General features: G+C 46.0%; 2 long non-coding RNA genes across 2 annotated transcripts; both read left to right on the forward strand.

Moving 5' to 3' along the window:
* The first annotated feature begins 7,876 nt into the window (after nt 1-7,876).
* On the forward strand, nt 7,877-49,703 carry LOC125757611 (uncharacterized). The gene is made up of 3 exons (XR_007415350.1): nt 7,877-7,985; nt 44,749-44,810; nt 49,635-49,703. It is a non-coding gene; the product is annotated as an uncharacterized LOC125757611 (long non-coding RNA).
* LOC119386717 (uncharacterized) lies at nt 22,453-23,380 on the forward strand. Its single transcript, XR_005182353.2, has 2 exons — nt 22,453-22,654; nt 23,233-23,380. It is a non-coding gene; the product is annotated as an uncharacterized LOC119386717 (long non-coding RNA).
* Nucleotides 49,704-72,089: the final 22,386 nt, after the last annotated feature.

Raw genomic sequence — 72,089 nt, forward strand, 5'->3', positions numbered from 1 at the left:
TGCCCGATCGTTAGTGTCACGTTTCCGTACTTTACTTGACCTCTCCAAGACGGCGACACTACACCACGCTAAAACAAGGTCATTGTGAAAAAGTGAACATGTAAAAGCTATAAAGAGCGTTTGTTGAGTCGCATGCACGATAGTCGGTAGCGCCATAGGTGAAACACCGGCTCCTATCATTGCGGACTGAGAGGTCGTCTGTTCGACTCTCAGATGATTCAAATTAGCGAAACTTTTCCTTCAGCTTTTTCTTTGTCATCTGTTCATGAGCATTTTAGCGCCGTCACTTCCGTGACAGAAACGATGTCGGTGATGTCTTGGTGGACTCCGGCATAAGTAACTTATGTGTTGAAAAATAGAAACAAAAACTGGGAAGCAGTACACCTGCTGTGGGTGCTTAAAGAAAATATTTCGTGTTGGCGCACTATAAGATACCTGCTGGACAATGCGAAAGGTCGATATCAGGAATTGTACAATTCAGAAAAAATCCCGACATCGCGAAATTTAGATTCCCTATCCGCATTTTCATGATCACGTGATGGTGCTGTCGTTGGGCCGTTCTAGAGGCTGAAGAACGCCGGAAAAGACATTGAAGATGCCATGCCGATTCAGCCCAAAAACTGTGCTCCGGGAACAGCCGCTATCCACAGTAAAACTGAACACTTACGTTACGAGCGATCACAGCTCAATTCGAAAGAAACAAGGAAAGAATGAAAGCGAGAGAGAGAAAGAAGTGCGTCAGGCAAGCACAGGCAAAGATTAGCTTGTGCCCTTTTTCCCAATAGGACAAAGGTACTTTCAATTTTTTCACGCCGAATTCGTGAGCGGCTGCGATTCTAAACTTGAGCTCAGAAGCACAAGCTGTGGCAGCCTTTTGTTGTTCACGTCTCTCACGCAGCAGGACATCAACATCGACTGTTTCAGACGCAGTAACGCTTGCACTTGGTTCGCTTTCGTGCTACCCGACCTTGACTACGTGGTCAACACAACGCACAGCCTTCAATCGCCTGGCAAGGTCACGTGTGCCAGCGAGCGCCAACCGGTCACTGCCTCCTTTCTTCTAGCCAGGAACATTGACACATCATCGTAAAGGTTCCTTAAAGACGGTATTTTCTTTTTTTTGAGACGATAGCCTTTCTTGGGGAACTTAAACGCAGAAATTTTGGTCTGTCTGTCTGCCTGTCTGTCACAAGACTTATCCACCCGGCCAAAGTTTAAGCACTTGCTGAACGCCCAGCAATCTTGAACTGGTTGCTGCGTTCATTCTTTTGAACATTGTCCATCAAAAAGCAAATATTACGCACATCTGAGGCGCAACATCAATACATAAGTATTAGGTGGTTTGTTCCTTTACTAGAAAATACATAGATACGTAATTCTAAAGACCCTGGCGTTTCTTAGGCTGCGCCTAAAATGCTAGCGTTTGCTAGGCTGCGATGAAACGGCGGAGAAACGGCCAGCAGAAGACTATCGTCTTTCAACGACATTCGCAGCGAAGCACGCAGATACGCGGTCATTTTTTTTTCTTAGAGCACATTAGAAATCAATAAATCCATAATTCTGGTGGAGAGGTACTAACTCCGTTTTCGTTTCTCTGTTCTTTATAGATCGCACCCGACAACTACAAGATAGCGGACACTACAGAGATTGTATTCGGGGCGCCTGTTAATTACTGTCGCAACGCGGTTTCAAGGATTGCAGCAGTGGAAGAGTACGACCGCCTATCTGTCCGTGTGCGATTGGCAAGTAGCAACGCAAACTCTGACAAGGAATGCGTCGTGGCCATGTAAAATATACAACGCGAGGTGAGATATCTTAATTAGTATCACAGACACCAGATGGAGAATGTAAACAGAACGGCAATGATGATTTTCGGGACTACTCGGAATGTAGTTCCAGCTAACTAAACCGTTAGGTTCCAAGAACTTAGCAGGATTTGTGAAAGGAGACATCGTAAATAACAATTTTACGTACGAAACACCGAGTGACATAACTTACATACTATTAATGAGAACTAACAGACAGCAATGCCAAGGAAAGTGTACGGGGTGTTATTTGTAGTAATTAGAATATAAATGTGAAGAAAGTAAAGTGGACAAAAAGATAACTTGCCGCCGGCAGGGACCGAAGGGCGGCAATTTATCTTTTCGTCCACTTTACTTTCTTCACATTTATATTCAAATTACTACAAATAACACCCCCTATACTTTCTTTGGCATTGCTGTCTGTTAGTTCTCATTAATATTGTGTCTGACAAGGAAAAACTTGCCCTTATAAGTAATCTTCTTTCCTTCATAACTTACATACGTTGCATTAACTGTAGACACATCAATACCTGGAACAACGTAGATTAGAATGGTTACAGAGACAATATTTGGATATTTTGGAAACCCAGAGAAGTATTGTTTAGCTAATACGTGCCTACGTTCAAGAATAACAAAAGAAGCTATGTAAGGCCTTGAATTTATACATATACTTGACAAGTTCACATAGTTTTTCTATACGGATAGATAGATAGATAGATAGATAGATAGATAGATAGATAGATAGATAGATAGATAGATAGATAGATAGATAGATAGATAGATAGATAGATAGATAGATAGATAGATAGATAGATAGATATTTAATTGATAACTATCGAGATAATCGTTTAGGCCTTTGTAAATTTTCAGTAAAACAGCGCCAGCCAAAACAAGGGACAACACATGAAGGAACGACACGCACACAGGGCACTGTGTATGTGTGCTCGTCCCTCGCTTTGCAGCAGCAGACGGAGGATTCTGATCTGTTGCGCCGATTTGATGGACGTGCCGTCGAAGGTGGTGGTCACGTTCGGCGGTGATTCATTCTTGGGTCTTGCCGGCTGCAGCATGAGCAGCTCCGTTTTCTGGGCAGCTCAGCTCAGCCCGCAGGTGCTTGCATAGTCGTGTATGGTCGTTGCCGCCCTTTGTAAGGCATCCTCCGCCCAGGCATTGGACGAAGAGCGGGACAGACTGTTCACCATGACGGAACTCTGGGAACTCTGGTTGGCCATTGATGAAAGCAATAGAAAGAGCGCCCTCGGCAGGAACGCGCTCACGTACATGTTGCTCGGAAACATAAGCGAAGCGGCTACCCGCGGCCTCCTGGGGCACATCAATGAAACCTGGCAGAGCTCGCGGCTGCCGAAAGAATGTAAAGAGGCCAAGGTTCAATTCATCCCGAAGCCCGGCAAAGCGCTAGCGATGGACAACATGCGGCCCATCTCCCTCTCGTTGTGCGTGGGGAAAGTGGTGAAAACTATGGTTTTTCGTAGACTTCAAAAACGCTTGGAAGAAACGAACCGAATGCCCGCAACCATGTATGGATCCAGACAACACCGGGCGACCCGGGACATCCTTATCCAACTACAAGAACTCGTGGTCAAGAAGGCGACGAGGAACGCGCCGCGGGGTATACTCGCCCTAGACCTAAGAAAAGACTAAACAAGACGGGATCGGTCGGAAGTGCTTTGGATACATCACGGACTTAACGAGAACAGCCATCATCAATATAGGGGAGGACAAGTCGTAACCTGTCGAGCTCGGTGACACAGGCACCCCTCGGGGGTCGGTCTTGTCGCCCCTTCTCTTCAATCTGGTCCTCCTGCTCCGAACCAATCTACTCCCCGCCCCCAACTAAAAGCTTTGTGCAACTAACGCTGTTTCGCACTATTTCTATGATCGAAGGCATTACAAACTTTATGCCCCAGACGTGAGCACGTGACGTCATGATGACACCACTAATTTTGGCGATCGGTGACGTCATCGCGTGATGATGACTTTTTTGCATCGCTCGTGTTCGCGTCGCCGACGGTCAAGTTTTGCTTTTGGGGAAGCAGCTAAGGTTTCGCCTTATTAATACACTCGAAAAACATAAAAAGCTGGGCCGGTCAGTTCATATTTCGATGCAAAAAAAAACAGAGAAGTTCCAACACAAGGACGAAGTAGACGGCACATTTGCTCACTTCTGGCGACTGTTTGTGTGAGTATGCCTTGCACTTGGTTCTTGTCTTCGGTTGTCACTGGTTTTTTTTTTTCGTGCATCCAAATAATACACTAAACATAATATCCTCCTTTGCCCGTCTCACCACGCGGCCTGCGAGAAGCCTAAACACGACGGTCTGGCTAGCTAATGTGGGCTTACAGGAGGGACCGTTTAGTGACTGCAGTGAAGAGTAATACACCTAGCTATAACTCTAGCTCTACATACCTATCAACTTAGAAATAAAGGAACGCTTGTTCCAGCAGGGGCAAAAGATTCGGCAACAGCTATGTGCACCAAGCAGCATTACATGTATAGGGCTGTAAAGAAACATGACCTGCGTAATGTGGCTATCCCCGTCCACATGTTACGCATTTTCTGCCAACTGTTGACCACAAAATACTAACAAATCGCTGCGTCATCTACACACCAACTTAGATCAAACGAAGACGTTGCTAGCACTGGATGCCACGTCAAAGCAGGTAACCCCGGATATTAAATACGGAGTGTAGATTATTATTAAATACAGCGTGCATGCCATTATCACCATTATAAAAAGCGTCCCAATTTGCCTCTGGCACACGTGGTGAAAATATTATGAACAATAAATCCATCCTACACCTTATCCACAAAACAAAAGAGGGTCCGTCATGAATTCGTCGAAGGCGACTCGAAGGTGAAAGCTATCGTCGTTGTCTTAGTGCACGTGCTGATCCTTCACCGGTCCGCCGCTTCGGTGTAGCGGTTACAGTGCACGGCAGCTGAACCGAAGGTCGCGGGTTTGTTCCCGGCCGCGGCGGTCGCATATCGGTGGACGCAAAATCCTAGAGGAATGTGTACTGTGTGATGTCAGTGCACGTTAAAGTACACCAGATGGTCAAGACTTCCGGCAGGGTTGGGCAATGTCGCGATACAAGGGTACCGCGATAGTATCTTAGAGATACTTTTGAGCATCTATATTTCTGTATCGAGATACACTTGCGAAATGTGTTTGTATCTCAGTAATGAAATAATTTTACGATGTATCGATTACATCGCGATACAGTGCAGGACGGGGGCATATCGCTACTTTTTTCCCGGAAATCAGCTAGCGCGTTTCCTAGGGGGAAGGAATACTTTGTCCTAAACTAAGGAAAGCCGCACTACCGATTGGGGACACATGGAGGGCAGCGAAAGTTTCCCCACGCGCACAGAATGGCCCATGCAGTAAAAGCGCCTGACACCGCTGCCGGCAGAATCACAGAAGGAGTATTTTCATCCTCTGCCTACGAAAGTAACTGGCTCTTCAGGCAGGTATCACGCCCCTATTTTTTGGGGGGGAGGGGGGGAGGGGCGGAAAGCCATTTCTCGAGTTGGCGAGTCTTGATTTGAGGTCCAATCGGCGCTGTCTAAATGACAGCCTATTTTTCACGCTGCTGCTGCTTAAGTGCTTAACGCAACAACCTTTTTCTAAATGCTTTTTCTAAATGCACTGGCATTCGCTAGTGTTCCGAGCGATATTCTTGACTTCCAAGATCCAATGCGTTGGAATGTTAATCACAATATTATCCTACACCTAATAAATCTCTTAGCGGAGCATCAACGTCTTCGAATTAAAAAAAATGTAATCCATTATTTGTATTCTTGTATCTGTATCCCTGTAACTGTATTTGTGAAAATTTTTTCGTCGTTTTGCAAATTTGTCTCCGAAATATCATGTTACGTCCGAGGCAAATGTATCTCCGTATCTTAATTATACGCTTCCAGCCCGTGTGTTTCGATATCTGTATTCCTGAATACTTTTCTGGGCATCTCTGCCCAGCCCTGATTTCCGGAGCCCTCCGTGACGGCGTCCCTCGTAATCGTATCGTGGTTTTAGCACGTAAATCACCAACACATATCATTGATCCTCCCCCGCCCCGCTCCGAAAGCTTTCGACATTGAACGTGGTTTTGCACTGCCTCCAGGATCGGGGGCATGGCAAGCTTTCTGCGCTTCACCTGGTGCTCCACTACCTCATTGATCGGCGCATCTTTCACCAAGCGACGATGTCGTCTGATAACGTCACCGTCGGACGCCATAATGATGTCTCAAAGTATGGAGTTCTGTAACGTTATGATGACGTCATATAGTGATGTCAAGACATGATGATTTCTTTGCATAATTCATGTTGACGCCGCCGGCAACGAATTTTCGCTTTTGATGAGGCATATAAAACGGCACTCATCATCATCGATAGCTTCGCACACCTCGGCGCGCGGCCTGCGAGAAACCTAAACAGGATGGGCTGGGTACCTCCAGTCCGACGGACTTTCAGGGGTGACCATTCACTGACAGAAATGCAGAGTAACACCGAGCGATATATCAAGCACTATTTGCGAGCTTGGAAATGAAGGAATACTTTTGCCAGCAGAGGCAAAAGATTCGTCAAATACTTTGTGCGTCAAGGGGCATTCCAAGTATAAATTCTAAAACGCAGGAGGTGCGTAAGGTGGCCATCCCTGTCCACGCATTTCGCATTTTCCTGCCAACTGACGACCAAATAAAACTAACAAATCGCAGCGTCATCTATAGTTCTACTACTAAGGATCGAAACCACTTTTTTCTAGCTCTACATTTCACGTCAAAGCAGGCAATCCAGAATATCGAACACCGTCTACAGATAATGTCGAAACAGATAATACACTATCCCACGCAAGAGCCTTGGTATATATTAGACTCGTGTTTCATACGTTGTGCTGTGCTCCTTGCCTTTTTCCATAGGCACTGTAAGCGCATGCGTTGTGATTCGGCGTCTCCCGCCAAGCAGTAGCTCTCAGTAGCACGTAGTACAGTGAAACCTCGGTGATACGAATCTCACGGGACCACCAAAAATATTCGTATCATCTGAAATTCGTATCACCAGAAAGCATGGAAAATTAGCATGCGACAAAAGAAAGCTGGCGTACGTTTTCATTTATTGTTTTTCATGGCCGCAGCAACGTCAGGAAGAACCCTGAATGATTGTCAGTTAAGTTTTTAGATGTTGGCAATCATACCAGCACTCGTAGATATACGGCCCGTGCGCGCCGCGCGTATTTAATTAATGAACCAGGTGTGTTGTGACCCGCGACAGCAGTAGCCCCTTCCAAATTTTAGTATGCTTTTTTGCAGTACACCGCAGTAATGCAGCGAAATTACAAAAGAAGCGCTTTCACGCGATGAATCAAGGCCACAGAATTAGAGAACCACGGTCCTGTGTTATGACTTATCGCGGAGGTGTTGGGGATGTTTTTGGGGAGATTTACGGTCGCGCATGTTGACGTTGTGAGGCCTCCTTCGCCAAGACCGTCCTCGCTTTCTTTCGGTCCTCGTCCACCTTTCATGGGATGTCTGATGCACGAGGCAGGCACGTGTAAACAGAGCACAACGACAGCAGCCCGTGTCGACGCTTTAGAAAAAAAAAACATGGCGCTAAAGGCCTCTGTGATCTAAACGCGAAGGCACACGGAGGCAGATAAGAGCCTCAGAGATTAGCGCACACAATCTCGGAGGCCGTGACGCGTCTCTGAAGGTCTATTCTGACCGTAAGAAAAGTGTTTTCCTTACACCGTGATTCTAACGATTCGGCGGTGCGGCGCGCATGCCCACGCTTGCGTTCCCGCGCTCGCACGTGCTTGGCGCGTCTTCCGCGACAGCACGGACAGCACCTCATCGCACCTGGGCGGTAACGTACGTTCGTATCAAACGTCGCTGGGTAAAAATCGGTTCGCAACAACCGTACTCCATTACATTTCAGGCCAATGGGCCTTGGCCGGGACCAACAAAAAATTCGTATCACCCCGAAATTCGTATGAGCTGTGATCGTATCACCGAGGTTTCACTGTAGCAGCTTCAGACATGGCCGAAGAAAAAGGCGATGGAAAGGCGCCTTATGCATTTTACGACATCGACATGACAGCGAGCACAAGCGTTGCAGAGTACGACGACGATGATTCGTCCATTCCGTTGGACCTCTCCTGGTGAACCTTTGCGCATTCAGAAATTTTCGTCGTATTTGGCGACGTATTAAGGTCACCTCGTGTGTTAAGGAAAGCATGCTTAGATTTCTTTGCGCAGAAAAGCGTGTAATTTGGAAGCCATATTGTTCAACTACATAGAGCTTTCTTTCTTTCGGTTCGTTGCCGTGCATGTTCAGTGGACATAATTAATTGAGTAGCGCTATAATCAAACCGCATAAACTTTAGAATAGTAGCTATGAAATCATACGAAATCTTAAAAGGCGAGATACGAGAAAGGTAGCATGTCTCGACATTACCGGATTTCTGGATACCGCAAGCTCTCTCAAAATATCGCCCAGGAGCAGGAGTCGAGCCAGGATTGACAAGTGTTAAAAGAGTGTACACCGCTAATAGTAGATCGGATTACTTCCTCCCCAATATTTAAAAAAATGTCCCTCGAGAAGCGCTTCGACCATGGGAGCCGAAGACAAGGAAATTACCATGACCGTTTTGTTTCTTCAGACTGAAAGACGAGACTTCCTATTGTTCCAACTTGGCTACCTTGAGACAGAGCGCCCATCGCCCTTCATTTAGGCAACGTTTCTTGAGCCATAAGCGGCCAGGTGGGGCGGCTGCGATCTGCTAAGCGCACGTAGCAGCTCGCGAGCTGAGTGTAGTTGAACGCTTCTTAAGCGAAGATTAAATTTCTGTGGTGGACTAGGCTACCGCCACCGCATTGTTGGCGGGTGTACAAAAATAGGCCCTCGAAGACGCGCCGGCCACATGCGTATTTATATGCGCAGTTTTCACAAAATTGATGTTCTCTCGATCGGGGGTTTGTGGCGTTGAGGCTTTTCGGATATGGCAATCTCATCTTTTATCTAAGCGACTTGTACATTCAGGTTACCACATTCCATTGTTGCCTGGACGTGGACGCGTTGCCTTCGTTGCTCCCGGTAGCAACAGAAGTGTTGAAGTGGTAAGCACGTGGGTGAAAGTAGAATTCCGGGCAGGAGGAAGGAAAAACTTTAGAAGGATCAATGCACAATGCAATACAAAGAAAGAAAGAAAGAAAGAAAGATAGAAAGAAAGAAAGAAAGAAAGAAAGAAAGAAAGAAAGAAAGTAAGAAAGAAAGAAACCAGGATGGCAGGGGCTTGAAGGGTGAGAAATATGACCGTGCCCCACTTGGTTTTTACAATGCTCCCTGTATTTTTTGAGCGCCACTGGTTTTATAGCAGAAGCTGGTATCAGATCACAACAGCCAATTTTTGCGCCGTACTTGTCCGCCCCCGTCGCCTGTACCCGCTATGACGCGAAATAAGAAAATAAAATAAATTAGAAAGAAATATTCAGGATCAGGTGTGATTTGAACCCGGGCCCTCTGCGTGACAGTCGAGTATTCTACCACAGAGCCACGCCGGTGCTGGAAACTCATTTGCAAAAAGAGTCATATACTGGCGCCATATCGGGCAAAATATCACGTTAACATATGTAATATAGCTTCGTAGACGAGTAAAATAACAATCAGGCGTCACACAATGCGAACTGCACAACGAGTGGGTCGTTGTATGCTTTCAATCCATTACAAAGGGCTCAGTTATAATTCACCTTCATCAGCCACAGCACAAAGTGCACATAATGCCTTATAATTGTGTAGCGGGTACCACGCTGCTCCGCATAATGAAGAATGGCATAGTGGGTGCTTCCCTACTTCAGAAAAATATGATTTATGGCTATCAATAAAGGTGTTGCCAACCAACCAAATGGCGTAGGGAGTACCTTCGAAGTGTACGGGTATAGTTGCCCCAACGGAGTTTACAACAAGCTCTAGAAAGGCCGCCCTTCCAGCTTTCGCTGTGACTGCGCTGCCTGATCGGCGCAGGCCTGGCGATGTTTTATAAGGTAGTCGAATTGTCTGGAAATTTGCGCACGGTTATCCTGGAAATATCGATATGGTCTAGCCAGTGCAAATATGTTGGTAGCTGCGTTGATACTGCGATGCACCAAACATTCACTCATGATCGCCAAAACAAATATTCCTCAATTTTGTGAAGAACGTTCTTCAATGCTACTTGTTAAAACTCCTGAATATTCGTCATGTCGACAGATTGCAATGAAGGAACATGAACGTGGCAGTTTTGTTATATCAAGACAGTTTGGATAAGATCACGACCAATCCAGTTTTTGAGGCTCAGAGAGAGAAACAGTCGTTGTCCAGGCCAAGTAGCATTTGTAAGTTAGCATGCACGGTAAGTTACCGCGCACTTCAGTAAGTTAACATGTTCTAGCATGCTCTAGATGCCGTTGATGTGTACCCCGTAGACCTTATACGACAAGAATAAGCCATGGCAAAAGACCAGACACTGGGTTTTATTTTAGTGTTTCCCACCAAGTTTATAAGTATTGGCTATCAGGCTGGATGACTACGAACCATCGCGTTCATGAGCTTATGGAATTTGTACGAAAAACTGTGCCACTAAGAGGCTGTGTTGGTGAATGCTGTGGGTATCACACAAAGTCTGATGCCTTAAACCTTTAAGCCCTGGCATCGTCAATTGACGACACCACCCATAATTTCCCCTAGCACCTCCAAAACGAAGCCAAAACTGCTCATTCTTTGGGTAGTATTTCTTCAGTGATTCCCACGGCGATCGAAACCATTATTGTAGCATTTTTGCGGAGCTAGGAGCCACAAAAAAGAAGCTTGTCCGAAGTCATGCCTGACGCCGAGGCGGGTAAGATAAGGCGGGTAAGCGCCGTTTTCGGAATGTAGTCCTGAGCTTGTTTCAAGGATTTCCGCACTGCCAAATATGGCGTTGGTTGAGATTTTGTGTACTCTAGTAAGTACCAGGAATAAAAATGCTGTTTCTCATTTCACGACCACTGAGCCTTGATGACCTATTTGGACGCCGTGTTTGTAAATTCATAAATACTTGCACCACTAGCTCAACTTTAATATGCGAAGCATTTCTTAGCAAACCTTTGGCACTTTGCGCGTTTCTATCTACGTATCTATCTATCTAGCCTCCTACGTCTCGGTGCTCTGGTGATCTCCTCCTTAACTTGATGTATAGCGAAATTGGCATCGGGGAGTAAGAGGACTTGATGAATATGACTGTCGGGTCATGATATGAATAAGGTGAAAATCCTGTCGCGTACGTCGTAAAACCCTTTCCTCCAGACACGTGTGGCACATATCTCTTTACCAGCAATTTATATCTGCCCAGCAACGGCGAGAACAGACATTGATAATTTAAATGTGACAGCATTAAGAAAAACTAATATCGGCATCGTTGACCCGACGAATGGAAAAAAATAAAAATTAGGATCCCAACAGGAATCGAACCCAAGCATTCTGCGTGGCAATCAGGTAATCTACCGCAGAGCCAGGCCAGGTCTATAAACTGGTTTGGAAAAACAGTCTATACAGGCGTAATATCGGCGCAATGTCAATTGTAGATGTGGTGCTGGCTATCTAATTTTACAAGAAATCAATAAACACTACATATGTACTCCTACGATACAGGCGTCACATCAGATTAACGTCTGTGATTCCCGTGTTGGATCCACTTTTATAGCAGTCTAATAAACATTGCATTTCTATTCCTATGATTCGGCAAGCTATATTTAAGCATTGCTCGACCGCGGAGCAATACATTACCGAAAGTTACGTATGATATTGACATGACTGCATCATAAAATGCAAATAGTTTCGATGATACTGACGTATGTACTCTAACGTAGGAGCTGACGTTACGTCGCGCCATAAGTTACCCTTTAAATGTAAGTGTTGTCGACGTGCTTGGTAAGCCCACGATGTGCACACACATAGTGCAGTTACAAAAACACGTCAGTGCACCTCGTAACGCTTGGCATTTAGCCATAAAATACAGAAGTACTCGCTGACCGCTTCACATGAAAGCGATTCCCACAACACGCGGAATCTGCCGAATTTTGTTTGTTTGTGGACCTCTGAGGTCCTAACTATTAGGAAAGCGCGTACAAAGAACTTCTCCGAAAAACACAAATATTCCAGGGCTGAAAGGGTTAAGTAATGTAGCGTGTGTATAAGAATGAACTAGGAACAGTTTAACTATTTGGGTGTTCCGAGCAGGGTTTCCGTTCAGTGGATTTGGAATAGGAGCCAGAACTCGAGCTAAAGGCACCAAAATAACAATCTCATTGAATGTTATCGCCATATGTGTAGCCAAAATAGAACGTAAACACTATTATGCGCAGAACGTTTGCTAGTGAAGCACCGCTACAGTGGTCTAGTGGTTATGGCGCTCGACTGCTGACCCGAAGGTCGCGGGATCGATTCCGGGCCGCGGCGGCTGTATTTTCAATGGAGGTGAACATGTTTGACGTTCGTGTAGTTAGGTGCGCGTTAAAGAACCCCATGCGGTCGAAATTTCCGGCGCCGTCCACTGCGGCAACCCTCATACCTTGGTTTTGGGACGTTAAGCTCCTGATACGACTAATTATTTTACTATTGAACAATACATAATGCTATTTTGAATAGGCAAAGTTATAATAATAGCTAATTTTCTTCTCTTTTTCTTGCTCTTCGAGCCATAGATAAGTTGCAAGTAAATAAGTCGGAGTAAATTCTGTTGATATATAAATATAGCGATTTCATGTAGTACACATAGAATAGATGGAGTTCTTTCCCGACACAGTAATTTTAGAACATTCCAGCCAACAAGTAGGAAGAAAATCAAACGCTGAAGCAGTTTTTCCTTGTCGACGGAGAGCGAAATTGATTGGGAGATTAGCAAAGTGAAGCTTTGGGCTGGTTGGTTCGTCATATTGAAAAGGAAACGGTCCGATTTTTTTCAGACAGGGACAACGGTAAAGCAGACGACACAGACGGGGCTTGTCCGTGTCGTCTTTTTTACGTTCTTCTCGTCGGAAAAAATCACAGTGATTCATTTTTCAATATGGTTAGTAGGGGTGATATAATACCAGTCGAGGTTTAAGTAGTGAAAACTGGTCGAAGATGATTAGCCAAGCATAATTTTGTTGCGCATAGACGTCCTTGTCAAGTTCACAGGACAACACGCGGTGCACGTCAGAATTGGAAACTTGCACGTAACACCAGCATAGATGGCGGGTACCGTGAGCAGCGTGGTGGCCACGAGTTTGCCAAAACGCGCGCAAATTCGTCACTTGGAGTCTTCATGCGCGAAGCGCGTTGCGTTGGATTGCCTGGATGGACGTCAGCCTGCTTCTGGAGGGAGGATGCGCGCGCGAATCGGCTGAAACTACGGAAAAGTTCGAAAGCACTGTATTTTATCTGCAAACTATTCGAAAAAATGGCTACTTCGCGCATGAAAACAAAGCCCGAAAGTAGCCAAGCAGTAGCCGTGGAGCCACCCTCAAATTTTTGTCGCCAGAACGGACCACGAAGTAGATAACTTCGCGCAGAGTAGCCACCACCGGCAACGCTCAAGAGTTCACATCTAAAGCACAACAATCGTATTGAATTTGCAGCTCTGTACTTTTTTTTACTGACACGCAGCCACAGTCTTGGCCGCCGTCCTGTCAGCAGCGCCAGAAGCAGCGATTCCGCAAAGAAAAGAACTGCACTCTAAGCCAAAAATGGAAAAAATGAGAGTAACGGCGGGTTGTAGTCCTCAAGACCAACTGTTACTCCCCGAAAAGACCAACTGGAACAAGATGGCTGACATGTCTCAAGTTGGGGGAGTAACCGTTTAGTGTTAGGTTGGAAGAGAGCAACGGAAGGACGAACGGCAACATTTGCTCTCGGCGCGCAACCGTTGCTCTCCTGCAGGACGCTCCCTGTATCGGTCGATGCTTGGGCCACATTTTCTTGCGGGCTGGCGTAAGAAAACTACTTTTTAAAATTGAACAGAGAGATACGCACGCTAATAGGGACATTTAGCTTGTACGTATACTTTTAACGTTACCGTGTTACCGGAACACATGTTTAGTTTTAGCTCCCCGTGCGTAAACGTTTACGTACGTACGTAAACGGATACCTTTACGATTGAATTAACCATGAAATTGTGACGATAACGGCATTTAAATTATATTTACATTAGATAAGATTGTATCACCGCTGCTGCAAAATCACGAGGGGCTTTCAGCGTGTACAGTATCCCGGTATGCGCAAAGGCGTGACGATGGTGTCGCCATCTTGTGACGCTTCGTGCAACCATAGTCATGGGCACGTTTGTTTTCGCCTAGTGTTTTTGAGGAAAGAAATTATTGAAAAGGTAACTTATTCGTAATTATGCCGCTGCAAGGCATCTACACCAGAAGTAGAACGCACGATGTTTCTGCAATAACAATTTTTTGCTTGCCTGGTTCATCTTGTTCCCGTTAGATGGCGTCTCCTATACAGCCTGTCTCCTATACAGCCTGTCGTGTTTGGTGCTGCTAGAGGACGGACGTGTTTTTCGTGGGCTCCGGAATGACAGCGTCAGATAAGTGTTTTTTTTTTTTTTTGCATGATTCGAGCTTGTTTTTTTAGTTAATCCACTAGATTGCAGCTTAATAGAGCTTACAACTTTGTACTGTTGGTACAAAGTGGTGTGACAGTCGCCTCGGGTGTTCGCCTCGGGTGTTTTTTTTTTAAATATTTGTTTGTTCGGCCACCACGTGGCTGAAAGGTGCACAGGTGCTTTGACGTGTAACATACTTGCGGAGTTTTGTGATATCATTTGGCTTTAAGTGTATCTAATCCACCGTGTGAACGATCTATAGCCATGGTCAATAAGACCGTAAAGTGTTCAGGATGCGGAATGGGGCGGAAAATAGAGGTTTGTGAGGATGAGACGACAGAGACAGCTGACGCCAAGTGTAAGCAATGCGAGTTAGAGGCGAAAATGGAAATAATGATGGCCGCCCAGAATGAGCTCATGGTGAGAATCTCCGAGCTGGAGAAAGCGGTAGCGACAGAGCGGGAAAAAACGATGGCTATGGCGGAAAGGCTTAAGTCAGCCGAGGAGGGATTAGCAAAGGTAGCCATGCCAGCAAAGGTAGCAAGCGACAGCGGCAACAATGGGGCATCGACCCCGACAGTGGTAGGCGCGAAGGGGGAAACAGGTTTGGAAAAGACAGGTGCAAGGGTCACAGGACCCACTTTCCGCGAAGTAGTCTTGGGAACGGGAGGGGACAAAACAACAGCAGTAGCACGCGCTAGTAACGGGGGCAGTGGCCAGGTGCGGGAGAGTCCAGCAGAAAAGTCGGATCACGTGATAATCGCCGGGGACTCGAATTTAGCTACATGCGCAGAAGCAATCGAGGAAAGGGTGAGAGGCGACAAACGAGTTTTAATAGGGAAGTTCCCGGGACATAGGCTGGGATCAGTGATGAGACAAGCTAGCGCAGAACTCGCAACTAAGTCTAATGGACGTAACCTCGTGATAATCGCGGGAGGTCTAAACGACGTCTTGAGTAAAGAATCAGCCGAACTAGCGACCACATTGGCGAAAGGGGTCGATGACATGCGCGCCATTTCCCCTCAGGTGCAGATAGTGGTATGCACAATACCGGAAGTACCAGTGCGAAATATCAGCTTGCAAAGAGCGGTTGTCGTCGCAAACAAAGAGATATGGCGAATTAGTCGAGAGAAAGGCATCGAGGTAGTGGAAATAAACAGAGAGGTGCACAGGTGGGGTGGTTTTCGAAGAGACGGAATACACTTCGATAGGAGGCTTGGCCATGAGGTGGGTTGGCGTCTTGCAGGACGCGCAGTAGCTTTTTTGGGGGGCACGCGGGCCCTTCGGTGCCCAAGGTAGCTTGTAATGAGGAAAACAACCAGGGGGACTCTTTGACAGGTAGTATAGCGAAAAAACAGAGAAAAGGTAAAAGAAGGGAGAAGGCGCGTGTTGCAATTAGTTACATTAACATGCAGGGTGGCAGAAAAAAGGCAAAATGGTTAGAGATTGAGAGACAGTTAAACAAGGAACAGATAGGTGTTTATGCGGTTACAGAAACACACCTTAGAGACTTGGAAGAGCCACCACATATTGAAAATTATGTTTGGGAAGGATGTAACAGGATCACATCAGAAAGGAGAGGTGGGGGGGTTGGAATGCTAATTCATAGCAGAACAAAATGGGAGAGAGTGAGTGAAACAAACGTGTTCAGAGCACATATGGGTTTCGGGCACAGTAGGTGGAAAGAAAACGTGGCTAGGTGTAGCTTACTTGTGGACGGGGAATAACTGCAGAGAAAAGAATCTGGAGATAGTGAAATGCATAAGCACCGATATTAAAGAATTTGGTCATGATGCCGAAATAATCCTTCTAGGGGACATGAACGCTCACATTCATGACCTTGACGGATATTCAGACACCAATGGCAAGTTATTGCTAGATCTCTGCGAGCAACATAGTCTTGAGATAGTTAACGTGGGGCCTAAGTGTGAGGGGCAGATCACGTGGGAAGTCGGAAACAGGCAATCGAGCATTGATTACTGTCTCATGACAGAAGGAATATATGACAAACTTAGAGACATGAGAATAGACGAAGAAGGCATTAACAGCTTGGGTAGTGATCATAAACGCATAATATTACAAATGGGATATAAAACTGAAAATAAGAACATAGAATCAAAGTTTGGCAGCTCGTATCTAAATGACAAACAAATAACAAATATAGCCGCAAGAGTCGAGGAAAAAGTAGACGAACTAACAGGCAAAGACTGGAAGTATAGTGAGCTGCTACATGTAATCACGAAAGAAATGGAAATAGAGAAGAAAACTATTTGTTGGAAAGGAAAGAAAAAGCCAAAAAGTTGGTGGAACAAAGAAATCCGGGAAGCGATCGAGATGCGACGTCAGGCATCACGGGAGCACAGACAGGCAAAAAAGGAGAAGCGGCCACAGGACGAAGTTAACCAAATATGGGAAATATATTTAGAGCAAAAATCCATTGTGCAGAAATTAGTCGAGGCAAAAATTAAAGGTGAAAGTGAACGCTGGATGACAGAGATTCGCGAAAAGAAGAAGGCCGCGCCTAGGATATTTTGGAGCCACCTAAAAGCGCTGGGTAGGAAGTCTGTCACAATGCAACAACATATGGTAGATGAAGGAGGAAATAAATTCGAAGGATATGAAGCGCTAGGTTACATTCGAAAGATAACAGCCGATTCGTTTAAAAAGGTCCCCCAGGGGATTCCCCCGGTGAGTAAAAGTACGCAAAGGAGAGCAACCGACGAAGATGTAGTACTAGAGAATTTCAATTGGAAGAAGGCCGAAGGGAAAATTCCTAAGCGCACTACTCCGGGCTTAGATGGGGTTCCCGTCAGCCTCATTAACGAACTCGGACATAACACTAAAGAAGCACTGCTGAAAGCCGTAGAAAAGTGCTTACAGGAGAGGGAAATACCAGACAGTTGGCGAAAAAGTAGAATGAACTTAATCTATAAAGGCAAGGGAGAAAAAGATAACATTCGCTCGTATAGACCCCTAACAATTACATCGGTGCTATACAGGTTGGCGATGCAGGCAGTAAAATTAAAAATAGAAGCGTGGGTAGAAAAAAATGATATTTTGGGAGAACTTCAGAATGGATTTCGAATCGACAGACGGTTAGACGATAATCTGTTTGTTCTTACCCAGTGTATAGAAATATCTAAAATAGAAAACAGGCCCTTATACGTAGCTTATCTAGATATCACCGGGGCGTATGACAACGTTAATCAGGAAATTTTGTGGGAGATATTGAAGGAAGTGGGCATAGGTGACGACTGTGTACAGCTTTTGAGAGAAATATACCGAGAAAATACAGTTTGTATAGAATGGGAAGGAATAAGTAGCAAGGACAGCGTTGAAATTAGCAAGGGGCTGAGACAGGGATGCCCTTTGTCCCCGCTGTTATTCATGCTGTACATGGCGAGGATGGAAAAAGCGCTAGAAGGTAGCAACATTGGATTTAATTTGTCACACAAACAGGTCGGAGCGATGGTTGAGCAGAAGCTTCCAGGTCTATTTTATGCTTATGATATTGTCTTATTTGCGGACAGTCAAGATGATATACAGCGACTGGCAGATATATGCGGAAGGGAGTGTGAGGCTCTAGGACTAGGATTTAGTGCAACAAAATGTGGATTGATGATATTCAATGATCACGGAGACCATACGGTCTTAATACAGGGCCAAAAAATACCGAGGGTAAGCGAGTACAAGTACCTCGGAGTATGGGTAAATGAGGGGGATAGATATATGGAGGTAGAAGAGAAAGCATCGGTAGCAAAGGGAAAGAGGAATGCTGCAATTATGAAGCACAGAGCTTTATGGGGATACAATAGGTACGAGGTGCTTCGAGGGCTGTGGAAGGGTGTGATGGTTCCGGGGCTTACATTTGGGAACTCAGTGGTGTGCATGAAGTCAGAGGTGCAATCAGGAATGGATGTAAATCAAACGACGGTGGGCCGCCTCGCCTTGGGCGCTCACGGGAAGACAACAAATGAGGCGGTGAAGGGTGATATGGGATGGACAGGCTTTGAAGTGAGGGAAGCGCAGAGCAAAATGAGATTCGAAGAGAGGCTGAGGAAAATGAAGAAGAGTAGATGGGCAGAGAAGGTTTTCAGGTATTTGTATAGAAAAAGCGTTGACACGCAGTGGAGAAAAAGAACTAGGAGGCTCACCAGTAAATATACGGCTGGCAGTGCGGGCGATATGGCAACAAGGAGCATTAAGCGGAAGGTCAGAGAGGCGGAGAAGACTTATAGGATGACAGCGATGGAAAAGAAGCCGGCTCTGAGTAACTACCGAAAAGGAAAAAACGAAATAAGGAGGGAAAGGTTTTATGATAATTCAAGGGGAAGCGCTTTACTGTTTGAAGCAAGGTCGGGCTGCCTTAGAACGCGTAGTTATAAAGCGAGATTCAGTAACGAAGAAGAACTATGTACATGCTGCGGGGGAACTAAGGAAACGATGGAACATGTACTGATTGAATGTGGCGATATTCACCCAGGTATACGTGTGGGCACGAGTCTACATGAAGCCTTGGGTTTTAGGGACAACAATGGAAAGCTGAACACGCCCGCGATAGAAATAAGTAAGAGACGGTTAGAGTATTGGTGGCAGAAAAATAGAGATAAAGTACAAAAATAAATAATTGGGGGAAAAAAGGTTATTCTGCCTTAAGAGGCAGAGAGATGGACTGTGAATTTATATTTTTTGTTATAATAACATAGATTTAATCAATGTAGATAAGGCATTAGGACAACATGAAACAAGGAAGTTTTTTTTTCTTTTTTTTTCTTTTTTATCCTTCGAGCCTGGTGGCAGACATGTCACCGCCCCGTTATAAAGGGGACGCTCATAGCATCCATCCATCGTCGGGGTATTTATGTCAAGGCTTCTCACGTTTTTACGGCTTCGGTATTCTATTGCTGGGTCACTCTAGTGTCTTTAGCCGCAGAAACAAGGTGGTCGCAATTGGCGCTCGCACCTCGGCTTATTTTTATTCGGAGGCTGGAGCCGCTGGAGCCTCGGCAAAGCGGGTATCGCGAGTAGCCGCGAACGACGGTGGATTCGCGAGATAGGGCCGTAATCGTACAGCCAATCCGGCGAGTAGTTCACGTTCCGTAAATGCCCGCGCATGCGCAGATTCCTTCCGGTAACTCGTAACACGGTAATTTAAAGCTAAAAGCTCCTAATACAAGCTAAAAGCTCCTAATAAAAGGCATGATTGCACTATGAACGCCACCACATGAAGCTGCTGTCGTCGCAAGTTAAATGGCGTGTTTGCGTATAACAGTTTGCATAAATATATAGCCTGAGAATGTGGCAATAAAATGCGAATCTTCGCGAGACTCCGTGTATACTTTAGGACAAACAAGCGGTTGAGAGAAGTACACAGTTGATAGACTTTACATTTGCGGTTTTATGCTGATCGGCAGCAAAAGCCCCGACTCCAGAGTTGCAGCAGAGATCATGCTACGCACACTTATATCGCGATGCGCAGAAAGACTGACAGCGAGCCAACGCCGCTGCCTCCCGCCCCCCTCATCTCTACCTTGGCACTGGCTGATTTTGGCGGGAGGGCAGCTATCGCAATCGGGTCCGGTAGTTTGACTTTGTGTTTAATCTTAGAGGAAATGGACGTTATCAGCTCGGGCAGTGTTGCCTTTTAAAAGGGGAGGTGAATTTTCCGCAAACAATATTATTAATAATACTGATATTAATAATAATAATGAGAATAAAGAAGAAGAAAATACACGTCCGGGCAAAAAAGAAAAAAAAAAGAAATTACTGACCTTTTAGCTAGCGCAAAAGGGAGCACTGGCACAGCCTGTGTTTTCGCGAGAGACTCATTACCTTGACGTTTTCAGATGTTTACATTGTTACTTTCTATTTTCTTTCGAACATCACCACTAGTTCTGCACGCCTATGCTCATTTCAATAACGTCTCAGAACGCGCAACGACCCGTCGGTACCTACATACCCCCTTTCCGTTCTTTCAGACGGCGCCGTAGCGTGTGGTGGCGTAGTCGTTAGCGTGCGCGCATGCCGATGAAGTGGTCGCGAGTTCGAATCATCTGTGTTTGCTGCAAATTTTCTAAAATTTATTTCTGAATGAGATGTCTGTATATCGTTTGTACATCCAAACAGATGTGTGTATAAACCTCAATATGCTCTAGAAGTCAATCAGAAACGTTTTTTTTTGGCCCATGAAGAAACTAAGGAGTAACGGGAAGGAGCATCCGTTGCTCCCTTGAGGAGCATCAGGAAGGAGTAACAGTTGGTCCTCGAGGAGCAACTGGGCGGACTAACCGTTCATCCCCTGAAGGAGCAACTGAAAGGAGAGCAACGGTTCGTCCCCTTGCCGTTGCTCCTTTTAGGAGAGTAATAGGAGTGGCAATGCACTTCCTCCCTCAAAGGAGGAACCCCTATACCCCCGTTGCTCTCTTTCGGCTTAGAGTGTAGAAAGGAGGCTGTCGAACAAGAAGGATCTGCCAGGTTGAGCGTTGAACTGAGGTGAGCACTCTCAGGAAAATCTTCCTGTTAATATAGCTACTACAAATAGCGGGCGAAGCATTCCTAGGAACAGCACTATGAAACATCTATAGAACGTAAGGCTCGGATACCCGTACGCGCCATAAGATATACTCTCTAGCTAAGGACACGCGGAGCTTGCCTCCGCTATGGTACAGTGGCTACGGCGCACGATCGCTGACCCGGAAGTCGCGGGCACGATCCCGACCACGGCTGTAGTAATTCGGTGGAAGTGAAATGCCAGAGGTCCGCGTTGTGTGCGATGTCAGTGCACGTGAAGGAATCCCAGATGATCGAAATGATCAGGAGCATTACACTACGATTTCTCTAAAAGTGTCCGACATCTTGGGATGTTCAACCCCAAAACTAACCAGAAATATACAAGATGTTTCACGTAGCTAGAACCCAGTATCATTAAAGAAGTGCCGAATCGCAACTGAAAGAAATGAACGACATATGGTTAACCGCCATTTGGCGCTCGTTGGGGGATTTAAAGTACTGCGCTTAGTTACTTAAAGGGGCCCTGCAACACCTTTCTTAGTTATATTGGAATAGTCTCATTATTGACGTATGACTCTTCACGAGTCATATGCCGCAAAAATTTTTCGAATCCGTCAAGTCTAAGTGGTGTTACCAAATTATAGAAATCACGTTCCGCAGCTTTCTCCCTCAACTCAAAGCCGCCAGCGCGCGGAAAGCTAAGCAGGGAGCGGAGGGAGGGAGCGAGGAGGTGCGAGGCTCCGCCCAGCGCCGGCGGAATTTTTTTTCTTCTGGGCGCAACCACGTGGTCTGTGGCGCCACTTCCGGTCGGCTTGCGTGGTTCTCGTCGAGCGGAGCTATCGCCCTATCGCACCGTGTATCGCGCGTGCTTGAAAACTGCGAGTCGGTTACCCGTAGTGTTTTCATCGCTCTACCAACCATGGACGCAAACCTACGTGCGCGTTTGCAACGAATGACAGCCGAGATGGGTTTCGACCCTTACTCCGATACCCCGCCTCGTAAGACGGCACTGGCAGACGACGACTCCGAACCGCCGCCGTCACCGGACGCAGGAATCGACGGTATGCAATGGTAAGTGTGATAGCTGCTCGTTCTCTTGATGGATACGCGTACTGGCATCACGATCAGAGTCATAGTCTCAATTTGAAGTTGAACGGCAGCTGAAATGACACTGCCGACCTAGTGCTTGACGGAAAGATTTTTGTCAATCGCGGCTCGGCAACATAGAATGATACGTGCAGTCGAGCCCGGCCGTGAATCATAGAATGTAGTGCGAACGATGACCAACGAGTGCTGCAGCAGCCATCGGGAGAAACCATAAATATTTAGAACTGTCGGAGTGTCGTGGTAAGCCACATCGTCGCGCTGCGCTTACATAAGTGTGAAAATATAGGCCGTGCGCGTCTCCCTTTCGTGTTGATGAATATGTGTTACGTTTGTTACCGAGCTGTTGTTTGGTCGCCGGAAGAGATATGTTCCCGTACACTCATTTGTTTTTCCTGCAGGTGCCTTTGTGGGCTTTGTGTGCGCAGCGCAAGAGCTGTGGAAAATGTGTGCTGTCGAGTGATTGCGCAAGTCGTTGCTAAAGGCACCGACGATTGCATAACACGGCACGCACATTTCCACAGCCTGTGTCTAAATCCCGCCGTGCTAGAAGCCATGTATTGGGAACTTGAGGACCATGGCGTACCTACTCCATCCGACCTGCACAAGTAATTAGGTTGCTTTCCCATTTTCCCGAAAAAAAAGGGGGGTGTATGGGGGAGGAGGTAGTGTGCCAGTCTAATTGTGCATTGTGGCTACAGGCATAGGAGTGCGCACGGAGGGGGGTGGGGGGGAGGGGAGGTAAGCCGCCCCCCTAAACTACCAAGTGGGTGTGCAAAATCTGCCCAATACTCATTCGCACTTGTCCAGTCATTGTTTTAAGTGCAGGGTTATGGCCACGCAGGTTTTTGATGATACTGGCGGCCGAAGGCCCCTGATGTTGCATTCCAAGAGCTGTTTACTTCCAATCTTTACTCCCGGAAAGTCGGAAACCATAAGTAAGACATTGTGGGAACCACGTCATCGCATCATATTCATTTTTTTCATTCAGTGTAAAGCATGTCTTTTGGACTTGGCCAACCGAGGTAGGGGGGCTTTGACCCCCATGCCCCCTAAAGGGCCGTGTTGCACGCCTATGGCTGTAGGAGCCAGGTCCAAGGGTTGGTGTGATTTTCTCGTAACTGGTGTCACGGACATCAGCGAAATAGCGTTGACATTTGCATCATAAAAATATCTCTTTGTGCAGGAAGTACCGCTTCACGGCTTATCGTTTATTTACACGCTGGTGCTGGGGCCGACTGGGACGACGAAACCGTGTGGTGCTGCCAGCATGTGTTGTAGGCCGTATCCGCAATGAATTTCCATCGGCCACCTATGTCGGCTTTCACTATCCAGCACTTTGATGAAAAGGTGAATCGATGGCATTGGTAAGCAGAGAGAACTGTTCACACATTCATTCACCGCATCAATATCACATGCCTTTTATTTCACCTGCAGGGTGAAAGGGCCCTACAAAAGTGGGTAGCAAAAATACAGAGGTGGCTATGGCAATACAGAAAATACTAGATGCAATGAATATCAGTGGTTAGCAATATGCAACAGGAATTCATAAATTGACAAAAGTAGAACATGACTGGAACAGAATTCTGCAGTTCTATAGTGGGGACATAAAACTGTATTTAAATGCATCAGTGCTGTAATCAAAAGGAGATGTTCAACTCGTGGGTGGTGGAGGGTTAGAGTACAGAGAAACTTCGAAGATTCGGTGTCACAACAGGAGCACGGAATTTAGCTTGTGCCACTGCTCCCTGCCCTTCTATATGGCTAGTTATGCTCATGGTATTCCACCAACCTGCTCTTTCCTCTTGCCACCTTAGTGGACAGGGCGCTGCTTCTCGGGCCACATGTGCACATTATTCTGTCCCCTCTTGAAGAGAGCGGCCATGTGCTGTGTTTGTCTTTGAAGTGCCGCCGAAGGAGCGTCCTTTTCCCACATATGTCCCGATTGGGGGGTCCCTTCTTATCTCCAAACCCTTCTTCCTTTGTTACCCACTTTAAACGGGCGACACGTGCGACCATCAGAGTGCAGTTCGGCGGCGTCTTTGTCGGCTCATGGAGGGAGAGAAAACGCCGCCGACAAACGAAGAAATGCAAGGTAGCGGCAGTCTCACCCCACCAGCCCGAGCAACAGCACCGCTTTTTTACGGGGACTTACCGAGTGCTTGTGAATGTTTTAAATGAAATGTAACCACCATTCCTGCTAATTAAAGTTAGTTTTGTTTAAATGTTCACAAGTGTTCGACCGTTAACTGGCTGGATAGCGGGCGCTTTGACCCGTCAAATGCGAGCTGCGACACCAGCAAAGTAAAAAAGCGAGACAACTGCCATCAGCCGCCAACTCAACGTCCGCCGGCAATGGGATACGTCGCCACGGCAAGACCCCCGGTTTGGCCCAGACATTCACCCACTGCAAGGATTACATCGCCCAGGAGTTGAGCAGCTGAAAGCACAAGGGCAGCAACAAGGTGGGCTCGTTTCATCTTTCAACGCGCAGCTTAGCACCATTTGCTTCACATACGTCCGCTTCGAGACAAAACGTGAAACACGCAAGAATGGATCGGGACAAGCTGATGCACGAGTGTCGAAATGTCACATCGGAGGATGAAGCTTCCACATCAAACATTCGACCGCAAAGAACAGCAACACTTTCGATGAAGGCTAAAGAAATTTATTAAACATGCCGCGAAGAGCACTGCTGCAAACTAGACGCTGTTTGGAAGAATGTGGAGATCGCTCTTCAAAGGCTGTCATGAGCCAAGGAAAGACAGTTCACCAGTGCAGCAAAGCAGCTTCGTGCAAGTTATGAGCGCTACGAGCATGTCACCGCAAGATACACTTCCTTTCCCAACAAGGCAAACACGTCTGAAGCCAGGCAGGAATTGCAGCTCCAAAAGGCAATTGATGCAGACCGTGAGGCCATTGTCAACGAAAAGTTACGTGAGGCTATGCAACAAGAACACGACAACACACAGGAAACAGCGTCGCACTTCTCTCTATCGGCCCACTCAAGAGCTTACTCGCGATCACGGCGATCGGGCTCCTCCACGATTAGCCTAGTCGCTGTGCAGGCACGCGCGCAAGCCGAGGCCATCAAAGCCAGAGCTGAGTTTGGTCGTAAAGAGGCCACGATGCGCCTAGAGAAGGTAAGAATTGAGTTCGAACTTGAAGTCTTACAGCATGAGAAAGAAGCAGCTGCAGCAGACGCATAGGCAAGTGCACTCGAGGCAGCCGTAGAACAGGATGGCAGGGAGTGTGTGCGCATGCACCTACCTATAGACCAAGCACAACGGGTTTCGAGCTACATCACTGAGCAAGCAACCATACGTGATGCCGAGCTTGCGTCTCTTCGGGCGACTGTTGTGCACGCAAGTGGCCAGAGCTTGGAGCATGCCGAAGCAACAAACATCCACACAGACTTGCGTGATTATCAGCAGCCGCCTGCGTACACGCCGCCACCCAACAGTTCAAGCTCGGAGCTTGTCGGCGTCCTTAAGTTCCTGTGCCGCAAGGACCTTGTCTCTACTGGACTGACGAAGTTTGATGATCGACCTGAGAACTTTCGTGCTTGGAAGTTATCTTTCAAGGGCATCATCAGAGATGTAGATCTTTCTGCGCAGGAAGAGCTCGACCTTCTTATCAAATGGCTTGGTTCTGAATCATCACGTCAGGTTCGAAGGTTGAAATCTGTGCATGTCAATGACTTTTCGAAGGGCTTAAACGTCGTGTGGAAACGGCTTGACGACACCTTCGGACGTCCCGAGGCAATTGAAGATGCGTTGCTGAAGAGGTTGGAGGACTTTCCAAAAATACCGTACCGGGATAACGTGAAGTTGCAAGAGCTCGGCGACCTCCTGCTGGAACTCGAGGCTGCAAAGACTGATCCGTACCTCGCAGGCCTTAGCTATTTGGATACTGCAAGAGGTGTAAACAAAATTGTTTGAAGTTACCATCCGGGCTTCAAGAGAATTGGATGTCAGTGGAAACAAAATACAAACAACAACACCACACTGCATTCCCACCTTTTGTGGTTTTCTCCAAATTTGTTCAAGATCAGGCAAGCATGAGGAATGATCCTAGTTTCATCTTGCAACCGCAAAATGTGTCGTCTTCGTTCACACAACAAAAAGAAGAAATTACGACCAAGACCCCGCGGCAAAAATCATCCGTATCAGCAAGGAAAACAAATGTGGATCCCGCCTTCGAACACTTTCCAGAAACCACTCCAAAGGAGCTGCCTGTGCCGAAGAGCTTTGAAAAATGGTGCCCGCATCACAAGAGACCCCACCCCCTTGAAAGGTGTCGCGCTTTTTGAGAAATAGCATTGGAAGAGTGGATAACCTTACTCAGAGTGCAGGGTATCTGCCTGCGATGTTGTTTATCCACAAACCACACGCAGTGGCAATGCAAGGTGGTCGTGAAGTGCCATGTATGCAGCAGTGGTGACCATGCTACAGCACTTCACCCATCATCTCCGTGCTCAGAGTCGCCGAAGCCTGTTGAACGTAATGACAACTCGGCACATCACTCAGAAGGAAGAGTCACATCTACGCGTACCGAGGTAGCAAATGCTAACGATAGCTACAGATCATGTGCTAAAATCTGCCTCATGGATGTGATTCATCAGTCTCAGCCTGAAATGACACCCAGAGCATACGCTATACCCGATGAGCAGAGCAGCCGTTCGTTAATTAGGCCAGAACTTCTCGACAAGTTCAGTGTCGAGGGGACACCCACCAGGTACGCACTACGTACTTGTTCCGGCAGCGCTGAAGTTGTTGGAAGGATCGCTCACGGCTTCTTCGTACGGAGCGTATCGGGTGATGTCAAGCTTTCCCTCCCGCCTCTTCTCGAGTGCGATGAGATTCTTGACAACAGGGAAGAAATTCCAACACCAGATGTGGCACGGAACTACCCTCATTTGTCAGCCATTGCAACTCACATTCCGCCTCTTGAGGAGGCAAGAATACTGCTTCTCCTTGGCCGAGATGTACTCAGAGTTCACAAAGTTCGCCAGACCATAAACGGGCCGCTTGACGCTCCTTACGCACAGAGGCTCGATCTCGGATGGGTCATTGTCGGAGACGTTTACGTGGGTTGTACACGCAAAACAGGCACTATAAATGTGTTTAAGACACACGTTCTCAACAACGCACGACCATTTCTCTTCAGCCCATGCACAAAACATTTCATCGTGAAGGAAGCGCCGGTTCTCTGCGCTACGGATAGACATCGGGCCCCGAATGATTTCTCATCAGTAACACTATCAGATGACACCCTAGCACCTAATCTGTTCGAGACAACGCGTGAATACAATGAGCATGCCCTCTCCATAGAAGACAGGGCATTCCTCAAGATAATACATAGGGAAATAAATCTAGACAAGTCAAACAACTGGGTCGCCCCTTTGCCTTTTCGCTCGCCGAGAGGTCAGCTTCCATACAACAGAGACCAAGCTCTTTCTCGACTGTACTCGCTGCGACGCACGTTGCGAAAGAACCCGGAGACAAGAGAACGCTTCGTCAACTTCATGAAAGAGCTGTTCGTCAAGGGTCATGCAGAGGAAGCTCCACCACTTAATATGAAGAAACGCAAGAAGAAAGGATGCGCATCCACAACAACTGGAGGAATAGACACGGCCAATCTCTACAAACAACACTGGCATCAAGTGCAGAACATGGCTGATCAATTTTGGAAACGCTGGCGCACAATGCACCTCACTACTTTGCAACAACGCTGAAAATAACAAGGAATGGCACAATCAAGACATTCTGCCGACCGATATCAGAAGTGGTGCACTTGTTTTCACCTTTATTCAACAGTGGCGTTTAACAACCGCAGACACCAGGCAGGGAGTGTTCTGTCCCCTCTTGAAGAGAGCGGCCATGTGCTGTGTTTGTCTTTGAAGTGCCGCCGAAGGAGCGTCCTTTTCCCACATATGTCCCGATTGGGGGGTCCCTTCTTATCTCCAAACCCTTCTTCCTTTGTTACCCACTTTAAACGGGCGACACGTGCGACCATCAGAGTGCAATTCGGCGTTGTCTTTGTCGGCTCATGGAGAGAGAGAAAACGTCACCGACGAAAGAAGAAATGCAAGGTAGCGGCAGTCTCACCCCACCAGCCCGAGCGACAGCACCGCTTTTTTACGGGGACTAACTGAGTGCTTGTGAATGTTTTAAGTGAAATGTAACCACCATTCCTGCTAATTAAAGTTAGCTTTGTTTGAATGTTCATAAGTGTTCGACCGTTAACTGGCTGGATAGCAGACGCTTTGACCCATCAAATGCGAGCTGCGAGACCAGCATACACGTGTTGCTTGATTGATATGGATTGTAAAATTTTTATGCAGACAATGACTCCATTGTCTTATTGCTACATTCTTGGGTGCTCTTCTCCTTCCCCTCTCTTCAGACCGCTGCCAAGGTAAATTGCTACACTTTCCCAGCCAGCCATGATGTTCCTTTCGCTGGTACAGTGGAATATGTTTTCATTTTGTATGATGCCAACATTACCCAAATGTTTAGCTAGCTTAACTGTGTGATGTTTTAGTGAACTTGGATTGTACTTTTTTCATGCAGTACATTTTTTCCCAGTTTTTTTTTTCAAGAATGCATGAAGGAGGTTGCGCTGCAGTATGATATCAAATTTCCAATTAGATGTCTTATTTTGTACTGACATATCCAACACAGAACTAGAATGAACACAAAACGGCTATTGTAAAGGCATGAGTGGTTTGATGGTATGAGTAAATGAGGATGTGACAAGACAGACACTCTCAAGAGGTTGTCACTGGAAAGTTCACGAAAGGATTTACTCATGCATGTTCGTTTAAACAAATTGTGAGTAGTAGTTATCTGAGATAGCAGGTCTGAAGGTAAAGGTTAATACTAAAAACGGTTACACCAACCGTTCATAAAGCCTATTTATCAGTGAGCGGTACCGAGTGGACGTTGACGCACATGGTCAAGTTTGCGCTCGTCTGCCCAGTTTCGGTAATCTCCCTTGCCAGTCAGCCTTTGGACATGCTCATGACAGCTGAACTACAAAACAGAGATGCCATGGTGGTACAGTAATTACGGTGCTCGACTGGTAACTCAAAAGTTGTAGTTTCAACCCTGGCAGCTGCAGTCTCATTTCAATGTAGGTGAAATGCTAGCAGCCCGTGTACTTAAATTTCGGTGCACGTTAAAGAACCCCAGGTAGTAAATTTTCCAGAGCCCTCCAGCACGGCGTGCCTCATAATTATATTGTGGTTTTAGCACATAAAAGCCCTGACATTATTATTATTATTAGTAGTACTACAAATTTGTCCTTCTTACATTTTTAAAAGCATCCCCCCCCTGCCCAATTATCATATTGGCTCAGAAACCTAAGCTGGCCAAGCAGCTCACTTGGATGCTGAGTCTGTGCTTGATCCTGTATGCATTACATTTCCCTTACAAAGAATGTCATTTTGTATTCATACCACCAAACCACTTACACTTTCACCATATGTTGTAGCTACTGGACGAGCAAACGACTATCTTGAAAAAAAAAAAAACAGCTAGTTCTGTGTTCGATATCGGTGCCGTTGGGTCATCAGGAGCTCTTCTTTTGAAGGCCTGTCGACATAGGCATCAGTCATGTGATGGCCTTGTGAGCTGCTCTGTTGGCTAATACTTTGTCTCACTGAGACATTGCAGCGTTCCGTGACATCCTGGAGGAGGAGTCGGACATAGGCTGCAATAAGAAAAGGGCATTGTCATGGTTAGAAAACCTGCTAGTTTTGCTCTTGTTTAGGATATTACACAGGGCATCTGAATGTGAACAGAAATTTCTACTTAGTACCAACGTGCAACCAGTGACAATTTGAAATTATAGAGAAAATACCCTAAAGAAGGAACCTGACGTCCAGTTTAATTGATCTCTCATTTTTCATCGCAACACCAGGTGCCCACCTTTATTGGGCTTTGAATGCTATTCTGGTGAAAAGGTACGACTATAACTTAGCCTGTGTTTATCGGCCATTTGCCAGCTTCCTAGTGCTTAATTTATGCTATCAGACCATTGAAAAGACTGGGCAGGGATAACGGGAGAGCAGAAAACACTTGGTACACTTCTCATTTTTGGCGAGCAGTATGGGCTATATATTTATCTTCTTACTAATTTATTTATTTATTTACAGGATACCTGCGTTGCCTCAAAGGCGTTATTGCAGGGGAGACATCTATCTGTAGGATCATATGTTACATGTTTTATAGTGAAAAGCAACACAAATATATGAAACAAGGTTAACATCAAGATAAAGAAAATGAAAGGACAATAGGTTAGCATGTTAAAAGGTAACAGAAAGTTGAGACAAAAAATCTAGCACAATTATACATTATTGTAAACACAATCGGGAATAAAAATTATGATTATCAGGTACAGAAACGTACTATTCCGGTAACAGGTTCCAATCTCGTACAGTTTGTGGAAAAAAAAGACCTGGAAAAATGATTTGTGTTGCAACTTTATGCGTGTACTTTCTTGGAGTGGTCGTGCCTAGTTGAGACGTAGGATGTTGGTGACAATAATAGATGTTGGTGACATTAGTCAACATTCCCAGGATTTGGGGACATTTTTGCGTGGCGCCATCTCTTGGCGGTAGCAATGGCATCCTGCCATAACTGAATGGGAAATGGGCAAAAAAAGAAAAATCATATCTCTTTAAAAAAGCAAGCAATCAAAAACGACTCGAGGTTTTAGTAGAGACCTACTGGAACGTTTTGGTAAAATTGCAGTAGTATTGTACTGCAAAGCGTGTGGATTCCCAGGAGAATTGAACACTGCCCATTATAAACACATGGGGCCCTATTGTCAAATTTTAAACACTCCGGAAAGCCACGCGGTTTGTGATGTGACACTGTAATTATAACAAAATGTTCAAATAAGTCTCTGCAGTATAGAACTGGTAGTCGTTTTTTACAACAAATTTTTTTCGTGAGATTATTTCCCATTCAGTTACGGCAGGCCGTCACAGTCACGGACGAGAAAAGGTGGTACGTGCATATGTCCCCAAATCCTGTTCATGCTAGAAAAGAACTTAATACCATGCGTACCAAAGGTGGGTGCTGTTTTGACTGGAAAAGCAGCGAAGTGACCCTTCCTTGCCTTCGACATTTTCACTTTCCACCTTTTTTGTCCTCCTCGTGTTCTTGCTTGCTCCCTTGAGGCATTTTCATTAAAATGGAGTACAGCCAGCTGTGTCCTTGAAAATGGGATGTGCATTGAAAACATTTTTTTAGCTGCACTTGGGTTGATTGATTCACTGTTGATGGTTGCAGTGGGTGATCAATATGTACATACATTTTGCATTATCATAATAAAGGGCAATTGTGGTCCTTTTAGTACTTCACAACCTTTGCAACATCATGCATTCTTCATGCATGCGCTGAAATAACAGTGATACGCATGCAAATTGAACATCACATCATTACCAATGACAGGCCTAAAAGGTCAGTGACACAGAGTTCTGGAGATGAAAACAAACCATTGGCATGTGATCATTTCACATTTACTTGTTGGATAGGCAAGAAGCTAAAGTTGATAGTGTTCTTGAAACCCAGAGTGCCTGAGCAATGTGGTTGTTAAAACGAATTGACACTGTGTGTTCGATGCATCAGGACAGAGGAGAAAGGGGCAGTGCATATACTCTCATATTCGGTTCGTGCAGACGTACAATTAAAAAAAAAACATTGTGTCTATTTGATGACAATTTATTACTAATTTGAAGATATGCAATTAATTAGTAACATACTAAAGTAGATTGTGCTCACTAGTTACATGGACGAATGTTGCGGTTAGTGCAGCTGAAAGATGGCTTGCAAAATTTATTTAGCAAAATATACTCGTGCATTTCACAATTTGCCTACAATTATTAAACTCGTACATGCCAAAAGATATTGCATATAATTTTTGCAGCTGACCGTGCTTGCATTCCGTCTTCAGAATATGCCACCGATTTCGGAGCAAACCCGATGAGGATGTTGTTAAAGGACTCCAGCGATGGCGTTTGGGCTCTGGGAGACAAGTGGCGAAGGTCAGCCAGAAGCCTAGGGTTCTCCAGGATGCCCCGCAATTTCCTGAAGGCCTGCGAGTCTTTTAACATGAAAGCAGTACAACCGTGGTAAGTGTGCAACGCACTGTGTAAGAGAGCTCACAAATATTTAAAAGGATAAACATTACTGCCCGTGCTCAAAGCACAATATAAATTTTTTGTTAGTCTATGGAAAAATGTTCCATTGAGTTTGCTGCACCAACAGCTTGTGTTGGTACAAGTAGTTGCACCATACAACTGTTAGCTAAGGATCTTCGTGGCTCCTTTCACCGTAATAACAATATGCGACTAAAGCTGGAGTTTTAACATCAATTTCGCTTTGCAGTTCAGCTCTGGAGATAGTTGCTGGTTACAAGTGGCAGGATAGAATGCAAAAAAATGAGTAAAACAGTGCAATATGAAGAAGTGGTTATATATAAAAGGACACACCTCTTGACATCCAGTCTCTGTCTTCAAGTGGTCCGTGGAGACATTCTGTATAGGGGCCTTCATGGCCATGGTGAATGTTGCAGATGTGGTTCAACAAGCTCCTCCACATGCTCAGTGTGAGCTCTTCATCACCCTGGCCCATTGCAGCTACCCAATACAGATGATTGGTAATACTCTGAATCCAGGGCTTTATGGACTCGCATCCTTTACTTTTCGCTGCCGCTTTGAGCTTCTTTTTCACTCCTAAAAGAGGTTTAATCATTGTAATACATTCAGGTAAATGAACGCTAAAGGCAGTGTGAGCTATGGCATTACTGGACACTCTTACCAAAAAGTCCTCTAGCTCTCAGTATTCTCCTTATATTGTTTAAGATTTAGGAAATATATATCACACTTGATGCTGTAAGGAGAAGGGATATGTGTTCTGAAGGAGCGTGCGGTGGGGGGCTAGTTGGTAAGACATGGTAAAAAACGTAAAATTATGCTTGGGAACAAGACACAGGAAAGAAATGGACAGGACGAGCGCAGACTAATAACCGATTCATTAGAGTGACACCTCTTTTTTACAACAGCACCGCGCATGCGCAACAGTCATTCATAGTCGTATATTCTAAGATATTTTTTCAGCAGCCAAGAAAGTCAAGTTTATTTTTGTGCTGGCCTTGTTAACACACTTATCAGGCCCATATCTTATCGTATGCGAGGCGTCAATGATTTCACTGGCTTTTTGCCTTTTTCATGGTTGATAATCTTGCCATGCCTGAAAAGTGGCATGTTTTTTCCCTTATTTTTCGTTTCACACAATTGGCAATGTCTTAGCAAGTGCATTGCACTGTGGTAACTCAGAGTTACTGTGCTCTTGAAAGAAGATTTATTATTGCACCATTCATATGCCAAAAAAATTAAACCACGGCTGAGTGGAACCTCACAGACAATATCGGTTTTACAGGGTGCATACTTAGTTCTGTGAGCGATTCCACAGTCTGCTTTCTTTCAATTCGAAAATCTTTGTTGTTGTTTGTTAGTGAGCAAAGATGGGACAACTTACATCGCACAGAAAAGTGATCATTTAAAATTTCATTCCCACTTTCTTAGGCTGTGCGAGTACTTGTGCACACAAGGAAGAATCTTAAACTTCCACCTCTCGCTTTCCACGAGCTCTTGTTTTTTTTGCATTGATGCTAAGGGCCCTCAACGATTCCATGACAGCCATGAGAAGAGCGAGAGGAAACATGGCAAAGCGAAGCCTGTCTAGTTGACTGATAAAACTAAACTGCACCATATACCTACGGGAGTTGAGAAGGGAGGATCTCACACACAAGGATGCGACTCCTCACTTGACAAGCTTAGAGTGGCATGAAAAGGGCTGCAAAAGGGCCTGTTGCAACTTCCAAGAAAGAAGTTGCTGCATTCTCGAGCGGGGCCACTCCTTGAGACATGTTCCGCCTTACCTGTTTGACCAGCAGGTCAAGGATTAGTTTTCTACCTCATTAAAGTCTTCGAGTTCTGTACCGAAGGCGTTTGTCTCTTCAGAGCCTTTTCTGATCGAAAAACAATTGCAGCTCTAAAACTGTAAACAGGAGCTTTCAGGGTGTTCATAGGTAAAATTCAAATTGGACCTTGGACCCTGTCGACTTGAAAGACTAGAAAACTTCACTGGTAACCACTTCTAGGTTATCTCATCTGGGTTAATATTTAAAATGATAGAAAAGTAATCAACTTACCCAAACGCAAGTATAATTCGGTCATCAGTAAGGATACGTAAGAGCAACACGTCAACTTCGGCTAAACAGATCTCAGTGAGAACAGGTGCGATGCTCGAACGTATACACGTGCCACATTGTTCGACACAGACCTTTACCTGAAAGCCTACATGTGACCCATCTCTGCTAACTAACGAACAACCAAAACTAAAAACATAAGAAGAAGCGAGCGAGCTCGCCGACGCGCTCCTCGCACCATCTCGCTGGTAATGAAGAAACGCTTATAAGCGCCTGCCGTCTCCGAGTCGCTAAAGGGTTTGTACATAACGCTCGCCGTTAGCTACGTGGAGGATCTGGGTTTCATGGCGTAGTGGCTAGCGCCACTCGCTGCGGAGCCAGAGGTCCCTGGTTCGATTCCGCTCTTCGGAAGCATTTTTCTGAATCATTTTTCTTTGGGGCTTTTATATATATATATATACATATACATATACGGCGCATGACAGCGGCGACGGCGACGGCAAAATTCAGCCGAGACTGTCCATATAATTGCTATCGCAATAAAACAAAGCATATGCCGTGGAATCCTTCACAGAATTGAGTATGTGCCTTGTGAAATGGATGTTGTCTATGAGATTTCGCTCAGCCGCAGTTTAGCATATGTTGGGCAGCCAGGACGCTGAATTATTAAGTCTTCAAGAGCACTGTAACTCTTTCAGTCCCCACAGTGCAATGCACTTGCCTAGACATTGCCAGTTGTGTGAAATAAAAGAAAATGAAAAATGCAAGCCGCTTTTCAGGCACACCAAAATTATATCGACTGTGCAAAAGGCAAAAAGCCGCATGAAATCATGTATGTCTTGCATATAATAAGAGATGGGCCTGATAAGTGTGTTTGTTTGGCATCTTTACAGCTATCTGTACAAAAAAGAACTGGACTTTCTCGGTTGTTACAATGTTATCTTAGGATGTATGGCTATGAACGACTGTTTCGCATGCGATTTGCTGTTGTGAAAAAGAAGTGTCGCTCAAATAAATCGGTTGTTAGTTAGTCTGCACTCGTCCTTTCCACTTCTTTCCTGTGTCCTGTTCCTAGGCGTAGTTTTATGTTCTTGATCAGGATGTCAGTTTTTATGCAAAAATTTTATGGTTTTACCTCAATTCTATGCACATGCTGTCTAGGAAATGTCAGGTTTGTATTGAGTCATTTTGCTTAGGCTTTCTGGTGCTGAGCATGATATCATGATGAAATATGAAAGCACACAAAAACAAGGACTGCACTCATTAGTAATGTGTGCCATCTTTACTTGAGACATCTGCTGCCTTATTCCATTATAAATGGAATAAGGCAGTAGTTGTTGGAATGAAGTATGTTAGCCCATCAGTATGCCTAATCAAGGTGCAATTGAGTTTCTGCAGCAGAGCCCACGCAACAAGAAGCCATTGCATGATATCCTCTGTGAAAAAAGTGAAACAGTCAGCGTTAAAGATTCGTTTAACCAGCAAACAAAGCCCATGTAAATATGTTGTCACCTATGAAAGAGAAAATTGGCATACAGCCATTTGTAGCACAAAGCTGCCGGGTGATCCCTACAAATTTATGAGAAAGAAAAGCTTCCGGGTTTATGAATAATTCCTCCTGTTCTGGGGTTCAAACAAAGGTGCCACACCTTTAAGAACGGCAGTTGATGTACCGAATGAGAAACTGTAAGGCTTGTAGTTGGAAGCAAGATCGTGCATTGACAAATGAATAGAAAAAACCAGTTCCATGAAACCCCACACAATGTGGGAGGGGTTTCAAAGAGAAATTGCTATCCAGCAACTACAAAGCATTGCTCCCTAGTAGTGTGTGTGAATTTCCTTGAACTTCTGTGGTAGCATTTGGTGGATGCCAGTGTTGTCACCTATTTCTTGGGGTTATTCAAGAAAGCATATTTCTGCTATTTCAACAACTCAATGTGGCTGCGAATGAGGGGTCATGTTTAGTTGCAGTGGCATTAGTAAGATAGTCATGTTGTCATTGCTGTGACGCAATACATATAGACAGTTGAATATCAAAAGCCTGCATAACTGTTTCTAAGAGGAGTGTAGCCAGAAATTTTTTCGAGCGTAGGGATGGGGAGCCTATGCTTTATGTATGGTCATGCATGTGTTTTGTGTGTATTTATGCACATGAAAAATTGAAAAACTTTTAGGGGGTGGGCGAGTTGAACCCCCTTCTGGTTGTGCCAATGGTTCCTAAGGAAGAAGCGCTTTACACATCTTTATTTATGTGCCAGACATCAAAGTAATGTGGCATGCCAGGCTTCTTTATGCGGCAGTAAGTCCGGATGGCTGGGTGGCGGTCTGTTGAAAATACGTACAGAAGTGTAAAAGTTTAAAGTGAGCGATTCGTTGGGCAAGTTGGTGATCCATAATGTTATTAACAGCGCAAAAAAGGACGAGGGACCAGGAAGAATCACAGACAAAGTGAACATGAATTCAGATACATAAATACTCTGAAAAAACCGTAAGGCCAAATAATACATGTGCCACACGGACAGCTTTAACTCCTTTAACTGCAGTTTACAGGATTTACCACTGTTAACCTGGATGCGTTTTGTCGTGGTTACACAGGCTCAGTTAGCTCAGTTGAGCAAGACAGTGAAACCACGAGCTGATCATATGCTCGGCAAGAAGTGTGGGTACACTTTTGTAGAGTTTTGTGGTACAACACAGCCATTCCACACCTCTGCGACTGTGTATTGAATCGTTCCACCTAACGACTACATATTCAGTGCTTGTGGCTCTATGATGTGGCTAGACATGAACAACGCGAAAAGTAATTCCCCTCAAGAAAAGTGTTGCGGTAGGGCTGCACTCTCTCGCTAAGCCCACGAGGGTGGAATAATCATTTCTGCTGGCCGTTCTACGATGAACCTTGCTTTCCACAAGTTGTGCTTGACTGTTCGCCAACTCGAGTTGCGTTCCATGAAAATCCTCAGACAATGCGAACATGCCGATTAACTTCCGGTTCATGGCTTGTGCGCAGCTTGTTTGCCATCTTGTTAGCTTCTCGGTTTGTGAGAGCGCACCATATTTGCCTAGCTCGGTTTGCGACAACCATGGTTAAGATACTAACTGCGATTACGCCTGCCGTGTAACTACCCTAACTGTGGTTAGCCGTAACCTTAGTCAGCTAAACCGCGGTTAAGGCTGTCCGTGTGACAGGGGGTATAAGTGAAACAACATGGCGGTTGTGGGAACCACCAGTGCATGTTTATGGCATCATTAAATGTGGTTATGAAAGAAGCTAAGCAAAGTTACTATCACTGTCCAGAGAAAACTATTACTTCCTGCAGAAAATTTTAACCCACCTGTTGTTAGGGACCGCACAGTAACGCCATAATGTTCCAGCTTTACGAGGCACCGTGCCAGGCCTTCCTTTTCCATTGCGGAGCTGCTTGGTACCGCTGATGACTGCATGAAATTAATTATAGTTACAGTGGGGTATATCTAGCTTCTTTTACTTGCTCACCTCTCCTACCCTTATTTGCTCATAACGCAGGATTTGGCCAACCTCCGTCGCCAGGACAGTATACGTGCACTACTTTGCACTGTACCCTGGCGAGTCGCACCGGCCATCTCCTGCAATCTCTACACCATCCTCAGGCAGGTCCTTCAGCAGCTGGTCTTGGCGCGTCTGGAAAAGCTGGACACAGGAGTAAATGCATTAGTGTGAGACCATGAATAATCATAGACCTCGTAGGAGATGGCATGGAAGCTACCTATACAAGTAACAGTCAATATATGTACTGCATCATCATGATTATATTTTACGTTATTTTACATCTGACAGTTCTATCAGACTTCAGAAATTTTTAATTGCTGATGTTATAACCACACATTTTTTTAGATTCAATTACTGAGATCTCTTGTTGTACTTATTTACAGCGCGTAATCTTTATTGTTTCCCACTTTATGGTGGAGGGTGCTTAAATGGAATGTGGTCGATGCCCACATTCCATTTGGGCAGTATTGTTATGTTTTATAAAAAGTTGGTATGTAGAAAAAACACAAGAGCAAATACAGAGAGAAATTTAAGCTGCTCTGCTTGAGGCATTTGTGATATTACAGCTTTGTAAACATTTTAATATACCAGAAGGCTGATGCACAGTTTATTTTTTGTAGAACACCTCTTCTCCTGAGGTCAAGTTCATCATTAGTGTGACATCACATATGTTTTATGGTGTACCTTGCTTCCTTAGTCTGTATAAGAGATTATGTTATTGGTTGATAACCTGTGTGTCTGCAAATTTGTCGAAATTGTGCTGTAATTAAAGTTCTTTATTACCACAGTCTGTGTCACTGCAGGACATATTTTGCTTGTGTATTTACTCATTACCTCATCTTCTGTGAAATTGTGACTAGGTGAGCTAGTTGGCACATCATTTGGAAGCAAACAGCACTAGAACATGACTCAGCTTGAAAACGCAAGAGTGCTTAAACAACTTTCTATGACACCTTGATTATTGCTACTGGCTTATTAACGAAAGGGCCCTATGACATGATTTTACTGCAAGCCAATTTGCTTCAATGGATTGTTTTTATGGTCTTAAAATTACTATAAAATTTATAATTGGTGTGGGTAAAATATCATTCACTCTCAAAATTTCTAAGAAAAGGAGAAGAGTGACATTGCACTTGCCGTCCCTGCGGTTCACTTGCTCAGTGATGCAACACATTGAATTTTAAAGAACATTTAATGTGTGCTGTTACATCGACGTGAGCTCACTGCTTGAAACACTTTGTTTCACACATATAAGTGTTTCTGAATGCTAATCTCTCAAGGTTAAGTTTAAGCTGCACGCTCAAGTTATAGTTTGGGGTAGTTGGTTCGTATTGAAGTCAAACGGAGCATCAGTCCACAGGATGGGGAAGTAAAAATGCCTCGTCGTTTTTGTTTTTCCATTTCATGGTGCCGGTATTGAAAGCATTTTATCAGATTATTAGTGATATTGTATAGTATTTGTCATTGTTGTGATTATTAACAGAGTGTGAGTGGTTTAAGTTTGATGGGCTATAAGAATGCACCTTTTTGATGGCTGGCAGGAAGTAGCCTCTCTGGTAGTTGAAGAAGGTCCTCTCATGGACTGTCTGCACGTTGATGGACTACAGTGCTCGCAGAAACGTAGCCACAGTGCAGCCAGAGAACAATATGGCAGCAGCCAGTAGCACATTCCCAGCTGGCTTGTTGCCGACTAGCGGCTGGCTCTGCCATGTCTCAGTGTGGTGGGGGCAGCTACTGGTGACATGCAGCATCGACCCCACCACCTTGAATTCGTTGCGGCAACGCTTGTGGCACAATCGGCAAAAAGCAAGCAGCTCCCTCAGGTTGCTTTCAAACACGAGGAACTTGCGCTCCTCGTGTGGAGCCTCTTCTGCTTGCTCACTGCGTAGTGCAAGCACCATAACATATGAAAAGTGCAACATTGTAATCAGATATCAAAATTCTGCCTCACTGATATCGCATTTTCAAACTGTTGACATGAGGCTTCGCACAATGTTTGCTCTTCATGCCCAAAAAAGGGTAGTCTTGCAATACATTCTCTTCATGAGCCATAACAGATGAGGCAGTTTTCTATTCTGTGAAAATTATAACACAGAGCAATGCAGATGTTTTGCTTGTGATGACTGCATATAGTAGTAACCTGATAATGCTGTAGTCGAAGGACTCATGGTAGCTGCTGTCGCTTGGACGTTCTGGTGCATCCTCCTCATCAACAAGCATTTCTTCGTCGGATGGCACAGGTGTTGATTGATGAGGAGGCCGGAAGTCAGTCGGAAGTTGGGGTGGAGGTGGCTCTGTTTGTGTTGCTTTGGCAACGTGAAGCTTGATGTCTAGGTGAGCCTGTACGCCTGTAAATAAATATTATTCTGCCTGATGGTACTGGTCACAATTATAACAATGTTCTGCCTGCCTGGGATTATCACATAATCTTGGCATGTTAGCCATAATTTGAATTTTCTGGCAGAGGGCAGCATTATTAAGCAAAATAAATGGATGCTCACCAATATCCCTTGCTGCTTCCATGCCACGTGAGCACTGTGTAGCCACAGACACTCTTGCAGGATGGTGGCAGCTGCACTGGCACACTGTGGTCTGTAAATAGGGAGCATTTGAATTTACTAAAAGGATTTACGAAAATGTGTATTTCATCTGCTCAATGAACAATACTTCAGGGCTGATATTTTCCCTGCAAATAGTGAGCTAGCAATTGGAATCAATTATCATGTGTCTGGCATACTTACAAGTAGTGCTTGCAACACCTTTGTAATGCTTAGAAAAGGGGGAACTCTCATGCATACATCCTTTTTCTTTGTAGTGACCACTGCTCTCTGCCACATTGTCATTATTCCTGATCTTTGGCTCAATGCAAGGCATGCCAGCTCCATGTGCTTGAGATTCCACATTGGAAAACTTGCTTAATCATGTTTTGTGCTCAGCACAAGTGATGTTATACATTCTCATATGTATAACGACCCTGAAATGCAGTGCAGTACATGCAAAAAAAAAGCTTTTAGGGGGAGAGGGGGCACAGCAAAAGCTTTTTTAAATAAATAACTACACTTTCTGTTAATACTTTTGCTCTTTCTTCGTCCTTTGTCATCACTACAATGTGAAAATGGAAGAAAGGTGCCGACAACATTTGACTCCTTTTTTGCTACCGATGAGCGACGACTGCGATGAATAACACAGAAGTATAACTTACTGGAGGAACATCCACGGAGGTGCTGCTTGATGCAGCTGATGTTGCAGCCCCCGGTGATGACTGAACATCCATGGCATGTGGCTGTAGTAAAATCAAATCCGTGTCACATCTTTATGTGACAAATGCCAAGCGTAGTCACATTATTTCAGTAACATGCAACCTCTAGGTTGATGCACACATTTGACTGTTGCCCAAGGATTGTGTGAAGAAGAGATGTTTGGTAAATCAACAAGGGGTGAATGAAAGCTGCCTTCGTTTTTGTCGAAAGTAGCTAGTAAAATGCCCCATAACCACATTTTTTAGGGCAGGTTGTACTGACCTCTTATGCACTCAACTCGGACGGTAGATGTCTGTACCAATCATTTTAACTTATATTTTGTGAAGCATAGTGGTGCAGTAGTTGAAAGTTCAATTATAGCAATTGCACCATGATAAACAGTGCATAGGCATACTCCATCCATAGCCAGTCCTTTTTGCAGCTGATATTTGTTAATTGACAAGGAAGTTCATAGCAACGTGTGCAATGCTTCAGAAGAGCAGCTGCCAGGTGCTACTGACACAGCTGCTTGGGTTAGCAGTGAGTGGCTTGGTGCATACTTGAAATGACATTTGCTGTGAGGTGTGACTGTTAGGAATATTATTGGCGACGCCGCCAGGTTTATCACATGTAATTGTGCAGAGGAACGCTAATTTTGAAGTGTATGTTTAACTTCTTCTTTTATGCTTGTGTGCTTTATACCCTTAGGTTTTTTCTCAATAGCTCTGTGATAATTTTTCTATACATATAGATCATGCAAGGAGCCATTCACTACATGAACAAAATATAGTTGTGGCCACTTCTTATGCAGACACGCGCCCCAATCTAACGAATAATATGCACTTCTGGAGGTACCTAATCATTTAGGAACTTTAAAGCTTGACCACATTTATCTAAATATGAGCCTTCATTTCTCAGCCTGCCTAGGTAACCAAGTTGAATTACATCCAAGTGTACTTGCACCTCCTGTGAGTTTTAGAAATCTGCACATCCTCAACAGCTCAGGGAAAGAATCCTGCTACATATGTTCAAATGAGAGAGTTGAAAAGCAGCTGCTCTATTTACTTTGGGCAAGTTTTAAAAATCAGCACAAATACACAGTAAAGAAACAGAAGAACCGTACTAGTAATAAAGCTGAAGCAGTACAACTGTGCCATATTCCTTGGGTGAACTTCTAAGAAGGCATAACACAAAAAGATATAAATAAAAAGCAATACAGCTGCTACTATATAGTGTGATATGAGAAAAAACTGTTGCATTGAAGTCAGTATATTCATGCATCACGAACTTTGAACAATCTAATGGTAATTGATAGGTGGCTCAATCAAATAGGTTGAGAGGAAAAGAAATTTGAAAGGTATTGCATTTAGAATGGGCATATTACTCTACCTATAGCAATCCCGCTGCTTTTAAAAAGAAATATGACTTATTGGAGGAACATCCATGAAACTGCTACTTGATGCAGCTGATGTTGCAGCCCCCTGTGATGACGTAGCATCCGTGGCATGTGGCTGAAGCAGTAAAATCAAATCTACACTTAAAGATTTGATGAATGCCAAACAAAGTCAAGCACTATTTTGGTTAACATGCAACCTCTAGGTGACACACACGTGACTGTTGCCTGAAGATTGCGTGAAGACAAGATTGCAGGTAAATTAAGAAGGGTTGAATGAAAGTGCTTTTGTTTGTGTCGCAAGTAATAAGTGAAATGCACCATAACCACATTCTTTAGGACAGGTTATACTGGCCTCTTATGCACTCAACTCGGACGTTAAATAGGAGCTGTATGTCTGTGTGGATAATCTTAACTTATATTTTGTGAAGTGCACAGGTACAGCAGCTTAATATTACATTATAGCAGTTATGTGCTCTGCATGTCACGTCGAAAACTCCAGTGGATGTGCTTTATCTGTCATACTTCACACCCAAACATTTTAAGTGGGTATGTACTATAACAGGCGAATCGCATCCATCGCAGTATTCTGTATGAAATGCATCACCGTTTGATCAGAGAAAGCAACAGCACCTGCTGTACGTATGGAGTGCTCCACTACATCATGTACACTTACCGGAATGGTTGGCAGAAATAAGCTCGGTACTGCATCCGGGTTCAGACGTGCGCGTCCGGCTTGAAACGCCATGGCTTGCATCACGGCCGGGTTCCGAGTATAATCCTCGGCAGAAAAATGCCGTCCACATACGATTAAACGTGCGCGCTTTTCTGAAGCTGGCAAACCAATGCGCCGTAACCACGTTTGCCGACGCTCGGCATCTTCAGGAACCCGATGCATTTCACTACTGTCACCTTCGCAGCCAGCAACATCACATCGTTTGCGTTTCTTCCCTGACATGTTTAACGCAGTAAAGGCGTTTGCGAGTCGAACGAGGCAGCAGCGACGGGGCGACTGCCGTAACTTGGGCGCGGCCGCTGTGTTTCCAACGCACGTGCTTGGAGCGTAAACAGAGAGATCGGCTAAGGTCAGGGGTGCGCTGGCTGTAACTCATGTCAGCGCTGCTCGAGTTCACCGGCCGCATTCTGCGCCAGCACAGTAAACACTACTCGATGTGAATGTGGACTTCGAGCCTTGAGCACGCTCGCTCGGCGCTGTTGCTATAAGCTAAAGACTAGAAGAAAGGATCGTGGGGCATCGGGCCGGCGCGGACCCATCCCCCGGCTGTCTGCAGCTACTATGAAAATGCGAGTCTGCTTGGTCGCTGTGTCGCGGTTTCTCGGGAACGAGAGACTACGAGGAGGAGACGCCAAGTTACGGCTCGATGACATACTGAACAAACAGTAAACGGGACTCTCGCCATACAGCGAACACAGATATCCTAAACTAGCCGGCGCCAGCATTGTTATCGGAGAAATGCTGCGCCCCTGTCTCGGTCGGTCGTGAGAACGTGCCGACGATGCAGTTTCCAGCTGACGAGGCAACACTCGAACGACTGCCACTCTCAACGGCAACCGGCGATGGTCAAAAGCACAGAAATATTCACGATTTCGGCACTGCGCATGGTGAAGAAAACGCACCCACGCAACTACGAGCAGACGAGCTGTCGGTGAGACCGGAAGTGCTAATATTAATGTTTGTTCGGTGTTTTTAACGGCATAACACAATATAAACATACATATTATCAACTTATTGAGCTCAAAATTAACAACGAAAGTAATAATGAGGGTGTTATTGTGATTATAACATCAGCCAATGGTGGAGCTGTCGACAATCGCGTCATATTTTGCCGACTAATACATCATTTGTCGAGAGAAGAGGGAGCGATTTTCAGCTGACTTTGAGAATTTATTGTAAATTCCAGGCCGTGCGCATCGCTATAATATTTGGCTCGCGTGTTCTCGGGAGCCTCGACTACCGATCGGCAGCGCTTTTTGGGCATGCTCGAAAAGTGTTGCAGGGCCCCTTTAAGGTCGATTATGCGAAATGTTTTCTCACTTTAGCGAATACGGACCATATGTCGTTCATCTCATTCGCCTGCGGTTAAGCACTCATAAAAATGTTCGGTCCTAGTTGCATTAAACGCCCTTTATGTAAACTGATTATAGTCACTGTCATGCACACCTTTCTTTCACCGCTGTTTGTATTACAACGAGTGTGCTATAGACATATTGTTCACCGGCATCTGAAGAAGAACGATGTACGGCAATATTGCTGGAAGTACACAGCCTGAGACCCATGCACTGCTTTGCCTGCAGGATTCCAGCTGGCTCGCGGAGTTTCCAACACGACCCTGGCGACGCCGCCACTTGCTCTGACGGTATGTACGCCCAAGCTTAAGCGAAATGTCGAACATTATTAGCAGCGGAAGAAGCCGGAGGATAAAGATATCTTGCCTTACCTAACCCGAAAACCTTAGTTGGAACTTTTGTGTTAGGCTTACACTTAGTTGTGCTTTTGCGGTTTCGGGTAGACGAATCCAGCATAGCTGAATGTCAGTGAACGATATTTCAATATTAAGGGATACAGCGCCAGAAACACAGACTCACCAAAAACAAGGTGGAGCACTGTGTTTATAGCAGTGCAGTATCTCATAATTACTTGCTAACACACCCAGCTGAGCGCCACATTAATCTTTCAATGCATAGGTATTGGATCCTACTGTCTTTCCGAGTCGAGAAAGGAGACGAAAGTTCAGGAGAAGACATGCCTACTTGAAGATTACGAAGCACAACATTGCAATAATTCGTGATGTTTCCTTACGAAATCAATACGTTGTCCGTATATTTTCCATACATTTGACGTATGTTTCCGAAAGAATCTTACGGAAACATATTGAATGATTGGAATGGCATACCGACCGTTTCAATAGGCAGGGGCTTGAAGACATACTTTAGCGGATAATCTCACGAGAGGCAACGTTTGGACAAGTGGCCTAATCTTCCCCAAAGCAGCAACTGCCTTCCTTAGCAGCGTGTTTTTGTAGGCAGGCACGAAAGGGTAATCCTGGCATAAGCTTTGCACTCTCAACAGCTGCGCAGGATTGTCGTTGGTGGCTACGTTCAGCCAAATTGGTTACCTTGTGGTCCCGCCTGGCGATGAAAATTTCAGCTTGGCTACATGGTTACTTTTTGGCTACTTTTGAGCTTCTGCCCTGGCGCGTGAAGTAGCACTTCTTATCATTTGCCGATGAAATACAGTGCTTTCGAGCTTTTACGAAGTGTGAGCCGATCTGCGCTCGCGTCGTCCCCGCCACCAGCAGACTGGTGTGCATTGTGGCACCCAAAACAAAACGAGCGTCGCGCCTGAAAATTTGGAGTTGCGAATTTGCGTGCATGTTGCAAACGCGTGGCCACCACGCTGCTCGCGCTGCCCTCCATCTATGCTAGTGCTACTCGCATATTTCTAATTTTGGCGTGTAGCGCGTGTTGTCGTCTGAACTGGAGAAAGACAGCTATGCTCAACAAACTGAAGCATGGTTATTCATCTTCGACCATATTTCACTATATAGACCGGGACTGGCGTTCTGTAAAGCCTACTTATCAAATTCTCTCTGCCTCTTCAAGAAAAAATTGCGTTAACGTTTAATTTTCCTCTTAATTTCTTAGCGGGAATGTCCCAAAAATCCATTGTATCTTGCAAGAACTCCCCCTATTCTACGTAAACTATATGCAGGAGCATTATTTATGTAGCAGCCGAATTTTTTATCATTCATTCAATTATTTGCACATTTTCTGTGGATTGAAGACCAAGTAAGAGGAAAAAAATTGTGCACCTATTTTTTTAGTTTTTCTTAGTCAAGGTAGTATTACTTATTTTCAATAGCAAGAATTGTCCCCATAGCGCTATTTCAGTTCTGTTTGACCATAAATTTGGCCATAAAATTAAATAGCATTGCTAATTTGGCTATTTTTAGCTTGAGTTCTGGCACCCGGTCAAATCCGCTCTACGGTAACCCTGCAGCTGTGCGAAATTCCCGACCGCGTCGTTTTAATTATTGCGGTCAGAAAGCACTAATAATCGTCGATATGTTGCGCATTATCCTTCACAAAATTGCGCAGGTATTTCTTTTTTTTCGAAATTGAGACGCTGCCTATGCTACTCGGGAAACTGCTGTAAATGGCAGATGTTACTCCTCCGACCGGATGCGAAAGCTCGAGTCCCGCGCAAGGATCTTGTCGTCCAATCACATTAACGTTTACAGGTGTCATGAACCGCTTCAAGTAGTCATCAAAGGGCCTCAGTATCGCAGTTTGTTGCCTGACGAATGGACTTCCCCAAAAAATGTCGAATCAATGAAGAGCGTGCCGAGTTACACGGGTATGCAGCGCACTTTAATCGCTTTCTCTCTTTTCATGTCCCCACGAGCGCGCTGGATGCTAAGCAGGGAGGGATGGCACGGGGGAAATAAGTTACGTCCAAGCGCGTCGTTATGTTGAGAGCGCGTGATGAAACGCCATTGCTGTCTGCCGTTAATTTTGCGGGCGAGTATGGCTCACCGAGTAATGTGAGTAGATCAGTGAGCGCTGCGCCGGCAATTTGCGGCACCCCGTGGCAAGAAGCGCATCTGATCCAAACGCCTCACTTGCTTTATGTCAGCTGATAGCATGCTACCCGCTGCTCGACGTCAAGCAGCAAGCGCTTGCAGCGCCGAATAGAGTGAGGACGGGCATCTGCTTGAAAGCAGGGCGCCTGAGAAAATGGCGATTTCGCGCTACACTCTTTTAGGGGCGTAGCTCCTCTTAGCCTTGTCACGTCTCCGTTGTCCGGCGTATCTCCCGGCAGCCGGCAGTAAACGGCAGTATCTGTCCGGTGGTGGTGGTGGTGGTGCGCGGCGTGACCATCCTTACTGCGCATGCGCATACCCTCTCCACACACCTCCTCTCCACTCCCCCTCACCATTCCCCATGTCCTCTACCCCTCTCCCCTTTTTCCTCTCCCCTTCCCCTTTCCACTCTTCATCTGAAACGCGGGCTAGACATGCCGAAATTCTCTCCTGCGCAACGCCGCGATGAGCTCGAGCGCATGCGCGTCCCCTCCGCTTCCCTCTCCACTCCTACTCTGCCCCCCTCTCGCCCGCCTGTCGACCGCGCTCCCCGCTCGCCCTGTGAGAATTAACGGCCAGGCTAGATGGAAGATACGACGCGCGTAGCGTCCCTCTTCGCGTTCCACGACGCGAGGTCGGTAGCATGCCCAACGAACGCCAACGGAACGCGATCGTGCAAGTGCTCCGGCTTCGCATCGCCTCATGGTCCTCCAACGGTCCCCCCCCCCTATCTTGCCTCGCGGCGCAGCGGCGCCGACGCAGGCAGCGTCGCTGCCTGCGTCTTGATTGAAAAAACCGACTGCTCGCGCTGCCCAACCGTTCACTGACCACCCCGTATATATAGGCACTGGATTTTGACCTCCAAGGTAGTGCGTGTGTGCGATTTCTCCTGTGCGTGATTAAACAATGAAAATTCATAGCGTACATGTAAAATTAAAGTGAGCTGCAAGTCGCCATAACTCTCATCGAACCTTTAGTATAAACGCGCCCGATCTCACGTCGGTGATGATGTACTGGGCAGAATTCACGGAAGATTCGCGGTTTACCGATGAACCTCCGCAGCTTCGCCCACTCATCATAATTCACTCCGTGGATATGCTGTGATTTTTTAGAGGCGAAGCTCCTTAAGGCGGCACCCGTTCGTCCCTCGTAGTCGTCGTGGTCGTAGTAGTGAGTAACAAGTCTTACGCTTTGACCTCCAAGGTGGTGCCGGTGGGAGATTTCTCCTGTGCGTTGTTGAACAATAAAAAATTCGCAGCGTGCGCGTTAACTAAAAGCCGAATTCTTCTGTCTCTCATTCCCCATTAGCAGCCATTGGCATGTTCCAGTAGGAAACGTTAGTAGAAGTAGAAGTGTAAGTGTTAGCTAAAAGCCGACTTCTTCTGTCTCTCATTAGCAGCCATTGTTTACCTCCAAGGTAGTGCCTGGTGAGATTTCTCCTGTGCGTGATTAAACAATAAAAATTTTGTTCAAAACGCCGTTGATTGATGAAATAAACCAACGAAAGACGCCAGATGTTTTGTAAAAGCAGAACGAAAGAACGCCAGATGTTTTTCTTAAAGTGTAGTAGTAGTAGTTGCATGTAGCCACCTCGCCCGATCGTCAACGGGCGAGGTGGACCGGCAACGGCGCGAGGACCCTGCCGTACGAGAGTTAAATCACACTAAAAGACATACTTTGCGGGCGATACACTCTAGTGAGCTTTCAACTTTTCGTCTTAATGTACATGATAAAGAAATTATTTCTACGAAAAACGCAAGGCACACCTTGAGCAATATGTTTGGTTTTGGGACGCTAAATGGAACCATGAGGCGATGCGAAGCCGGAGCACTTGCACGATCGCGTTCCGTTGGCTTTCGTTGGGCATGCTACCGACCTCGCGTCGTGGAACGCGCGTCCTGTCTTCCCTCTAGCCTTGCCTTTAATTCGCACAGGGCGAGCGGGGAATGCGGTCGCTCTTGGCGCTCTTTCGCTCGGGAGCGGACTTCTTCCTTGCATTTCACCGATCACAAGTGATAATGAAGGGACCACGTAAACCAACAGTACAATAAAAGTTTGATGTTTAATATATACACGATGTTTCACACTCTTTATATTATGTACTGGGCGCATTTCACGGAAGAGTTTCACGGTTTACAGATGATTCCCTCCGTAGCTTCGCCCCACTCATCATCATTCACCCCGTGGATATGCTGTGATTTTTTTCCCATTTGGCAATTGCGCGCTACACTTTCTATTCCCTTTCCCCAATCCCTCAGTGCAGGGTACCCAACCAGAAGTTTTCCTTGTTAACCTCCCTGCCTTCTCCTTTTCTTTTTTCCTTCCTTCCTCGCACTAAACTTCTAGGTTGTCCTTGGCGCGCACGACTCCAAGATTTCGCTGGGAAGTTCATTGCGACTTCTCCTATACAAAGAATGTGTATTCTCACTGATCCTAAGGAGTGGTTTATGACCGCTTTACTGTATGTACCATTTCAGCCTTTCCATAAAAGAATTCAAGTGAAACCCCCATTGATATTCATGACGATAACTCATTGTTAAGGCCGCGAATACATTTACTCACGTTCAGCGAAGTACTGAATGTATACTTTTCTCTCAGGGCCTGAGCAACCGACCATAACCAGAAGTAGCCGTTTCACAACTCCGTCGTCCTGCAGCGGCGGCTATTTTCGACTGTCAGTACAAGCTGCGCGGGCTTCGAGAAAACCATGCAGCAACAAGACACGGGGTGAGTCCGTATGCTTGGAGGGTTCTCTTCAGTGAAATCAATTCGTAGAGGAGGCATCGAGCAGTTTTTACGGTTTTCACATGAGACTTTCCCAGGAATGTAGATAGATAGATAGATAGATAGATAGATAGATAGATAGATAGATAGATAGATAGATAGATAGATAGATAGATAGATAGATAGATAGATAGATAGATAGATAGATAGATAGATAGATAGATAGATAGATAGATAGATAGATAGATAGATAGCATCGAGAGTTACACGGTGGACAAACATTCCGTCTGCTGCCCTGCACTGGGGAATGAATAAGTGTAGACGGAAATGTGAGTAAGGAAAATTTGGCAGATCCCACACATTGTGGGAATCGATTTCATGCGAAGCAGTCAGCGAGTAGCTGCCTATGTTGCTCTGTTTTTTTTTCTTTGTGTCAAATGTTAAGAGGTGGACCGAAATGTTTGGTAAATTGGGTGTCGTGGGCTTTCGTTGGCTTTCCAGGCACGTCGGCTGCACTGACGCCTGAAGGGTAGCTTATATTCTGATGTATAGCCAGCACACATGCTAAAACACAGCCGCCAGTTTCACAGAAACGGAGTGCACGCTACGTTGCGATAGCGTGCATGTCGTCATTTGCGATCGTTGCTGTATTCCTCCGGCGTCGATGAAACTGTAGCTTGCTGAGTTGTAGGAATACACAAGTTACGTTTATTACATTGCTATAACGGCGGATAACCAACGCTGCCAAAACAATAGACGATACCCTCGCTCTGTTTTAGAATACTTGACTGCCACTCAGAAGGCCTGGGTTGGACTACAACTCGAATCCCGAATTTTATCCCTTACGTCCATCGGAACGTTTAGGAGCTTGCTCGCCAAGCTTCTTATGCTCGCGCCTTGTCCATGCGCGGCGTGCCCGCCGGCGGCTCACTACTTCTAATTGGTCCCGCCAGGAGCGCAGCTGCGCTCTCTCTGGTGATTTCAAGAATGCTCACTAGATAGCGCGCCGCCGCTCAAGGCGGCACACACCACGCACGGCGCAAGCGCTACTTAGGTGACTGCTCGAGGATACATCTCCGCAGCATCCACACCCCAGCCAAGGCAGCAGGGCGACGGGCTCGACGCCAAGACCCTGCGGTGAGAGCCAGGGAGGCCGAATCGAAGAGCGCTCGCCGTCAAGCAAACCAGGAGCTGCAGGCCAGCGAAGCAGAAGAGAGGTGGGTGCGCCGTCAAGCGGACCCTACGGTGAGAGGTCGCAAAGCAGAAGCAGCTCGGGCTCGATGCCAACACCCTGCGGTGAGAGCCCGGGAGGCCGAAGCGAAGAGGGCTCGCCGTCAAGCAAACCCGGAGGTGCGGGCCAGCGAAGCGCGCCGTCAAGCGGACCCTGCGGTGAGAGGTCGCAAAGCAGAAGCAGAACGGAAGCGGTGGCAAGAGAACACCGAAGAAGTGCGGGCGCGGGATGCCGCGACTAAGCGCCAAAAGCGGTCGCTACCTGAGGTTGGCGGCGCCGACGCGACCTTCAAGCGCGATTTCCTCGACCACACGTTCGGCCACAGCTGCAAGGTATGCGACCGCTTGTGGTTCGACAATAACATGACCATAATCGCGAGCATCCGCAACGAGCAGTCCCGCGCCAACGCCGTCGCAGTCTTTCAAAGAGAGTTCCCTGTCGCTGCCACGTCATCGGCCCCGCCGACAGACTCCAGTACGTACAGAGTTTGCTCCACGTGTAAAGGCGCTCTGGTGGCGGGAAAAGTCCCTACGATGAGTGTTACGCACGGGTACTGATATCCTCCCCTGCCCTCTCACCTGCCTGCTCTCAACCCCGTTGAAGAACGCCTGATAACTCCGTCTGCCATTTATGAGCGTCAGGCGTTTGACTCACGGCAGCGGCCAGTACAGCATAAAGGGGCAGGTGGTTAATGTGCCGATCGACGTGGCCAAGACTGTGCAGTGCCTGCCGCGGAACGTGCCCGACGACGCCGCCTTTGACGTACACATCAAGCGCCGGCTCGTTAACAAGCCTTCCTACAGAAAAGGTCTCGTCAAGAAACGCCACGTGCATGCCTGGCTGAAGCATCTCGAACAGTCACCATTATATACAAATACCTTAAAATCAAGATCTGCTGGAGCCACCTCGTGGCACGACAGGAAGACGACGGGAAGGTATACGATGACGAGATCGAGGCGGCGCCTGAAGTCACCGACCTCGACGATCCTTTACAGGCTGCCATAGCACTCAACCTCATGAGTCACACGATGTTCATTGACGATGCGGCCATTGTGAGCACGAAGAAGGACGAGTTCTTTGGCGGCGCCGAAGAACATATAGTGCATCCAACCGTACATTAATAAACATTGTGTATGTAATGCACATATAACAACGTTGCGACGTCTATATATGATGGTAGAAGAATGTGTACGATCATTCGCGGGTTACCCGATCACCTTCGAGCAAGCTCCTCTAACATCATTCACTTCGTGGATATGGCGGTGAATGTTTTGCTCATAAAGAATGCACCCAACGCCAGCACCGGATTTGCTCCGTGTTCGCAGAGCACGCTGACCGAAGAAAGCAATAGAAAAGAAAAGGGGGAAGGATACGGGATTGTAAAGCGAAGGGCAGACGTGGCATGCGGACTATGAGTACTTCGGCGCACACTGCCTTGCGAAGCTTGCAAATAGATGCCGGTTGGAATCTTTGCGCCGATCGAGTCTCCTGTGGCGGTACTGATTCGCCGCAGACGCGCGCAGCAACATCTCTGGAATTTATACGTAAATCATTGCTTTCATCGATCTGCAACACCGACACGCTAATGTTGATCAATCATACCCTCTCGCGGGTGCGCGACGTCGGGCGTCTCTTTTAAAATGCAAATATTGGAACATACTGTTCTGCAAAAATAGCCTATGTTGCAGGCGGGCAACTAAATTGCACGGAGAAATAAGAACTGAGGTTGAAGAGCGCCTTTGCAAGCGCCGATCATTTCCCGACCAAAGCACAGTGCCGATCTTGTTGACGACACAAGTTGGCGCCGGTACATTCTTTTTCTTCGTTCAGATAACTCACAAATTCGATTAAAAATAGAGTGAGCTTGTTACCGGCATTCTCATGGCTCCCTCGTTTCCTGAACAGCGCACGGAGCACTGGGAAGTCATAGCAGAACGAAGATAGGGAGACCAGTAGCTAGCACCTGAAAGGCTGCGATTTGCGACAAGTTTCGTTTTTGCGACCACCAAAACATGACGATTGGGCTTATGGGATTGTCGACAGATGACGCTGCACATTTTGAATATCCCCTATAATAATAATAAACGCTGGTCGGACGGACGCTGAATTTTCGCTTCCTTAAACATGTCGTGGTTTCGCTTTCATATGCTTCCACCAGAAGCCCCGTCTCGGAGCTCGTGCAATGTACTCTGTAGGTGCGGCGATCCATGTTTCGGGCAACGTTTCGAAATATATGGCAAATGAATTTGTTATTAGATGGAATGCTCTACTACGCTATGTCTCCCAGGGTCATTTATTGCGTCGCAATGACATTGAGCCGCCAGAGCGCAAGTGTGGCTGGCGTGACGTCACGCCACGTGAACCGCTGAGCAGAGCCTTGTTACTGTGGCACCATGTCACTAGAAACCACCAACCGACGCTGGCGTGCTTTTCCACCATCGATTGTATGGCGCGTACGCCATCGTTGTATGGTGTATGGCGCTTCGCCCCAAGCTGTTGTCCGTATCTAGAAAAATCTGTGTGATTGCCATTTTGCTGTCGCTGGGAGTACATTGGTTCCTAGCAATGCGTTCTTTTTAACTGCAAGGTTCCCGCTGGCAGGTTGGAGGGCCAACGCAAGGCGCCCTACAGTGCACATTTCTCCTACTGTATGTATTGAAAGTTCTTCAACCACAAGTACTGCGCGAGCATGTAGTACTTCTTGCATGCCATTGACGAAGTTATAGATGCTGTTATTGGGCCATTTTCAGTACGCGTGGTCTCTAGATCGCAGGCTGGAGACATGTCGTGGTCTCCTTTCCTCCGTACTCCTCTAATTAGCGGTGTAGCTTGTCAATGATAGTCTGCCACAATTTCACCGAAGTGTTTCCTAGTCCGGAACAGAAAATTGTATAGTATGGTTAAAATTCAGCTGTAATTCTCGACGTTAACCCGTCTGATCGTGAGCCATTTTTATGGTTTCTTAATCGGAAGACTGAACTGAATTATTGGCGGCCTCACTATATTTACCCATCGAAATCATTGTTCCACCGATTACTCACATTTCACGTGAATGGCGCTCTCTTGCTATCTCTCATTCATGCACCGTTAGACAGCCAACAGCACAATCATCATCAGCACTGGTGATGAGCCGCAGCACTCGAAAGGCTGCCGCGGTCGTGGACGTTACGAAATATAAGTAATCACGTGGTGGCGATCGGCCGCCAATGCTTTCGACACTAAAGGTGTCAAAAAACAGCGAAAGCTTTAGTAGCCAAAGGGAACCCTCTGCAGTGCTTCTATTGGCAGCTCATCTCGTAAAGTACGACGACGGACAAAATTGAATTCAGAAAAAAGAAACTCAATCGACGCTTAGGGCTCTCGTATATCCTTTCAGGCCCGTAGCCAGCCCCCCCCCCCCCCCCCCGAAATTTTTTATATATGGTGTTTTACCGAAAATAAATAATGAAAATAGGCGTTTTGCTCAAATAGTCAAAGTTTTCAGCAAGTGGGCCCCCCCCCCCTCCGAAAAAAATTCCTGGCTACGGGCCTGATCCTTGTATCCGGAGAAGTGTATTATTACGTAGCGAGAGTGCTTTCGACGAGGTACGAAGGTGTTCGCACAACAACAGGGCCCGTCACAGGGCCCCTTATGCATTCATCTGAGACGGCTCAAAGGCGAAAGCCATCGTCTTGTTCTTCGCAGTCGATCTATTGATCGTGCCCCGCCACCCTTCGAAAACTTTCTGCACCTGACGTGGTTTTACACTGCTTTCAAGATCGGAGGCACGTGAGCTGGTTTTGCATTGCGTCCCTGATCAGGCAACCTTTGACGAAGCTACAGTGAAATGTGATGACGTCATCGTGTGACGTTACGCTACGTGACGTCAATGGGACGTCATAACAAAGCCGCGAATTTTGGTCATCTGTGACGTTATGGCGACGTCATCTCGTGATCATTTTTTGCATCACTCGTCCCCGACGCCGCAGGACGCGAGAGGCCGCCGAAGCGGGACGCCGGCGGTAACATTTCGCGTTTGATGAGGCACCTAAGGCTATCTTCATATTAAGATAAAAGACTGCCCTGCGGTAAACTAGGGAACAAAGCATTGTGCTGTCCACACTTCATTGTGCAGTCTTGCTTGCATCGTAGGCGTGGAGCCATATAGCGAGCACAAATTTAGGCGCGCTCCTTTCCTATTTTAGCAATGAGATCTGTTAAATCTCTTATTGCGTTCCTTACGATTCAAAGGAACTTTTCAACCGGCAGCGCTGGTGTCTGTTTTTCTTACAGCCAACTTTTGAAGCACTTTTTTATTGTCGTAATTTCTTGGTGCTCAATAAATCGAGACAAGTGCTCAAATACAATTAAGTAGTGCCGCATATTGGAGTGTGACAGCCCCTGTTTTATTAACACAGATGTGAGCGACAACGAAGGAACTGGCGTCCAGCATCCGCCCGCCAGCAGAAGCGGCGAGCACTTAATGCCCAGTACAAGCCGGGCTGGCATGGAGCAGCCATTACATACATCGAAAAAGCACTCAAGGCGAGTACACGAACGAATTTCCCGAGATGGAACTCTGAAATTATCTGGTTGATGCAATACATGCAATAAGAAACGTGGTACGGGGCTCACATTGCAAGTGTTGTGAGCGCGGCTGAACGCTTCAAGCTAACTACTGACTTCGTGACAAACACAAACGGGCTAATATTACCATATCTGACTAGAAATTCAAAATACAGGAACGACAATTGCGAGGAATTACTGATGTGCCTCACCGCCTTTGCTGCCTGCCTTGGCTACGCGAGGCGCTGGCTGGCACTCCAAGGGATCACACGTACACAAATACCAATAAAGTGGACAGCGAAGAGGCTTCCATCGTAGCTCAATGTATAGAGCATCGGACGCGTAATTCAAAGGTTGTGGGTTCGGATCTCACCGACGGGAAAGGTACTTCTTCGTCCACTTCAATTCATTTCAATATACGTGATACCCCGTAAGGGCGTCTGCGCAAGCAGGCGTTTGGTGTGTAGCGACACCACGGACCCGAGCTAACGGGGGGCTTTCGACCCCCTCCCACGCCTAGCCGTGCGTGGCTTTGCCGTGTCCGGGGCAAAGGGGATCCTGGGGGTTGAGCCAACGCCGGGTGTTTGGACCGCTAAGGCCCCACGGCAGAGGCAACATACCCCTTTGGCCCCGGCTTCACGTAGACGGCACCCCTGGGCTGACCCACCCAGGGGAAATCGGCGGTCGCCTTTTCCTATCGCCCTCTCTGATCTTTCACTTTCCTATCTTCTTTCCTTGCTGTCCTGTCTCCTATTACCTTCAGTTACTTCCCAATTTTCGTAGGCGGCCTTGGTTAACCTTGTGCAAATAGCCAACCTTGGCCTATGCGCATTGGGTTATAGTAGCGGTACACGGCTGGCGTCTGCATCTTTTCCATATCGTGAATCGTGTAGCGTCCCCTTGTTGGGCTCCATGGTGCGTGGCCGCCATCGCTGCTGAATCAAATTCCGCTATCATGCATAGAGCTTTCCCACTGATAACAGATCGTACCGCTTCAAAGCGTGTACGCACCGATGAACTGAACTTCCTCACTCGACCTAAAGAAGTATTCCCCCACTATCACGTAGTGCACTGTGATAAAACTGAGAAAACAGCTAGAACCGTATCGCCTTTTGTAGTATCTAGAACACTCACAGCCACCTTAGGTGCTGGCTATAAAGTAACCAAAATGTCCAGTGGAGATTTGCTTCTCGAACTTCATGACAAAGTACAGTTTGATAAACTAAAGAACCTCGCAACTTTCGGCGATATCCCCATCACTGTAACACCCCATAGATCAATGAACTCCGCACGTGGAGTGGTATCGTACACGGACCTCCTTGACCTATCGGAAAGTGAACTTCTTGAAGGGTGGAAAGAACTAAACGTGACAAATGTGAAGCGAATTATTATCAGAAGAAACAATCAAGAAATCCCCACTAAACGCCTAATACTGACATTTGCCACAAGCGAACTACCACAGACCATAGAAACTGGGTACACAAAGACAACCATCAGACCCTACATCCCAAACCCTCGACGATGTTTTCAGTGTCAAAGATTTGGCCATGGCTCTCAGAGCTGCCGTGGTCGACCTACCTGCGCGAAATGTGGTGCCCAAGGCCATGCCTCGGACACCTGCAACGAAACTCCGCATTGTGTGAACTGCGGCGGTGACCACGCTGCATATTCACGCTCGTGCCCAAATTGGAAGAAAAGAAAAAGACATTATATCACTGAAGGTGCGCGAAAAGATTTCTTTCAAAGAAGCACGCAGAAGGTGTTCGGCCTTTCATGGTCCAACGTATGCTGATGCGGCGCGTCAGCGGGCGGCGACGCATCGGCCACCGCCACTGTCTCGGCCCACGCAAAGTGAGCCACGGGCCGTGGTGGCTGCCCCCGTGGTGGCAGCAGTCAAGACTGCTCCACCTACCAAGCCACTGACCTCGGCGACCCCAGGGTCGTCGGGTCAAACAACCACGCCTCGCCAGGCGAGGTCGGAAAAACGAACAACCAGCTCGCACACGCGGGCGTCCAGTGTCTCAAACGAGGCAATGGACACAACTCCGGTACCCCTGGTACCGAAAGAGCGGCGTAGCTCTTTGGAGCGCGCAAAGAAAACGAAAAAGCCGATAACGGGGCCCGAGGAAGGTCCTGCTACTGGAGCTCCAACTTGCCACTGAAACCACAGCCACTTCCTTTCGTACGCGCAGCACCACTTTGCTTCCAATATGGAAACCCAAATTATACAATGGAACGTCAGAGGACTGCTGAGAAACCTCGACGATATCCAAGAAATTTTACACAAACATACACCAAAAGTGCTGTGTGTACAAGAATCACACTTAAAATCCAAATACACTAACTTTCTACGCAGTTACATTATTTTCCGAAAGGACCGGGATGATGCCATCGCGTCATCCGGTGGTGTAGCAGTTATTGTTAATCAAGGAGTAGCGTGCACACACTTACCACTCCAAACGTCCCTTGAGGCAGTGGCTGTTCGAGTGGTTCTTCTGAACAAACTCGTCACCATTTGCTCTCTTTATATACCTCCGCATCACCCACTGAATAAACATGAATTCCAGTCCTTAATGGATGAACTTCCAGAACCGTATCTGGTCCTTGGGGACTTTAATGCACATAGTGGTCTATGGGGTGACTCTCGCTCCGATGCTCGAGGTCGTCTAATTGGACAGTTCCTCTTCTCTTCCGGCGCATGTCTCTTGAATCAAAAAGAGCCAACATATTATAGCCTTGCCAACAATACGTACTCGTCCATAGACCTCAGCATCACATCTCCATCACTTGTACCTCTACTCAAATGGAAAGTCGTTAATAACCCTTATGGAAGCGACCACTTTCCAATAGTTCTGAGCACACCGATAGCGAACGAATGTCCTCCACAGGTTTCCAAATGGCAAATCGACAAAGCAGATTGGGAACAGTTTCGTAAAATGGCTCTCTTAAGTTGGTCCGATATGTGTGCTTTAAGCATGGATGAATTTGTAGAATACTTTACTGCTTTTTTGATTGATGTTGCAAATAAGTGTATCCCACAAACATCTGGACTGCCCGGGAAAAGACGTGTGCCGTGGTCGAACACTTGAGTGTAGAAATGCGCGCAAAAAACAAAATAAATCATGGAGGCTGCTTCGGGAATCTCCCACAGCCGAGAATCTGGACAGTTTTAACCATTTCGGCCCTGGCGGTGTCAATTGACACCATCACAAAACATTTCCCCTAGCACCTCGGAAATGAAATCAAAACTGCCCATTCTTGGGGGGATACTTCTTCAATGATCCCCACTGCCATTGACACCAAAATGGTGACATGCTTGCAGAGCTGGAAGCCGCAAAGAAGAAGAAGCTTGACCGAAGTCATGGGTGACGCCGAGGCAGGTCAGCTAAGGAGGGTGAGCGCCATTTTCGGATCGACGTACCGAAGCTGTTTCGATTAGTATCATGCTGAAAAAGGATACGTGGTTCACATTTTGTGTACTCTAGTGAATAGCCGGAAAAATATGCTATTTTTCTCATTTCACAACCGCTGAGCCCTGATGACCTAATTTGATGTCATGTCTGTAAATCCATTTATGCTTGCACCAATGGCTCAATTTTTCGTTTGTGGTCTTCTGAGGTCATAACTATTAGGAAAACACGCAGAAAAAAGTCCCCGAGCAAATTAAAAAATCCAGGGCTGAAAGGGTTAAGAATATAAAGTCCCAAGGCAGGAGAACGCGCCGACAGGCAAGAAGGGAAAGTTGGCAGAAGTTTTTATCGGGCATTAATTCATATACACAGGAGGCCAAAGTCTGGAACATGGTTAGCAGGGTAGCAGGCGGACAAGCACATTCACTTCCTCTAGTAAACACACAAGGCAACAGCTTGGAAGACCAGGCGAACTTCCTAGGTGCACACTTCGAACAGGTGTCGAGCTCGTCGCACTATAGTGAAGCTTTCCAAAGATACAAAACAAGAAAGAAAAACAGAAACTAGAGCGCAAATCCACAAAACACGAAGCATACAATGAACCTTTCTGCATTGCTGAGCTACAAGCATCGCTTAACTGCTGCAATAATTCCGCCCCAGGCTCCGACCGTGTTGTATATGAAATGTTGAAACACCTGCCATCTGAAGCTCAAAAAGCCCTCCTCTCACTGTATAATGCTGTTTGGTCTTCCGGCGAGATCCCCTCGGCCTGGAAGGAAGCCATTATTATTCCGATTTTAAAACAGGGCAAGGACCTATCCTCCGTTAAGAGCTACAGGCCCATTGCACTAACAAGCTGCCTGTGTAAACTTTTTGAAAAGATGATAAACCGCCGACTTATACATTTCCTCGAAGCAAACAAATCACTCGACCCATACCAGTGCGGTTTTCGAGAGAGTAGATCTACCTCTGACCACCTTATCCGTATCGAGGCACAAATACGCGACGCTTTTGTCCACAAGCAATTCTTTCTTTCGGTGTTCCTCGATATGGAAAAGGCTTATGACACCACATGGCGCTTTGGAATACTGCGAGACCTCTCACACTTAGGTGTCCGAGGAAAGATGCTGACCATAATCGAAAGCTATTTGTCCAATCGCACGTTCCGTGTTCGAGTGGGTAATGTCTTGTCCAGAATATTTGTCCAGGAAACTGGAGTGCCGCAAAGTTGGGTCCTGAGTTGCACACTTTTTATTATAAAAATGAATTCGCTACGTCTGTACATTCCACGGAACATGTTTTATTGCACATATGTGGACGACGTGCAGATCGGTTATAAGTCGTGCAATCTTTCAATGTGTGAGCGGCAGGTCCAGCTGGGCTTGAAGAAGGTCTCTATATGGGCAGACGAGAATGGGTTTACGCTGAATGCACAAAAAAGCACTTGCGTCCTATTCTCCAGAAAAAGAGGCTTTCATCCCGATCCAGACATTGACCTACGTGGTCAGCGTCTGTTGGTAAAAACAGAGCACAAGTTCCTAGGGCTAATTCTAGACACAAAACTTACGTTCATGCCGCACATTAAGTACATAAAAAACAAATGCATTAAAACTATGAATATTCTAAAAGTGTTGTCACGCACTTTGTGGGGTAGTGACAGGAAGTGCCTGATGAACCTTTATAAAAGCCTTGTACGCACGCGCCTAGATTACGGGGCGATAATCTATCACTCTGCGACACCAAGTGCCTTGAAGATGCTTGACCCAGTCCACCATTTGGGCACTCGTCTTTCTACGGGTGCCTTTCGTACTAGCCCCGTAGAAAGTTTTTGCGTTGAATCGATTGAGTGGTCGTTACACCTCCAGAGATCTTACCTATCTTTTGTATATTTCCTCAAGGTGAACGCAAACAATGAACACCCCTCACACACTGCAATTATTGATTTGTCCAGTTCTGAACTTTTTCACAACCGACCTTCGATGAGAGAGCCCTACTCACTTCGTGTGAGGGGCCTAGCTGAAGAAACGGGTGTGCGACTTCTCGAACACTGTCTAATGGCTCCCACTCCACATCTCCCGCCGTGGCAGTGGCAGCATATAGATTGTGATGTTTCTTTCCTGGAAGTAACCAAGCACGCGCCACTTGCACATATCCGTACACACTTCTTCGAACTCCAGCACAAATACACTTGTCCAGAATTCTTTACAGACGCCTCAAAGTCCGATACTTCTGTGTCTTACGCAGCCGTTGGTCCATCTTTTTCCGATTCCGGTATTCTGCAACCTAATTCAAGTATCTTCACAGCGGAAGCTTACGCCATACTTGCGGCCGTTAAACACATAAAACAATTAAAACTACAAAAGGCAGTGATATACACGGATTCCCTAAGCGTGGTAAAAGCTTTAAAAACTCAGAAAAACACCAAAACCCTGTCCTTATGTCGCTATACTCTCTTTTATGCACGATCTACTCACACAAACAACATGTCGTAATGTGCTGGGTGCCAGGGCACCGCGAGATACAAGCACATGGGACAGGCATACAAGCAAAGCACATGGGACAGGCATACACAAAATAAGCTACACGTTATCAAACCACACCTTGGTAATTGGCCGCCAACATCAAAGTCACGCCACACAGAAGTTACACTTACCAGGCTAAGAACAGGACACACACAGTACACACTCATATCTTTTGTCCGGCGACGATCTACCTTTGTGTGAGAGATGTGGTGAAGCACTCACCGTGCTTCACATCTTAATCCATTGTAATGAACTGGACATGCTTAGAAAAGAGTACTTTTTACTACCCTACCGACAACAATTACCACTTCACCCGTCAATGTTCATCGGTAGGGAACCGGTTTTTAAACACCAGTCACTGTTCCCGTTTTTAAACGAAGTCCATAGCTTTCACATCACACACCCAGGCAGTCCGTAGCACGACCTCTGAAAAGAGGTTGCTGCGACGGTAGCTACATCAAAGAAAGCACCTGCCTCCCGGCCTTTGGCCTCAAAGGCCTTGAGGAGGTATTCGTGCTCACACCATATCTTAGTTCTTTATCATGACGACCATTTGTCTTTCATTCTCTATGCGCATGTTTCACGTCACTCCCATGATTTTATTACCTATATGTTTTACCCGCCTTTAGCGCGAGGAATTTTAGGCCCCTCTACAGCCACTTAACACAACCATTGTTCACTTTCGCTATCTGGTCGTGGCGCTCTTTGGCCATCACATGGCCCTTGCGCCAATAAACATTATATATCATCATCATCAATTTACGTGATAATTATTACACGACAGTTTAGAAAAAATCGACAGATCACAATTACGAGAATCGGCTTCATGCGAAGCAATCAGAGTACGAGTTTTGCTGCATTTAAAAAGTTTTTTTTGGCTTTGACTAAAACATTAGAAGGTTCATTGGCTTGTTCTTTTAAATGGAGTAGTAGTGTGCCCATCGTGCGCTTGCCACGCTCACCGACTACTCTGACGATTAAAGGGTAACTTATGATCTGACGCAACATCGTCACTCATGTTGAAGCACAGACGTCAATTTTATTCAAACGAAGCGCACGATACGGTGCGATACACATTTCGCGTGCGATTTGAATATCGTACGTAGCTATCGTTAATCTACTGCTACGGGGTCTAGCCACGCTTCAATATAGCTTGCTGAGTCGTAAGAGAACATGTGTAATGTTTATTCGGTTGTTATAAAAGCGAAGCCTACACCGTAATCAATATAGGCGTTATGCCGCCATGTCTACTGTATCAAAGGCCTACATAGGTAATGTTTATTACCTTGTTATAATACTAGATAGCCAGCACTACAACCACAATTCACGTTGCACCGACATGACTCATGCAATGTGCCTCCTTCCAAAGCAGTTTCAAGAGTTGGGGTGGCTCTGTGGTAGAATACCTGATTGCCGCGCAGAATGCCTGGCTTAGATTTCTGCTGCGATTCTGATTTGTATTCTTTGCATTCGTCGGACCAACGCGGCTTATACCGCATTTTGTTGACGCTCTCCCGTTTAAATTACCGTCTCTTCTCGCCATTCCTAGTTGGATATGAACTTTGAATCACCTCTGCGGCGTAAGATGTGCCACACATTACTGGAGGAAAAGGTATCATAGGTATCATGACGTACACGCAATGAGTTTGGCGTTATTCATGTCATGTGACCAGACAGTAATGTCCATAGATAGATAGATAGATAGATAGATAGATAGATAGATAGATAGATAGATAGATAGATAGATAGATAGATAGATAGATAGATAGATAGATAGATAGATAGATAGATAGAAATTCTTCGCATTTAATAACAAATAATCTCCTGTATGCTTTTTTTACCTTCATTGTCTGTTCGATCAATTTGGTGATGTGCCTTGCGATCGGTCTCCTTACAATGTACACCTCATGTTCAAGATTATTTTCGCGATCAAAATGATCGCGAGTCTTACATGCATTTTGACAGAACGACCATTGGCGAGAATTTTGATCATTACCAGTGCATAAGCTGAATCCTAATGAACCTTTTCTTTCATGATGGCCCGCCAAAAATACCTGTCGCGAGCCGTTGTCTTTCTTGCCCAGGCAGCACAGCACATTGGTCCAATATTGTTTATACGTTGGCAAACGATGGCCCAATGATGGCCCATACAAACCACTATAAAACCAATGTTGGCAAGCCAGCCTACAAGGATGCCAATAATGGTCCATCTTTGCCAGCCAACATACAATATTGGTCGTGCCATTCTTTGAGGTTGGCAACAACGGCCCATGGTTGCCGATGTACGTACATACGATATTGGCAGAACCAGGCCGTATGGATGGCAATATTGGGCCAGCTTATCCGTTGGTAAAACAATATTGGTTAAGTAATGGCAGTAGATCGGATATATTGTCCAGTCAATCTGACTGGTTAAACAATATTGGACGGCCAATGCTACGCGCCGGACAATATTGTCCAGACTTGCACGTTGTCGCTCCAATGTCTTAAACACTGGCAAGCATATGCATGATATATCGGCAAGAATGTTTTTCCCCTTTTACCATCACTGAGTGAAGGTTAGCCCGAATCGAGCCACCACCTGCGCGTGCACGCTGTTATGAAAATCACTTTGTCCGGCATCCAGCGCACCTCAGAGAAGATTTCTGGTTACTTATCACATTGCTTTATTCTACAAATATTCTACAAAAGCCCCGCGTTACACGGCGGCGAAGGCATCACGCCGTCCAACTGGGAGGCTGCATGCTTTTACTAGCCCCGGACTCGAGAACAGCTATGGGCCGTCCAACGGGCCTGCGACGCAAAAGAGACTTGGTATTTTTGTTCCGACGTGGGAGCGGCCCGGTCGAGTCCTAATCCGAAACGTGCTCTGAACCCATTCCTTATTACGTATAACAACGCGATTGTAGATGACGACCCCGCATTTCTGAAAGCCAGCGGCCGTTTCGGCCGTCCGCGAGTGCCGTTTTCGTTCCTTTGCATCGCATATTTACGGCGCATCGCGCTCGGCGCGTTCCGAGGTTCGTCCGAATTAACCCGGTTGCGGCCAAATATGACCGAATTAACGAGAGTTCGGTGCCATTAAACAATAAACATGCTTGGCGGGACCAGAGAACACGTCCTAATTGTCTGATTTTCCGAATTAATGAGTGTGGAATTAACGAGCTTTTACTGTATAAATATGGCAAAAACAGTCCATTGTTGTCAGTCAACAAACAAAACTGGAAATTCCATTCTATAAGAAAGGGAACAATGGCGCACACAGGGTCTTGATTTTTAAGTTGGCATTTAGTGTGGCACAAAATATATCCTAAACAGTTGGACAAAATTTGTTTTAGAGATGTTGAGCAATGTAAAATAAGTACCAAGTTTTCAAGTGAGTTTCGCGCTGCTGGAAATACATCTATGAGAAAGGAAAACAACACAACATCTCACTTTGCAATGCTTGTTAAAAGTTAATTGTGTGATACAGCCAGCGTACACAACGCAACTGTATAAAAAAAAACCCTGCCTTTACATTGATTGAAGCTGTATATAGCGTTGATGAGTTAATGGAGTAGAATAGAATTCTAGTCTGCTTCGCCGCGCACCGAAATTTTTCTGACGGCTTTATTAGCGGCGAACAATCAAAACATTTTATGTCACTTCAACCACACCACGTATTTTTGTGTTTGCTACACGACTGGTTGGATTACAGGATTGTAACTTCTTTGTGTGCGTGCTACAGCGACGTGCTGTCCAAGACTACGGTATCGCCCGCGGAATCTCCAAATGAGCGATGAGTTATGTTTGCACTCTCAACGCTTCACGCAACCAGACGTGTTCGCTTCGAACAAATGTTCTCGGTGATCGGGAGGCCGGAGAAGCAGCGCGACGCCATGTTTTGCTCAGGAATTTTACATCCTCTCCTCCCGGCAGTGGCGTCGCGCGGGGGTGGCTGGTCATAAAACACTTGTCACTTGACGGTTGCTCCGCCCACGACGGTTCAAACGTGGCTCCGGGCTTTCAACGCCTTTGAAAACGAGAGGGTGGGGGGTGAGGAGGTGGCGGGAGACGACGGCACCTCGGAAGATGCGTACGCGTTTCGGCCCCTTCTGGCCGGCGGCTATTCTTCGTCAGTCTGTGGTGGTTACTGTCCCTCGTTCGGGCTCCCAGCATCGGCGGGCGCGCGCCCCTCAGTATTCAGTCAAGAGTCATCGGGAAAAAACGGAGTCGGATATCGAGACAGGATGCCGCGATTCTATGGATACGGAGATTCGACGACGATGCCACAGTGAGAAGGCAGCTGTCCTGTTCTTCATCGGACTTGATTGTTTTGACTTTTGAAGAGCGATCCGCAGATGAGCGCCGATGTGTCCTGACAAATCGCAAACTTTCCGCCGGATTTTTGTGTTCGTATCGCGTTCAGTAAGTCGTTTCTTTCCTTAGTCGCATGTTACTTTCCGTGTTTTTCGTAGGTGAAATATGTGCTGCGTTTATTAACGTCTACATTACCGCGTACTTTCTCTAAAATTGTTACTTTGTGAATACCCATGTGGTGGGCTTTGCTGTGCGCGTCGAAGCAGGTTAGTTAAGTCCTCGCCCTTAGCGATGTTTCAGCATTTGCGTTTGTTGTTTTGTTCTTTTATCGCGTTGTCGTGCGCCAGCTAAATATCAGTTTTTGATTTGCCCTTCGCCGCTCGTTTCGCGCAAAGAAAGGATGGATCTGTAACACACAAATTTTCATTAGTTTTGAAGTTGTTGCAGTCTTTCAAGCTCTTGCCGCAGTTACCTTTTAATTAACAAATACGCTATGAACTTTCCGGTAGTTCAAGATGGTTATGGATTTCATCTGTATCGAATGTCTGTTCACATGTAGATGTTCATTTATTTCATTTTGCATTACGCTTCGCTTTTCACTCACTTCCTTTTGAACCTTCGGTGAACTGACAACTTAAATAAGCGCTAACAGGGAGGCTGTGTGTGTTTGTGAGTGGTCCTGTTTCCGCGATTTCTAATATAAGAGCGTTATTCAAGGTAATTAGTGTAGGTTCTGTGCAAGCGGTCAGCAGAACAAAGCGCGAAACGCGAAATTATTTTCAATACTTGCAGTATCTTTGCCATATGTATACATGCAGAATAAACTTGTGTGTACTCTCAGCTTTTGTACGCTGATTATCCCTGCTGCTTGCCTAAAAGCAAAAGCGTTGGAAACATGCATTTATTTCCGTGCACAAAAATCTACCTCACGTTAATACACATTCAGTGGAAAATGTCGTAAAGATATTGACATAGCTAACGAAAAGGCTGGCAAGAACCAGCGTTAAACGCTGGAAATGAAGGAACGATGGTGCAGCCAACGATAAAGGCTGGCAAAAAATATTGGAGCTGCCAATATTTATACAATGTTGGCGATACGTACGACGGACAATGTCGGCTACAGCCATCCTTGCCATTACTGGCAATATGTTGGACGGACAATGTTGGCTACAGCCATCCTTGCCATTATTGGAGAATCATTGGCATCCAATATTGGACCAATGCACATTTAGGTGTAGCAAACCCCTAAAAGCCAACGCAGGACCAATATTTCTGCCAATGTTAACCAACATTGTTCCGAGATTGGTCCAATGCCGGCGTGCTGCCTGGGTGGTATGGCATTGTACTGCTGAGATCGAGGGCGTGGGTTCGATGCGAGCCGTGGGGTCCTCATACCGATGCGCGCAAAATTACAGCACGAACTTGTTTTGAAGTTTCATGTGGACGATGATAAATTGACGCCATATGGGCAAAATCAATCCGCACACAGGGCTGCATATGGTGCGCCTACAATACCTATAGTTTGTTTCCTTCTACCGACACACACAGCCTAGAGAATTGAATAACCTTCTGAAGACCTCCTTGTTACTTCTTTCTGTTACTTCCTCTGTCAGCCTTGAGGCTGAAGTTCGGAAAAGTGAGCATTTTGGCCCTTGTAATTCATAAAACAATATTGTTCGTGTCTCCCCCGAGGTGGTACGGACTCTGACAATAAGGAAGTTTACATCGCATGGGCGCACCTACACCCCTTACAGAAACTGTTAGTAACATTGTCATCATCAACATCATCATCAGCCTGTCTACGCCCTCTGCAGGGCATAAGCCTCTCCCATCTTCCGCCAATCAACCCGGTCCTGTGCTTTCTGCTGCCACGTTATACCTACAAATTTCTTAATCTCATCTACCCAGCTAATTTTCTGTCTCCCCCCTCACGCGTTTGCCATCTCTTGGAATCCAGTCAGTTACCCTTAATGACCACCGGTTATCCTGCCAAATGCAACAGACAAAATAGAGCTCGCGGAGCTTTCGAAGTTAATCAAGAGCCGTAAAGTAGCCGACATAAGAAAGCATAATATGGAGAGAATTGAGCATGCTCTATAGAACGGAAGAAGCCGCAAAGCTATGAAGGCGAAACGGTGCATAGGCAAAAATCAGATGTATGCGTTAAGGGACAAGGAAGGCAAGGTCACAAACAATATGGATAGAATAGTTGAAGTAGCGGAAGAGTTCTAAAGAGATCTGTACAGCAGCCGAGACAGTAAGGATGATAACGTAAGAAGCAGTAATAGCCCAGAGGAATCGACATCCCACCAGTATTGACAGGAGAAGTAAAGAAAGCCCTAAAGGGAATGCAAAGAGGCAAAGCCGCTGGTGAGGATCAGGTAACATCAGACCTGCTGAAAGACGGTAGAGAGACTATGTTAGAAAAACTGGCCACCCTGTGTACGAAGTGTCTCTCGACGGGGAGGATACCAGAATCTTGGAAGAATGCCAACATCATCTTGATCCATAAGAAAGGGGACGTCAAGGACCTGAAAAATTACAGGCCCATCAGCTTACTGTCCGTTGTCTACAAGCTATTTACAGAAGTAATTGCTAAGAGAATTATTACGACATTAGAGTTCAATCAAACAAAGGACCGGGCGGGATTTCGTACAGGCTTCTCAACAATAGACCATATTCGTACTATCAATCAGGTGATAGAGAAATGCGCGGAATACAACCTACCCCTATACATAGCCTTAATAGATTACGAGAAGGCATTTGATTCAGTGGAGATATCAGCAGTCACACAGGCACTGCGGAATCAGGACATCAACGAAGCCTATATAAACATAATGGAAGAAATCTACAGCGGATCCACAGCCTCTATAGTCCTCCATAAAGAAAGCGAAAGAATCCCAATAAAGAAGGGCGTACGGCAGGGAGACACGATCTTTCCAATTCTATTCACCGCGTGTTTACAGGAGGTTTTCAGGGCCCTAGATTGGGAAGAATTAGGGATAAGAGTTAATGGAGAGTATCTCAGTAACCTGCGAGTCGCTGATGACATTGCATTGATGAGTAACGCGGGAGAAGAATTACAGCTCATGATTATTTAACTGTATACGGAAAGTAGAAGAGTAGGTCTGAAAATTAATATGCATAATACTAAAGTAATGTGGAACAATCTTGGCAGAGAACAACGCTTTGCGATAGGTGGCGAGACACTGGAAGTTGTAAAGGAGTACGTCTACTTAGGGCAGGTAGTAACCGCGGAGCCGAACCATGAGAGTGAAATAACTAGAAGAATAAGGATGGGATGGGGCTCATTCGGCAAGCATTATCAAATCCTGAATGGTAGTCTACCACTATCCCTCAAGAGGAAGGTATATAACAGCTGCATCTTACCAGTACTTCCCTAGGGAGCAGAAACCTGGAGACTAACAAAGAGTGTTCAACCTAAATTGAGGACGACGCAGCGGGCAATGGAAAGGAAAATGATAGGTGTAACCTTAAGAGACAGGAAGAGAGCAGAGTGGGTCAGGGAACAAACGGGGGTTAAGGATATCATAGTTGAAATCAAGAAGAAGAAACGGATATGAGTAACATGGTGTAGAGAGCCTATTAACCATGTATTGACATCAGTGACCGCCCGTTAACATTTGCATTTTAGTAACATTTTTCATACACCATCTACAGGCCTCCTGTTACTATTGTACAAAGAATATTTTATGCACATCACCTATAGGCCTCCTACTTAAATCTGTATAAAGGCTATTAACACGAAAAAGTTTTACGCCGGGGTCCGCGAAGATTTTAATGACGTATTTCCCTCACGGAAATGACGTCGAAAAAATGTACATGATCAGATGGCAAAGAAAAAAATGTTCCGTCAATGGGCATCGAATCCACGCCCGCTCAGTCCGCAAATACAGATGCCAGGTACACTATCCACTGCGCCACGGTCAGACTGTAGAGGCTTTACAAACGCGCCTTTTATATCTCGCACTCTTCTCTCACAGTGCTCTCGGTCGGCGGGGTGGTGTTGCCGTCTGGGAGCGGTAAAGTAATTCATCATTACCGTGGCCTCCGCGATTAGCACCTGCAACGTGTGTTGCTACACGTCCGTCCCATTCAGCGCGTTGTCAAATGTAGGGCAATTTTGTGAATGCCTTAACATACCGTGAGGTGGCGACCTGAGCCCAAGCGTCGTAAAAGCGTCTGCATAGTATCACGCTAATCCAAATAAAAAATGCATCTGCGACGCGTGCCTACATCTCCTGGCTGTAACACCACGTTCCCCGCCTTAACTCGCCCCGAGAAAAATCGCGGCCGGGCTACAGGGGTGGCGCGACGCTCTTTGCGTTTCCCTCTACTCCAGCCGTGGTGTTCAATCACACTTTAACATGCCGCGGCATGGCGAGTTCTGCGTCCAATATGCGACGCTCGCCTGGCTATCACACCTTGTTCTCCGATTACGCTTTTACCGTCAACTACTACAGCTACCACAACGGTTTGTTTATTCGTTGATCGTGGACGTTCGTCGTCAGGATGGAGATATACCACCAAGAATCAAAGTGGGGGCATCCACGTTAAACGGTAAGATAGCTGCCAGATATCAATATGCATTGTGCAAACTCTCTTATATAAATGTACAGTAAATGTTCAGTTACTTCTGTAGGGGCACGTTTTACTTTCGTGTTGTGCCAATTCCTAGGACGGAGGGATCAACCATGTTTTTTTATATGCACACCCTTCTGGCCTCGTATACAAGGTGCCCCAGTTATCTCTTGCCAGAGTTTAAAAATCTACCGGCGCAATTTATGACGACACGACCAAATTCATGTTGCGGAGTATTGCATATGGTAAGTCACACACTTTTTTAGGGGCGAAGCTCCTTAAGGCGGCACCCGTTCGTCCCTCGTAGTCGTAGTAGTAGTTGTAGTGCGTAACCAGTCTTACGCTTTGACCTCCAAGGTGGTGCCGGTGGGAGATTTTTCCTGTGCGTTGTTGAACAATAAAAAATTCGCAGCGTGCGCGTTAACTAAAAGCCGAATTCTTCTGTCTCTCATTCCCCATTAGCAGCCATTGGCATGTTCCAGTAGGAAACGTTAGTAGAAGTAGAAGTGTAAGTGTTAGCTAAAAGCCGACTTCTTCTGTCTCTCATTCCCATTAGCAGCCATTGTTTACCTCCAAGGTAGTGCCTGGTGAGATTTCTCCTGTGCGTGATTAAACAATAAAAATTTTGTTCAAAACGCCGTTGATTGATGAAATAAACCAACGAAAGACGCCAGATGTTTTGTAAAAGCAAAACGAAAGAACGCCAGATGTTTCTAAAGCAAAACGAAAAGATGCCAGCTGCTTAACGAAAGACGCCAGATGTTTCTAAAGCAATGGTTTTCTAAACAATGAAAATTCACAGCGTACATGTAAAATTAAAGTGAGCTGCAAGTCGTCATAACTCATCGAACCTTTAGTATAAACGCGCCCGATCTCACGTCGGTGATGATGTACTGGGCAGAATTCACGGAAGATTCACGGTTTACCGATGAACCTCCGCAGCTTCGCCCACTCATCATCATTCACTCCGTGGATATGCTGTGATTTTTTGTTTTCTTCTTAATCACCTAATTAGGCATTTTTCATGAACTAACTTTCAAAGCAACGAAGCTGCACAAAAAGTTCCAGTGAGAAAGTTGTAGATCGGTTTGCAAAACATCCGGTTAGGAGGTTTCTAACTTTCTATCTATTCAGTACTGCCCGCGAAATAAAAAAAACATATTATTATTATAATTCATATTCGATTAAAACTCATATATCAACTATACCGTGGTCACTTGAAAAAAAACACCTGAACGTTACATAATTGTGCCGTCCATGCGCTATGATCGTACTCATCACAACAGGGCAGTCAGGCAGCCATTAAGCCACCTCAAAGTGCATCAATATTCATTATTTCCTCATGCTCTGTCATTACCGGAACTGCAAGTTACCGGAACTAGTTGTTAATGCTGACACAACACAATCGTTCGCCCATCTTGTCAATAACGTTTCTCTCGATGCGGGTATTTATTAATTACGTTCCGTACTGAAACGTTCCTTATGCCATTCCAATAATTCCATATGTTTACGTGTGGAATCCATATGTTTTCTTTATTAAATGCGAAGCATTTCTTAGCGAACCTCTGGCACTTTGAGCGTTTCTATCTACGTATCTATCTATCTATCTATCTATCTATCTATCTATCTATCTATCTATCTATCTATCTATCTATCTATCTATCTATCTAGCCGCTTACGTCTGGGCGCTCTCATGATCGCCTCCTTAACTTGGTGTAT

The sequence above is a fragment of the Rhipicephalus sanguineus genome, chromosome 3 (genome assembly GCF_013339695.2).
Source record: "Rhipicephalus sanguineus isolate Rsan-2018 chromosome 3, BIME_Rsan_1.4, whole genome shotgun sequence".
In the NCBI taxonomy this organism is placed as follows: Eukaryota; Metazoa; Arthropoda; class Arachnida; order Ixodida; family Ixodidae; genus Rhipicephalus; species Rhipicephalus sanguineus.